The sequence below is a fragment of the Meriones unguiculatus genome, chromosome 8 (genome assembly GCF_030254825.1).
Source record: "Meriones unguiculatus strain TT.TT164.6M chromosome 8, Bangor_MerUng_6.1, whole genome shotgun sequence".
Taxonomy (NCBI): Eukaryota; Metazoa; Chordata; class Mammalia; order Rodentia; family Muridae; genus Meriones; species Meriones unguiculatus.
The window spans coordinates 8,714,649-8,786,737 of NC_083356.1; the positions used below are offsets into that span (position 1 = coordinate 8,714,649).

Genomic DNA, 72,089 nt, shown 5'->3' on the forward strand with positions numbered 1-72,089 from the left:
GACGTTTTCTTGATTGATGCCTGATGTGGAAGGGCCAAGTGCATTGTGGGTGGTATCACTCCTGGACAATTGGTCAGGGGTTGTATAAGACAGCAGGTTGAGCCAGCCAGTGAGCAGCATTCCTCCATGGTCTCTGCTCCGATTCCTGCCTCCATGTCTGCTCTGCCTCTGGTCTTGCCTAGACGTCTCTCAATGACAGACTGTGACAGAGCATGTAAGGCAAGTAAACCCACTCCTCCCCAGGATCTTCCCTCACGCCACCATGTTTATCTGGGTGATGGAAAGCAAACCGGAAAACTTCCTCTTAGCCTTTTGCTTGCAAAGAGAGTTATTAGTGTTTGTCATGGAAGAGCAGTTACAATATTCTACTACGTTGCATAGGGTCATTGATGGTTCAAGTGAAAATGTTCCACGTGTGTAACAGTAAATGACACTGATAGTATTTTGCTTCAGCTACTTGTCTCTTTGTCTCAAACATTAAGGGCAGATTCCAGCTGAAAGAAATGAACTCAGGTGGCTACTTATATTTCAAAGTTTACACTGAAATCTGCATTCACTGAATTATTTGGTCACAGAACACACTGAGTGAAAGAAATAAGTGAAGACATTGGTTTCAAAATCATTAAATAAGTGGAATCATTTCTCCATCACCATCCAAAATGAAAGAGAGCAACGGGCCCAGTTGAAAATCTTTTCAATGCAATTAGATCAGTGATAATACTTGCATTCTAAGATCTCCATCACAGTGTATTCTTAATTCAAGGCTGACCATTTCAGTGGCCTGTAATGTGGAAGTAACATCTCCCCACAGGCTCACAAATCTGAACTGGTCCTAGTGCTCAGGCAGTGCCACTGTTGGGGGAAGCTACAGAAATGTGGGTGTGAGGGAGCTAGCAGAGCCATTGTGGGATGCTTGAGTATGACATCACCTCTGGTTGTGGCCTGTAACATAAACACAATGAGAAAAATTGTGTTCTACTGTGTAGTAGCCCATAATTAAATATGTGGTGAATGTATCAGTTATCTTTCTCTTTGCCATGACAGGACCTGGCAGCTTGCTACAGTTGCATTTTCTATCTGTACATTATGTTTCAATTCTTTTAAAAGTTAATACAAACAACAGTTCTTCAAATATCCCCTCATTTTCCTCCCTGTCTGCATTTCTCATTATTTTCCTGAATCAGCTTTCATTTATATTTCTCTTCCCTTACAACACAGATCTGCCTTCTCTACCTGGTGACTGTTAAGATCAGTATACCTTTTAAATAGGGTTAGAAATTCCTATTCCATATTCCCATAACTCTTCATTCACTAATCCGTTCTTGTGGTTTGTCATTACAATATTATTTTATTTTAATAGTAATATTTAAATAATTTAAATATTTATTTAAATACTATTTATTAATAGTATAACTACCATTAATATTTAAACACTATTACTATTAAATACTAAATTTTAAATTCTTAAAAACTATTAAATAATTAATAATATTAAATACTATTACTATATAAATATTATTTACTGATGGTATTTAAATATTATTTAAATACTACCTTTAAATAATTTAAATAGTAATAAATTGTAGAATGCTTGCCTTATATATCTTATCCCAGGTTGTAGAATGTTTTCTTTACTTATCTTTTTATGGGCATATATTCGTTGTTTATAGTAATTGGTCTGATAAATATATATTCATATATGTATATCATAGTCTCTTATATAGTCACATGCACAGTTCACCATCTACTTCCATGACATATAGACTTAAATTACGTTGAGTCTACAAACTCTAAGGTCTACACATGAAACAAAAGATGCAATACTTGTCCTTCTGAGTCTCACTTATTGAGTTTGGCAAGACAATCCCCAGTTTCATCTATTTTCCAGCAAATGAGATCATTTTGCTCTTTTTCATGAATAACTCAGACTCCACTGTGCATAGTACACTTCCTTCACGTCGCCACCAATGTTAGGTAAGCTGATTCCTTAACGTGACTGTCATGAACTGTGAAGCCGCAGACACGTGTGTGAAGTCCCTCTGCAGTACCCTGACTTGGAGTCCTTAAAATGATATCCAGGGGTGGCAGAGCTGGGCCATATGGCAACCTCTATATTCAGATTTTTGAGCAGCCTCCATACCAATTTTCATAGTGGCTGGGCTAATTTACATCCCCAAAAGCCATATGTGAAGCTTTGCCTTCTGGAATACCCGTATCTGCTGTCTCTTGTTTTCTTAATGGTAGTCACTCTAATTAGAGGGAGATAAAATTTTAATATAATTTTAATTTATATTTTTCTGATGACTAAGGACATTGGTAGCTTTTGTAAGTTTACTGGGCACTTGTATTTCAGCTTTTAAGAACTGTTCATTCATTTGTCTGCCTGTTGATTTGATTGGTTTCTTATTAGTTGATTTTTGAATTCTTGATATACCTTAATGTACTTGTAGCAAGCAAAAATGGTTCTACAGTTCTGTAGGCTGTCCCTTCACTTGTTTCATTTGCTGCACTGAAGCTTTTTAGCATTGCAAAATCCCATCTCTCCATTCTTGACATTGTTTCTTGAGCTATTTGGAGTTTTTTTTTTTTTCCAGTAAGTTCTTGAGTATGCTCACATCTTGGGGTGTTGTGTGTGTTTGTGTGTGTGTGTGTGTGTGTGTGTGTTTCTGTAATACATTTGGAGTTTGGGATCTTACGTTAAGGGCTTTGATTCATTTTGAGTTGATTTTTCCCAGGATGAGAGATAAATACATAGTTTCATTCTTTTATGTTTGCCCTCTTTTCTATAATGCGTATGTTGGATCATTGTCCAAAAGGCACATGAATAAAGCTATTCCAACGATCCATGTGACCTTTTTTTCCAGCACCGGGCTCTTTTTGTTACTATGGCTTTGTAGTATAACTTGGATTTAGGTATGGTGATAACCCCAGCATTGTTCCTTTTGCTTAGGTTGTTTTGGCAATTTGGGGCCTTTTTTGTTTCCATATGACTTTTAGGATTATTTTTACTATTTCTGTGAAATTTTGATTGGAATTGCATTGAACATAAGATTGCTTTTCATGGTGTAGTCATTTTGACAATGAAACTTATGCTACTGAATGAGATTATTGTAGTCCTACCATCTCCTGGTGTCTTCAATAGTTTCAAGTTTTTACTATAGATGCCTTCCTTGTTGAGATTTATTAGAACATATATTTTGAGGCTACTGTATTTTTTATTGTTTTCCTAATTTTCTTGTCAGCATTTTCATTATTAAAATATAGAGGGATTTTCTTTCTGATCATATCCCATTTTTATTTCTCTTACCTTATTGCTCTAGCTAAGACTTCAAGTACTGTGTTGAATAAGAGTGGAGAAATTGGACAATCTTAACTCATTCCTGATTTTTGTTTTTTATTTTTATAGTTTTTATTTTTATAGAGAATAGTAATTACAGGGTGCTGAAAATGGTCAATAATAAGGTCTCAGCAATGATTTTTAAATAAAACAATTAGGTGCATAGCTGTATATTGTTTCTTTGACAAAACTGGTGTCTTGGATGTTTGAGCTGGTATTTAAAAATACCATAGACTAGTAACTTACAAACAATAGGAATTTGTCTTTCACATTTCTCTAGACTGAAGTCAATAATGGTCATGTTCTGGTGGGGGCCCTTTCACTGTGTCCTTAGGTGATGGAAGATGGGTGAGACGTCTCTGCAGTTCCATTTATGAAGACTTTCATCCTATTTGTAAGTGATTACTTTACATAAATCTCAACTCCTAACATTACATGTTGGATGTTAGGATTATAGCCTATAAATTTGGGGGTAACAAACCATCTATAACAATATGAAATTTTATATTAGAAGCTAAAGAAGTGAAATTTAACTCTTAGACACTGGTGCTTTGAATTTGGTTTTGACTCCAAGTACAAAAAATAATGAGTTGACTATGGTACAGCCTATGAGAGTGTTTAGAAATAAAGAATTTCCTGCCTAGGAAGGAAAGGGGCTGGGTAGCAATGTAGACACCAACTGTAAGGCTTTGGATAAGCCATTTCATCTTATCAGGCCCTCAACATTCCATGTCTATGTTAGAAAATCCGGGTCTAGAATATGTCTCCAAGGCCCTCTGTTTAAGACACATTACATTGTGTATGAGTAATCTACCAGAGAAGGAAGCTACCATATGTCGCAAATCATCGTGGGAATTCTCATTAAGAAGCATAAAAGCACAAATCTGTTTTTCAAATCTGTTTCCCTTCATTTTCACTCTATTATATCGTATTACTCATGAGATTAAGAAATTCTGACAATGTTGGTGTTGAAGATTGATCTGATGCTAGTTACTGGACCTCTGTGTAAGCCTGCCTAAGTCGTTGTACCTGATTGGCTAATTAAACAGCCTATACCTGGTCAGGGCAGAATGGGGTAGGTGTGGCTAAGGTTTTGGGGCTTTGGAGAATCCCATGGAATTACAGTAAGGACAGACAGACGGGGAGAGGAAGGACAACCCCTCCAGGATGGATTAGCCTGGAGAAAACACCACGTGGGTCGAGGATGAACTCCAATAATGGCGTGAAAAGGCCTAGATGGAGAATATAAGCAAGTACCATGGGATTATGGATGGTATGGATGAGAATGATTGAAGTGGATGGCATTGGATGGGGGCTGGGAGATGGATGGTGAGGCTATTGAGACACTGTAAGTGAAATATCTGCTCTGCCCAAGGTAAATAAAGCAATTATAAATCTAACAGATGTCTGTGTCTCATTATTTGTGATAGCGGGTTAAATAATACTGCTGTGGTAATCTTAGAGCTAACAATAAAATTTTATAGCCCAACACTTATTTCTAAAATTGCTACTGTATGTGAAATAGAGAAAAAGTTACCCAGTAATGAAAATGTAATGTATGTGTTGGCAGCCAGTTTTTTAGAGATTTTTAAAAAGCAACTTTTGTCATATTTTAATTGTTTATTTTCTTGCTTATTGTATGAAGGTCAGAGGACAACTAATGGCAATCAATTCTCTCCTACCAGACAGGGGCCAGGAATTGAACATTAGCTATCTCAGACATTTCCTAAGAATGTAAGAAAGTATTTTTCAATATACCATTCTTCTATTATGTAATTGGTTCATAAATATATAAAATTTATTTGTGTTATAATCATAGAATTGATAGAAACCCCTCACAATGTTTTCAGGCATTTTTATTATAACTCTCTATATCATTAGCTGTTAACCCCTACAACTGCATTTTCTTCAACTCCACGTTAGACATGAACCATTATACCTATGGTGTCTATATATTCACTTATTCTGATATCTTATGTACATACAACAATCAAATGTGTTGTCAGTTGTGCCTGGCTTATATCACTCAGTGTGGTGGTTTGAATAGACATGGTCCCCAGAGGCTCATCTATTTGAATGCTTAGTTATTAGGGAATGACGCTACTTGGCAGGGGTCAGGAGGTATGGTCTTGTTGAAGAAGTAGATGTTGTCTTGTTGGGGGAAGGCTTTGGGATTTAAAAAACTCAAGACAGGTCCAGTGGCTCTCTCTTCCAGCTGCCTGCAGGTCCAGATGTAGAACTCTCAGCTGCTTCTCTAGCGCCATGTCTGCCTGCGTGCTGCCCTGCTTCCTCCCATGGGACTAAACTCTGAAACTGTAAGCCAGCCTCAATTAAGTGCTTTTCTTTATAAGAGTTGCCATGGTCATGGTGTCTCTTCACAGCAATGGAACACTGAGACACTAAGCATGGTATTTTCAAAGTCCATCCATTTTCAAACTTCATTCTTCTTTGATACTCACTTAATTAATATTTGTATGTCAAACAACAGTGTAGATAAGTCACATTTGTTTGCTTATCCCAACGTACCAATTGGTTATTTGAAATAATGTATTATGAGCTTGTCTTCAGATTTTATGATGAAAGGTATTTTCAGTTATCTTAAGCAGAAACTAACAAAGACTTTCTTTGTCCTAGTTTGCTTTCTATTGCTGTGATAAACACCATGACCAAAAGCAGCATGGGAAGAATGGGTTTTACTTTAGCTATAGCTCATAGTCCATCATGAAGAGAAGCTTGGGCAGGAATTCAAGGCTGGAACTGGGAGGCAGAACCTGGAGCAGAGACCGCGGAGTTTCTGCTCTGGCTTGCTGGCTTGCTGGCTTGCTGGCTTCTGACTGGCTTGCTCTTCATGGCTTGCTAAGCCTGCATTCTTACACAACCCAGTACCACCCCTATTGGGCTCAGACTTACTAAATCAATAACCACTCCAAGGAAAATGCCTCACAGACTTGCCCACAGGCCAATCTAAGGAAAGAGGTTTCTTAATTGGGGGTGAGCCCTCTTCCCGGTGACACTAATTTCTGTCAAGTTGATAATCATCAGTCAGTACAGTCTCTTGGGCTAAGCTTTTCTCAGGCTCCCCAGAGGCCTCTTGTCCTGTCTCTAAGTCCATGGCTACTAATCCACTTTCCACAAGGTAACCTAAGTACAGTTAGCAAGCTTCTGTTGCATTCTCCACAGCTGCATAATTTTACTCATCCTTCACTCTTAAGTCCCTGGCTCCACTTGTAAGAACACTGGTAAGCCACTTCACAAACAAATAAACAAACAAACAAACAAACAAAAACAACTCCTGATGTCAAAACAAGCCCATCTGGGAAACAGTTTGGTCTACTGACTTTTTCAGTATACTTAGAGTTTGTAGTACACAGTTTATAATTCATCGCTACCGACCCTGTAGTTGGAATTTAGCTTATCTCTATAGCACAAGCTCTCTTTAATACCATAAGAGCTTATGTAAAACTTGTCTTGCTAATTTTAGCAAATGTGTACCCCCAATACATACTTATAGAATAGCTAGATCCTATGATAATTCTGTTTTAACCTTTGAGATGGTATAAAACTATTTCCAAAAATGGCTGCATAGTTTACATTCACATCAATAATGTATGAGTGTTCCCATTTCACAATGTCTTCCCAATATCTTCTATTACCTCTCCTTTTTTTTTCATCCATCACGATGGATTCGAAAAAGTACCTCATATAGTTTTGATTTATCTAGTGACTACTGATATTAGACTATCATATTCATGTTTGTTGACCAACTGCTTATCTTCTTTGAAGAAAAAGTTCTTGAAATCTTTGGCATGTTTCTGTTTTTACTACTGAGTTATACATTTTCTCCTCTACTAGCCACTATCAGAGAAATCAAGAAATTATAGTCATTCAGAACGACTGTAATGTTACTACATTTGAGTTTCTAAAACAAAATCCTATCGATTAGATTATTTATAAACCAGAAAAATATATTTCTAATGGTTCTAATGGTGGGGAAATACAATATTCAGGCTCTAGCAGGCTGTATGCTTGGTCAATGGCCACTTTCTGGTTCATACATCTCTTGCTATAGTTATGAGTAATGGAAGGTGCCAAGAAGCTCTCTGACACTTTCTATTTTTACTGTTATCATTTTATATTGAAAGTAGATTCTTCTCTTATACAATAATATTGACTACAGTTCCCCTTACCTCCAAATCCTCCAAGCTCCCTCTTCCCACAGTTCCCCTCTCCTCCAGATCCACCCTCTTCATTGCCTTTCAAAAGAGAGCAGGCCTCCAAGAGACAACAACCAACTAAAGGTGACAGAATCACGCGTGAAGTTTCCCGCTTAATGATCTAATGCTCTTCCAAAGGACCCTGTTAGCCCTCTAGAAACATGGACACGAGCTCATATAAATCGCAGGAATCATCATTGTCATCCCTGTGATTATTTCTTCCTGACTTTCAATGGAGTGTCCAAGTTGGGTGGCTTGATGGTTGCCGTATTTTCAGTTGTTAGGTGGCCCGCATGCTCACTAGCTCATTGGAAGAGGTCTTCTGGTCTCCTGAGTAGGCCTGGGTAGTAAAATCTGCAGAATGAGATGTCAGGGTGGGATGCCTTGGTCCACTGAATGATGCATATCTCATCTCTACCCTTCTCAATCTCACTTTAAGGGTGCACCGTGCTATTATTTGGGCCAAGAAGAATGTGGATGAGCCAGAGGTGGAACAACCTTTGTGTTTGAGCTTAGAGGAAGAGTAAGGGTTGCTGTTTGGAACAGAATGGGTTGGAATACTCTAGTTTTGTTTTTGTTTTGTTTTGTTTTGTTTTGTTTTGTTTATATTTCTCCACTCTGAAGTTTTGGTTTATGGAGTTTGTGGAGTTTTATCACTTGGTGTACTTAGTGAGGAAGCCTCTACTGTAACCAGACCATGCTCAGCATTGCTTAGCCTGGCCTGCTGTTTGAAATGCTGGATGCTCTCCTGAGCCTATTGTAGCCTTTGCTTCAGGGACATTGTCTTCATTGTCAGTGGCCATTAATAGGGTAGGGAGGCAGAACACAAAACAGGGATGGAGGATACTGGCCTGGCTTGGTGAGGTGTTGGTGTCTTGCACTCTAGAATCACTGTACATGTCCAGTGACATAGGATTCAGCTAAGCATTATCTTAGCTGACTGGCTCAATACATCCTGGTGGGAAAGAACATTTTTTCTGGATGTCCGCTAAAGCCCGATAGAAGCCATTTATGGCTGTCTTCAAGTTTTTGAAAGACTGGGATTCAGATGCTCTTTTATGTAAAATTTGGAGCTGAGTCCCTGCCCACACAATGATGGAATAGCTGCTGCAGAAGAGCTGAGCTGGTCTATCTAGAGGTTCTGTTCTCCTTCAGCCAGGGACTGCAGGGATAAAGACTCTGAAGTCTTTATCAAGTCTCCTGATAGGTTCTACTTAGTCCAAGTCAACTCCTTCACAAGATAATCAGTGATGCTTTTGTCTAAGGCACCTGCCAGAAGGCAACCACCTGGCTCCAAATGATTTCAACCCTTGAAAACTGATTGGCTCTTAGTTTTGGCCTAGTGTTTGGTCTGCCCTGTGGAGATCTCCAGGTGTCCTTGAGAACAATATGTATCCTGTTGTCATTGTTCTGGAGACATCTGTTGGACTGAGTTGGTTTACAATCTTGTTGAACACTACTTACAGCCTCTATCAATTTTTGTTTCATGCTTGACAATTTTATTATTTTAAAATCTCCTTTTATCACTAGAGACATATTGGTGTATATGTTTATTTGTGCCCCACTGATAATAGTCTTTATAGGTCTCTAATGGTTTCTACCTTTTATATAAGTTCTTCCAATCTTTAGCCTTCAACCTGTTCAGTTCTGTGAAACCCCTATTGTGTATCTTATAGGCAGCATGATGTTCTCTAGTTTTACAAATTATGGTATCAGTTGGAATTGTTATTGAAACTCAGAAATTACTTGAACTAGCTTTTAAGTACTAAAGTATTCTTTTACATGACATTCCCAATTCACAATAAATTTCCCAAGTTATGTTGTATACATTTAATGCTGACAACCATTCTTCAGGCACTCTAAAAAGATAGAAAAATGAACATCCTTCCATAAGAGAGAACATCTGGATCTGGGTTATTGGTTTATAGCTCTCATATTTTATTATAGGGACCACATTCTTGAAATTATACAAGTTTTGTAAGTCTAAAACTTACACCATATCTCAGAGAAAACAATGTTCATATGTGTGCCATATGCAATGCCATCATGTCTCATGAGTCCTAAAAAGATGCCAAGACCAGAGCTTTGGTTAGCAGTGAGTTGTTTATAGGAAGACATGCCAGTATAACCCCATCCACTGGGCAGGAGCACTTGTAACAAAAGCTGATCTTATGTAGTATATGATCAGACGCCATGTGTCAGGTGGAATCTCTCATCCTGCCATAATGTTACTCTCTGGTGACTTTGGGATTTACTTCTGACTTCAATTACTTTATTTGTTATGAAAACATGATTATGATAAGTGCTCTTTGATTGTAGATTCTGTAAAGGTTATTTTACCTTCCCTTGATGAAACAAACAAACAAACAAACAAAAAACAGAATATGGTACTTTATAGTGCATGAAGAACTTTTAGATTCACCTGAGTCTTCCAGGAGAGACAGGGAGAGGTCATAGCAGCCCAGTTTTTCTGAGTAGTGGGAGTCACCGTGGTTCACAGGAGGCCATTACGTGAAGCCAGGAGAGGAATACTCATGATGCAAAGGAGTTGTGGCTGCTTCTAGAAGATTTTTTGCCTTTTGCTTATAAGAGGGTGACAAAATGGCATGGGCATCCTTCTTTGGAAGTTACTTTCGTAAACCTGATGGTGTAGTTTGAATTCCTTTACAGATGAAATTCCCTTGTACGTGAGATAATGAGGTTACTTAGCTGAGTTGCATCAGGTGATATCAGGGAAAGAAATGCCAAAAGTCTTAAATGGGTGTCAGGTGATATTTAAGAGTAAGAGGATGTAGAAAAAGAGAGCAAGTGGGGGCTGGCTAGCTTTGGCTCTTCTAGTCACATCTGCACTTTCAGAGGAGGACGACAGGAGGTATGGTAGAGCCCTCAAGTGGGTGAGGGCTGTCCAGCTGTGCACATCCTGGGCTTGTACAAGAGGGATGCAAACTGAATGTTGAAGGAGACATGTAAGAGAAATGTTTTTATCTATTTTATTGGGGGCCTTTATACTTCTATGTCCCTTCCAATCCTTATCCATCCTAAGTCCTTCCAACCCCCCAACACTAAGTAGGAGAGAAAGAAGGTTAGAGAAGAAAAGAGCACTATATGTCACTTTAGACTACTTCCTGCTATTTAAAAATGCAGTTCCTTGGGGCAATCTAACCTTTGTAGTCAGGATATCCAGCAGTCCAGCAAACCAGCAAAAACAGCAAAACAGCAAATACAACAATAAACACAGAAGCAGGATGAACCAACAGCAGTGGTATGCAAACCCAGAAAGAGCAGCAGCCACTACAGACCCTGTCTGGGCTCTGGCGTTTATACCCTCTCAGGAGTTCTCACAATTAAACTATCTGCAGCTAGCACAAATCACGCTCCTGCTAGAGCACAAGACAATCATAGTTAATGGCTGTGGACAAACTGAAGCAGCCACATATCCCACACCTGGGATTGAAACAAAAACATATTCACATAACATAACTGGGTTTTTAAAGGCACCAAAACTCTCTCTACAAAGAAGCTAAAGTGGTGCTCCTGCAGAAGCTTGCACTGCTCCATGGTCCTCCCAGCAATCAGGGCTCCTATGCATTCTGGGCTCCGATGGAGGGCCTGAGACTTTGCTAAGGAATGTTGAGAATGCCCAAGAGGTGAAAAAGAAGGATAGGAAGGGAAAATGACTTTTGATAGAAAAGATAGAAAAGCATAGAGGTAGGCAGTGGAAATAAACCAGTCTTTATCTGATGTCCTAAGGGGAAAAGTCACTGAAGAAAAAGCAAATTTTTAACTGACAGATTTTTAAAACTCAGTTTTTATTTTTATTTATAATCTTTTACCGAACATTGTAGTTGAAAAATTTTCTCATATGAGAAGTCGAGCCATAGAGAGAGAGATTATAGTTTATTTTGTCTTTTTTTTTTTTTTTAGCAAAATGAAATACATGATAAACAGCCCAAAATAGGAATATGATTAACCCAACATTTTCCCTCCCAACATAAGTCTTATTTGGCCACCATTATTTTTCCAGTGTTAATGAGCTGGTCTCTATTTAGTCTCCAGCTCATGTCTGAAGTGGACACTGGATATCTATCTATACTCCTTTGAGTCCAGGAGCAAACTGTACATTATAAGCTTCCACTTTATAGTCCCAGGCATGAAGTTCTGACAGCCTGAATGCTGCTATTCAGTCTCCCTGGGAGGGAAACATGCCAGGGGCATGTCTGACCACAGAGAACAGAAGCCTTCCAAAATCGACAGGAGGAAAAGACCAGGTTCCTTCTCGACTCAGCTCAAAGCTGCTTCAATCAAGAGGTACTTTCAAAGGCTCCCAGAGTGACTTACTGAGATGTTTTTTCTCCAGTAACTCCAAATCACAACGCCTGGATTGATTAAAGTAATATAAGATATTTTGCTACGAAAATTCTAGGGTCCAGAATTTCTTGAAACTGTTTAGTAATCAAAACCGCAAATAATGCCCAGCAGAAATCTTTTTGCAGAGGTTGTTTTGTGTTTATTTGGGTGCCTAGCTTGAGAAATTCTGGGTGCTATAAGCTACCAGAGCTAAAAGAAGCTAAAAGACTGCAAGTGAAATGCTGCCCTTGTGTATAATACCTAGACATAAAGAAGTTGTTTCACATCCCCGTCACCAGGTTTCAGCACCTACATCTCACTCTAGCAAATGAAGTCTGATACTTTTTAAAGAGTATTTGTTTTATTTACATTTATTTGTACTTTGTAAGATGTAGAACAATAATGAAGTTACTCCTGACTTTATTTTTTGTGTGTGCTCAGTATTTCACTCAATTTTTATCATCAAATCCTGAAAAACTTCTTATTTTCTCCCCTTTCTCTTCCTCTCTCCAGCAACAACAAAATAAAAAGAGATGGACTTGGGTAATTATGCTAGGCAACATTTACTAAGACCTGTCGGCAGTGGGTCTGAGGTTCACTTGGTTGCTGAAAACGTAATGAGAAGGTTAATCTTTTCATAATTTCCAGGAGATATTTGGACAAAGGCTCTTAGGGCCCTCCTCTTCCATGACTGTTCACTAACATGGTCTTGACTGATATCCTTGCACTATCCTATAACCATAGTTACAACAACAATCCCTCCTTAGATTATTCCATCTCTGAACTTCTTCACCTGCTGGCACACAAATATGGATTATCATCAAATAAGTAAGTAGATTACTGGCCTCACCTTAGAAAATAATGCAGTAGTAGTATTAGGGACAAACAAGGTGTCCCTGACTCTGGATTACAACCTGTATATCTTGATAACTGAAAATTCCAGACCCTGATACTACATCACACTGTTTTAAATAAGAAGATTTGGGAACAGAATGTGTGCCGAGTCAAGCCATCTAGGCTTGATGTAAATCTCACTTCTCTAATTAGCCCCATGCATTATTGTTTTTTTACTGCGCCCTGCTCTGCAGTAAGGACTGGAGTAGAACATTCTTCAGCTGTAGGAAACTGTGCTGTGATGCCTTAAAACAAATGAATCTTAACACGCCGAGTTTAACTTGGGTCTAGATGGGTTTAACAGCAAAAGAACCCCACCAAGTTTCGCCTCCGTTTCTGTGATCTTGCAGGCTACATCTAGTCTATAAATATATAAATTCAGAGATTTGACAGCTCTGTTTACAAATTTATAAGGTTTTATTGATTACACGATGGAAAAAAAACTTGGAGTTGGTTTTACATTGTCATTTGCATTCATGAGGTTGAAAGCTTTTGTTTGATCTCCATTCAAGCTTTCTAAAAGCTTGGAAACTACAGACTGAAGCAATTCAAATTTATGCAGAGTTTGACAGTGAGTTAATTACCAGAACTATGCAAAATTAAATTTTGAGAAAACAGTTCTGGCATTTTGAATAGTTGTGTGCTGTGAATGTATTTACATGCAAGCATATGTGAACTATCTGTCAACTGGCTGGCTCATTTTTGAAGATGTGTCCACTTGAAAGAAAATATTACATTTCAAAGAGTCTTCTGGAGCATAGAGAAAAGATGACAAACACTCTGTCCTTTACCCTTGAGATGTATGCAGAACCCCACACTAGAGCTGACCTCATGATAGCTGAACTCTCCATCCCTACATTGCTAACCTAGATACAGACATTAATCCAAACACTCAGGGTGGTCTCTGCTCAAATATGCGCATTCCACATACTGTCAGACATGCCTCAAGTCAGAGCAACCCCTAAACACAGAAATAATGGTGAATCCATCTCTGCGCAGTGATTTCAAACATGTCCACATAACCTAGGCCTCTAAACATATGTCCTTGTGCCAGCTTAAACTATCAATTTTCGAGTCCCATTGTATCAATATTTTTAATACTGTTAAAGTAGAAGGAATTTTCCAACACATAGAGTTATAACCTATGTCGTTTTAGTGTTTTCTCTTTAGGTAAGGAAGATCAGCAGATGTTTTCTGAAACACCCTGATAAGAGGGAGAAAGATAGGGGCATGAGTTCTCTCCGTTTAACAAGCAAGACATAGCACCTCTATAAGGTGGGGGATGGGTGAAAGGGTCAGGAAGCGATGTGCGGGGAAGGGCTAGTTATGTCCAGAAAACAATGGCTGGTTCTACACCCATGTACATACCACAAACGCCAGCTGGACTCAGGGTTATAAAGAAATAAGTGAGGTTGGGGAGGACAGGAGAGGGAGGGTCTGGGGAACTTGGAGCTTTGGACCTGGAGTATAAACATCGTATGAACTTCTCAAATAATAAATGTAAAATATATTTTTAAAAAAGAAATAAAACATCAAAGACAAACTTTTTTCTCTTGTATTTGCCTCCTAGTGTTTTCCCCTATTATTAATAAGAAAAAATATCAAATGCCAAGATGAGGGTAGAGGAGGCAATGTTCTGCATGTCTTTTGTTGTCTGCAATGACTCACATTTTTTCCCATATGGAAGTTTTATTTGTTTTCAAATTCTCAATATGGTGCAAAGGATGATCCAAGCAAGAAATACACCCACGTTCACTTTGCAAATTAGTAAGTTTATTGAGATGACAGTTAGGGAATCTCGAGAAAAGAGAATGCTAGCAATGTACTTGGGTTTCAGTTGGTCCAAAAAAAATGTGAGCTTGTGGCCACTTTGCACATCTTGCATGGCTTCTCTCTGCATGCGGCCTTGGCTCTATCTCTTTCAGAGATGGGCTCTTTAGACTGGGTTTCTGTCCTTGGCAGTGACTCAAAATCCAGCTCTTGATGACTGTCTAGTTCCGCACACACCGACTCAGTATCCCTGCTCCTAACCCCTGGGAGAGGTGGTTCATCCAGCTTGGAAGATGTTTCCCCCTTCGCTCCAGTGACTAAAAAGCAAAGGAGACTTTTAATAGGCAGCTGCACCCTGAAGTAAAATTTCTAGCAGATGGCGGGGAGGTGCCTCATCTCAGAGCACTGCGCTAGAGTGAGGGCGGTGACACAACCTTGCCAAGAAGTTAATAATTGCAGAGCTCAATGGGTTCTGCAAAAAGAGAGAGAGAGAGAGATTTATAGGTTGATAGGAAGCAGCTCCCAACCTCCGTTGAGTTCATTGTCGTTCTAACTCTTCAGCTACAATGTGAAGGAACCTATTAGCAATTGCAGAATGAATGATTCTACAGGTAAATCCTAGAGTATGTAGTTCCAACAGGCTATATAAGTAGTATTCATAAGATATGAATTTGACAAAGAGAGAAAAACTGCTGGGATATGACAAGACAAACAAATGAGAAGAAGATCCAAAAGAAAGAAAGAAAGAAAGAAAGAAAGAAAGAAAGAAAGAAAGAAAGAAAGAAAGAAAAGAAATAAAAGAAAAAAAATAAGAAAAGGCACAAGAAACAGGTTTAGATGCAGAGACACCACATGCGCCAACACACAGAACGCCTAGGAAAACACAAAACTGGAAGCCATCGTCTATTCACAACAGACTGTAAACAACAACAAAGACCCTGATAAGAAAGCACTATGCGACAAAGACCACCCAAAGATGCCCCCAAGTTCATTACTGTTGGCCATCTGACTGCTGGGCATTGGAGACTGCCCTTAAGGGTAGTTTCTATCTCCGGTGAGATTCCCTTGAAGAAAACTGATTTGTCATTTGTGAATCCTTGCCAACTGGAGAAAGCCTCCAGTTTGGGGACAGGACACTTCTCTCAGTGGTGGGAGCCCATCTTGTACAGACCTATGCAGGCCCTGTGGAGGCTGCCACAGTCTCTGAGCTCAATATGTGTATCTGTTCTGCTGTGTTTATTTCCTAGGTTTTCTTATCCCCTCTGGCCTTGGTGTTCTTTACATTTCCTCTTTTTTAAGGTTCTCTGAGCCCTGATGGGAAGTATTTGATGGAGACATCTCTTTTAGGACTGAGTGTTCCAAGGTCTTTCACTCTTTACTCATTGTCCAGATGAAGGTCTCTGTGTTAGTTGACATCTGCTGCAGGAGGGAGCTATCTCTCATGCTGGCTGAGCAGGGCACTAATCTAGGAGTATAACAGAGCATCATTAGGAGTCATTGTATTGATATGTTCCTTTAATAGAACAGTTGCGTTTGGTTTTCCCGAGATCCCTATCTTGTCTCAGGTTCTTGGCCATCTGAGCATTGTTAGGGATGGATTTCTTCTCATGGGGTGAACCCTAAATCCAATCAGATATCTGTTGGTTACTCCCACACTGCTGTACTAGCACATCTTGAAGGGAGGTCACCGTTGTAGAGTGAAGGGTTTGCTGTTAGATTGGAGTTTACCTTTCTCCTTTAGTAGTAGGAAGAGGACCTTAAGGTCCCATAAACACTAGTCTTAGGGGTGAAGACTTGACTTCTCTGTGTTTGATGAGTTGTATAGCTGTGGTCCTCAGCAATAGAGCCTCACCATCAGCTTGCAGAAAAAAATCAAAAGCCTCAACAACAGCCTGGGTTGTTTGGAGGTTCCCATAGGGACCCTTTGTCTAACAACTCAATTGGATGTAACCCCATTTCTGGTAATGGGAGCTTTGTTTGGTGATGAATTATGTCTAATGGGGACTTCATTTCCTTTTCTATTTGGTGATTTCTTTTCAATAGCCTTCATTGATGTATCTATTATAGGAAGCTTCTACTGCATTAGGTTTCCATAAGGCTCCTCAAATGGATTGTAGTTTTAGCTGTCACTCCTTGTATATGCCCTTCCCCTCCCCATTTGATCCTTCCATTCCAATCCCCCACCCCCTCCTCCATCCATAGCTATCTATTCTATTTGGCTCTCTTTAGAAAGAGGGGCAAAAAGATTTTTAAAGTCGGGATCTTTTGAATAATGCTTAGAGGTTAAACAGGAGCTAGAAGAAACACACACAGGCACATGGACTTGCTTTTTTGTTTGTTTGTTTTTTAGTGTACAGTGGAATTTCCTCCAGAGACTTCCAAACTCCAAAAGAAAGAAAGAATTCCTTTTTCTCCTGGTCCCTCTGTATTACACAACCCCAAACTGACACACTATAACACTATATTCTTAGACTAGGACATTTTGCCCAGATTTCTGAGCCTTAAACATTTATTTAAGCAAAATTGTTTTAGCTTTATTCACTTATTTTGCACAAGTGTTTTGTCTGTTTGTATGTATACCATGTGCCTGCCTGGTGCCCACAGAGGTCAGAAGAGGACATCAGATCCACTGAAACTAGAGTTATAGATGGTTGTGAGCCATCTTGTGGGGGCTGAGTACTGAATCTGGATCCTATAAAAAAAAAAAAAAAAAAACAAGTGCTCTTAATCACCAAGCCATCTCTCCAGCTCTGGCTCTTATCTTTGCATAACTAAAATGTTTTAAGATTAACATCATCAGACTTACATACCAACTCCAGTAGGAACTCTGAGACAGCCAACTAGAAGGGAAAGTGCCTACCTCTGCACACGTGGCTGGTAGGTCATTCCCATCTTTAGGAACTAAGTTATTCTCCTAGCAAGAGTCAGAATTTGTGTGTCCAAACGTCTTTATGCTAGTTAAGCTTGCTTTGTGGGTACATGATTGAATTTAATGTGAAGATAGACTGTGCAGTTGATGGGGGTAAATCCGCTCCTCTCTGACTACTAACTTGTGTACTTCAGAGAGTCTAAATAGTACAAAGTGCAGGAACTTTCGGTGAACTTAGTAATTCTTCACACCTATCATCCAGTAAACATCTGTTGAGTATCTTTTTCCAAGCCACCCTCCACCTAAGACAGTGAGGGCCCAAGATGAGTAAAGCAATATCTCCTCAATTTGCTTATCATCCCTTAAGGGAGACAAGTAAGTGACTGGGAGACCAACTCCTTTCTTACAGACCATCCATGGATGCCATGCTTCCACTTGATAATCACGAGGGGTAAGAAGTGCCTGGAGATATGGTTCTGTGGTTAACAGCAATTGCTACTCCTGCAGAAAACGAGAGTTCAGTTCCCGGCACCTACATCAGGCAGCTCACTAGCACCTGCAACTCCAATTCGCATCTGATGCCCTCTCCTGGCCTCTCCAGGCATGAACATGGTATACATGCATACATCCAAGCACTCACATAGACACATAAAAAAAATTAATAGATCCTTTTTCAAGAAAGAAGAAGGGTTCAAGAGATTAGAGGAAACTGACCTGGACATTGTGAAATAGAGGAAAGAGTTTCAGCTACAAGGAACAATGTCAGCAAATGTCTGGGGTAGTGAGCTTAAGGCACTTTAGGAACATAAATAACTGGGAAAGATAAGGGTTGTAGAGCTAGATACGAGACTCATCATCAAGGCGAGTTCCCAAAAGTCACTGTGACCAATTTCCTTGTTCTCTGACATCGTTTCAACACAGAACCATGGATGTCCCTCTGAACCCACGAGCCAAAGGAAAGCCCTTCCTCACCAAAGTTCTTGTCAGGAAATTGTTCACAGCATTAATGACACCAATACTGAAAGACTGAGCCTAGAAGTGGGGTTGTTGCTGTGGCTAACTGTGCAATCTGGTTTTGAAGCCTTTGGAACAGACTCGTGGGAGGGATTTGGACATGTTTAGAGAGGTGGGGCTGGAGGAGACATGTAGGCAGCGAGCAGGGTTTAAAGGGAAATTGTGATGTGAGCTTAGGCGACCAGCATCCTGAAAGAAGTGGGAGTACAGACTGGCTCAGGAGGCTTCGGCAGGAGAGGGAGATGCCATGGGCACTGGCTAGAGTCCAGCTGTGCAACACTCTGTGCTTTGTCCCTGCCCTGAAGCTCAGTGTTAAAACGATGGACAGATTCATTTGGTAGAGGCCATTTCAAGACATCACAACACTTGAACTGTGACGTGGACACTGGGAGTTGGCACAAAACGTAGAGTGGGGGGGATCTGCAACACTGTTGACCAGGAAAGGAGCAAGCAGAAAGGTGCAGATGAGGAGGGGGTGTCACTGATATCATCGGTGCCTTTAGAGGAAATGGGCACTACACTAGGACTGATTCCTGGGGGGATGTTTTAAGAATTGTTTACATTCCACAATTATCCACCACAAGCTCCAAGACAGGAAATTATAACTCACTTTATTTTTGTGAAAAGAGCACCCTTGGGGTGTCCTTGTGCACCCAAGAAAGGGTTCACCCAAGTTCAGCCACCCAGGAGCCAGAGGCCATGGGTGAATGAGGTTCAAAAGGGATTGGATACCATACAAGCTGACGGTGAGGCAGAATTTCAAAATGGGAAAGTATGGTTATGACTATGGAGAGTTGTCCTTCACCTCACTCAGTAGCATGGTGGGAGCCTCTCACCAGCAGCAAAGCAAGAGCTCCAGTGTATTTATCAACAGCCGGAGCCTTCCTGTTTCCCAGCTATAAACCTACCACATCCTAGGAATCTCACCAGACACCCATTTACAACGAGAGTCCTAAAACCATTCGGGCGATGCTGGAAACCCCTGGCTTTAGTTTGAACCGATTGTAATCCAGTTTGAGGAACCTCTGGAGCCACCTTGTCATCAGAGAGCAGGACGGGGCAGTAGAGGAGAGTAAGGTCTCCAGAAACCTGTTAAAGCAATGACATCCCAGAGAACATCTCCACATCCTACACACGGTCGCCACCAGGACACTCAAAATGCACCTCTACCCTGGGGAAGCCCACACTCATGCTTTTACTCATAATTTTCTTCTTAGCGTATTTAATAAAGTATCTGATTCTGCTTCATACTGGCTATGCCTGAAATTCTTTTCTGCATCAAAGCCAGAAGTACCAGTTTAGCTTGAGTCCAGGACTCTAAAAGGCCAAAGGAACTCATCAGATGGCTGTGGCTGACAGTGTAGGGCTGTGTTTCAGTTTCCTCATCACTGGCCATGGCAGACACTGCCTTTACCTTCATCATCCTGGTTTTTACACGTATGAAGAATGCAAGAGGTAGGACATCATTGACGCTTCCCCAAAGATTATGAAAGATAGATATCCTGAGAGAGCAGATAATAGATCTGTATCGAGGTCAACATATCTGTAAGCAGGCTCCAAGAAACATAATGTGAGAAGCTTTCAGAGTGGAGCCTATGACACAAAGGTACCTCAGGATAATGAAGAAGATGCCCAGAAAAGCCACAGACATGAGCATGGCTAAGCAAGAGCTTCCCAGGCCTGTTGGAGCTGATATCATGACACCATGTGTTCTGAATGACTAACACAAAGCTGTAGATCTTAGCAACTTCCTTGTTGTGTTTTGGTCTTGTTTCTGGCAAAACAAAACAAAACAAAAAAAACAAAAAACCTTCTCTTGCTATTCTTCTGTTCTTCCCTTCTGCCCCCCTCAACGGGTTCTTGCGTGCATATCATGTACACATAGATAAGCAGGCATGCACATATACACATAAATTAAAAATGCTTTAAAATGAGGGAGATGATTAAAAAATGTGAGGCTCCTTTGATTTCAAACGCAAATGAATGTAGAATTGTCCTCCCAACCTCCCTGAAACAGTTTACAAAGCAGCATTATGAGGCAAAACCAGATAAAGGACAGAAACGGCTAATGCTTCAAGAGTCAAAATACATACGGGATTTAGGTGTGCAAATTGCTTGTGAGAGTCTTTGTTTTCAACCTGTCAGTGAACATCCTCTAAGGAGTATATAAATGAGACTTTTACATCATTTGTTTAACGGTTTACAGCTCCACCTAATCCGTTCCCACATGATAGCTTTGAGGTGTCTTTCTCTAGTTTTTGATCGGAATTTGAAACACTGAGAACAATTTGTGCGAGCCAGGATCAGACAAAGGATGACAATGCGGTGTTATTGTAGAATGTTAATGCTCAGGAGAACCTATTATGCCCCTGTCACTCAAAATAAGCTGAGGCACCAAGTGCTTTCACATGTGGATTATCTCTCCATCATCGCAGATGAAAGGATGCTGATTCTGTTACTGTCACCGGAGCGTCCACATGCAGGAGTTTCTATTACTTTCTGTGGATAAGCAATGCACACATTAAAAAGAGGAATGCTGGCGTGGAGAAATTGCACTTCTTGCTATATGTAAGTTACGGCTGAGAAGATAAAATTAAAGAATGGCATTTTAATTTAACTAAGAATAAATACTATTTTATGTCATTTAGGACTAATAAATATGAATTAATATGAATAAATAAATGAGTTTTTTTTAAATCTATGAACTTTTTAAGAAATAACTTTATTCATTTATTCATTTTACACCTCAATCACAGCTTCCTCCCTCCTCTCTTCCTGGTCCCACTTTCTCACCCTCTCTCTCCTTTCCCCATCCCCTTCTCCTCAGAAAAGGGGAGACTACCCCTTACAAACCCACCCTGGCCCATCAAGTCATATCAGGGCTTAGTACATCCTATTCTGTTGAAACCAGGCAAGCAGCCCAACTAGGGGAAAGTGATCCAAAAGCAGGCAACCGAGTCCATGTCAGAAAAGACCAATGCTCCCCTTGTTACTAGGACACCCACATGAGAACCATGCTGCCCATCAGTTACATATGTGTTGTGGGCCTAGGTCCAGCCCATGTATGCTCTTGGTTGGTGCTTCAGTCTCTGTAAGCCCCTACGGGCCTAAGATACTTGACACTCTTGATCTTCTTGAGGAGCTCTTGTCCCCTCTAGGATCTTCTATTTTTCCCACACTCCTCCACAAGACTCCCCTAGTTCTGCCTAGTGTTTGGGTCTCAGCATTTGTTTCATTCTCCTGCTGGGTGGAGCCTGTCAGAGGACAGTCTGCAAGCATAGCAGAGTATCATTAATAGTGGTTGGCTTTCTTCTATGGGGAGGGTCTACGGTTGGGCCGGTCCTTGGTTGGCCATCCTATCTTTCTCTGCTCCATCTTTATCCCTGCACATCCTATAGGCAGGGTGGATTTGGGGTCAAAGGTTTTGTGGGTGGGTTGTGTCCCCTCTCTCTACTGGAAGTCCCACCTGGCTTATGAATACTTAAATAAAAAAATATGAATTATTTTTTTGTTCAGAGATACATTATAAAGTCTATGTGTGACTCCACACAAGTCCAAATGAATAGCCACTGCACTCTGTGACTATTTTAATGGCTATTTTTCATTTAAAGAAAATGTAGAATTTTCTAGAAAATAGTTTTTATTATTGATAAGCCGCTCAAAATGCGCTGCAATTATGCTTGTCATTGTCCTGATTGCCAAAAGGCTAGGTGACAACAGAAGTCCCGAGGAACACCAATTAATACTGTCTACTGTGTCAGACACAACAGTCGTCACAGCTAAGTAAACAGCGTTACGAGGTCTGTAATAATCCTATATACCAACATGACGGAGTTAACAGATACTCAAGAAGCCGGCAAATGTTATTTCTTGGTATTTTTTGAGGGTGCTTGTAGAAGATGTTAAGTTTCAAATCAGTACACTGAGTATGGAAACCAAGACTCACTAATGTGGATGTCAACTATATTGAAGGCCCCCATAGAGCAAAATAACAGAAAGGGGTGAATCGGTTCTGTCCTTACGCTAGATCACATATGTTTTCCTGCTTACAGATATCAGAATACCTGGCACGTGCAAGAGCCCTTTGGGTACCAGGGACAATAGTGGTGTAGAGTGAGCCGTGAAGAAGGGTACTACCCTCTCAAAGAATACTCTCAAACTACACACTCTTGAGTCTTCTCCTTCATCCAGGAAGAAATTCAGAGAACGTGTGAAAATGGATGCTTCGTGTATGGTTAACAGTGAAGGAGCACAGGTTTGCAGCCAGTCAAAGTTATTGCTATGTCCTCGCTAAGGAGAGATTCTACACCTAATGTTTCAGCATGAGGAGTTCAACATGTTTATTTAGTTGGGTGACTGAAACACAACCCACCCTGTCTGCTGGAAGAGTACAACCAAGTCTGTAATGTACTTTCTAAATTGTATCCTCTAGTAATACGGATGAAGGACAGTATCCCATTATTTCTCTGTGAATATAAAATACCTTCCATTTGTTTTATGGCACACAGTGGTGACCACGCTTCCTCAGAGAGGTTCATGACAATGTTACCCAGAGCATTTTCTTCCAGATGATGATGATTGAAAACCTAATTTTTAAAAAATTACAAAGACTTACACAAAAACTTGCTGTCTGGTACTGTAATAGGAACAGAACTGTGCTAGTTTCTGGGATTTGGGTTTCCTTTTTTTTTTTTTTTTTTCAATGGAGTGGGATTGATGTCTCTATGAGTTTGTCTATATGACTGCAAAGCCTGGGAACACTGTTGCTGTTACTGATATACAACATGATACTATTATTGGTCATATATATATATATATATATATATATAGAGAGAGAGAGAGAGAGAGAGAGAGAGAGAGCTCTATTAAGTTTTGGAAACATTAACTGTGCCATCAACTTTGGGGGAAATTACTCAGTTTACTCTTGTTGAGTGAGCAAGAACCTGGGAAAGCTGTTGCTGCTATTGATATACAATGTAATCCTCTTATTTGTTATATATATGTGCATATATATATATATATATATACATATATATGTATATATATATATGAAGTTTTAGAAATTAGCTGTTCTACCAACTTTGGGGAAAAGAACCTAGTTTATCCTGTTGAATTGGCATTTCACAGAAGTGAGCAGACATGTTGGTTTCAATGCATTAAACTTTATTTCCATTATATGGGGATAATAAACTTTAAATTTTTTTCCCATCTGTATGGAGGTAATGTGCTGTATTAACTCTGCCATGTCTTAAATACATGTATTTGATAACAAAATCAAACAAAAGCATTCACTACATAATGAAAAAAACTGGAATACCATGAGTAACTTAGAAATCCTGACATCATTCAGTGTAACATGAAAGTCTTACAAAGACTTACACCCTGGAAAGTTAGAGTGGATGTGTGATGGATGGTGGAGCTGAAGCAGCAATCGCAGTGGTTTGACTTGTGCAAACCCATGCCACCAGCTAGATAAGTGAAATAGAGAAGATGCCTGCTAAACTCTTGCCTAGTCTCTGTGGCCACATGTATGCAGGTCTGCACCTCTGCATACATGTCTGAAGGGTGTTATAAACAACGATTTGGCATGATGATCAGGGATATAGAAGGAATGGTCGGAAAATCAGAAACAAAAAAATATTAGGAGATAGCTATGAGTAGACATCTCCAAGTGGGGAAAATTCAAGATGTTTGTGTCCCAAATGACTGCTCTGATAAAAGGCAGCATCGGCACGGATATTTTCATAAGTGGTTAGAATGGCCAGTTCTACAGGTTGACAGTCAACCTCCTTCCGCAGCCACACTGGCTGTCTGCTGTCATCCAGTATGACCATGAACAAAGTGGTCAATCATAGTGGTATGGAGGAAGGTTTATGGGCTCTCCCAAAAGGAGACCTTGTTGAACCCTAACCTTCCAGGAGTGTAAAGTAATGATGAGCTGCATGCGTGGAATTGCTCCCCAGGAGATTGGCCTGTCACTAACACTGACTAGTTTCATCGGGGAAGGGACAGTGTTTTGTGTTTATTGGAAAGAGAAGTGATTGTGGATATGGAGTTGCCTTTCCCAAATGCATGGTTTACGCCAAAACTAGAGTGTGCAGACCTACAGAATGCCTTACCTACTATTGTGGTGTTCCACACAGCATCACTTCTTACCAAGAGCTTAACTGACAAAACAAAACAAAACAAAACAAAAAACTGTGGAGACGGGCCAAAGCTCATGGCAAGTCATGGGTTAGCTGGCTGACAGAACAGTGACATAAACTCTTGAAGACTTAGTTACAGTGCCGTATTGGTGGCAACACTTTAACGGACTGGGACAAGTTATTCCAGAAAGCTCCAGATGCCAGAATCAGCATACAGTCTGGGGTGCTTTTTCCCTAGCATCTGTACTCGCAGCCTCAGGAAGCAAGGGTAGACATAGGAGTGGCAGTATCCATGGTTTTGCAATGCTGCCACTAGTTTCCTGCCCCTGAGGAAGTTCTTCTGTATGTGGTATATGTGTATGTGTATGTTCTTGTATCATTTAAGTTCTGTTCCTCTAAGAACACTGACCAATACAGGAATCACAGTGTTGTTGAGGGTGACTGATACAGATGATCAAGAGGAAGCTAGATTGCTATTCCATAGTGGCCATGAAAAAAATGGGACACAGATGGTTCCTAACTCCTTGTGTCATCACACCTTGTGATTAAGGTTCCTGAAGCCACAATGGCTCACACAAGTAGGACAAACAAAGGCAAGAGGACAAGTCACACAAGCAACTATGGCCAACTTGGGAGTTCACTGAAAGGAAAGAGAATGCAGGGATTGTGATGGAACAAATACCAGTTTATTCTAGTAACAGAGCAAGTGGCTGTTAATGCAAACATTGTTGTCCTGTTTATGGGTTATATTGTTATGAATGTGTGTACGCGCATGTGTGTGTTTACTTATAGATACTAAGTGTTTGGGGTTTATTCCTATCTCATGTAAGTTAAGGGGTGTTGGCTTTATACCATTATTTAAGTATTGTAACGATGCTTACATCATAGCATTGAATAAGCATCGTTCTAAGATGTTGCATGCTATTCTGGGGAAGGATACAGGTAAACATCAATGCTTTGGTTGTATAATATTAGCTAGAAATGTGACTTTCTTATTGAGCACGGCTTAAGGAGATGTGTTCATAGGTATCACATTGACAAGGGGCAGACTTGTGGTGATAATTGTCTGTGCCAACTTGGCTGAGTGGGAGAATGCCCAGAGAGCTGGCAAAATGTAACTTTTGAGTGTGCCTGTGAGGGTGTTTCTGAAAACATTAACTTGATTCAATAGATAAAGAAAGATTGCTCTCACCGAAGACAGTGGGCAGCACCTAATCGATTGTTTCCCTTTATAGACCAGACTGGCAGAAGTGTGTGTTTGTTCTCTCTGCTTTAGCCTCTGATCTCATTTACTCGTATTCCTGACTCTTGGGCTTTCAACCTTAGACTAAGAGTATGCCACTGGCACTTCCAGTTCTCAAGCCACAGGTTTGAGCTGGAAGTATACTGCCCCCCTTGGTGGCCCTTACCGTACAGAGAGCAGGCAGCGAGGCTTCTCAGCTCATCTACGCACCTAAATATCTCACATACGTGTTAGTTGTCTCCCCCATCACTGTGCCAAAATACCTGACCAGAACCAGCCTCAAGGGGGAAGGGCTTATTTCAGCTTATAGTCTGCCATGGTGAGAAGGCTCGGAGGCAGGAGCTTGGCCACACAGCATCCACAGAGAGATGAATGCTGGTCCTCAGATTGCCCTTGCTGAATGAACACTCAGCCCAGGCTCTCAGTTCATAGAATAGTGCTGCACACAAATAGAGCAGATGTTCCCACCTCAAGCCAATCTAAGGAATCCATCACAGGCAGGCACGGAGGTTTGTCTCACTGGTGACTCAGGGTCCTGTTACCTTGACAAACAGTATTAAGCACCACAGCATATACCAATCCCTCTTTACAAAATCAACACAGCTCAACCAAGATGGTGTGTATATGGGTGCACAAAGTCACATGCACACAGGCACATACATGTACAAGCAGAGAAGAGATATGGTAAATATATGATAGATAGATGATAGATAGATGGTGGATAAATAGATGACAGATAGACGGTAGATAGATGATAGATAGATAGATAGATAGATAGATAGATAGATAAAGTGCTTGGTTTAACCTATCTTTTTCCATTAGAAAAATTGATCAGCTAGATATTGTGGCACATTCCTGTAACCCTAGCACTAAGGAGGCTGAAGAAGAAGGACTGTGAGTTCAGGAGCAGCCTGAGCTACAAAGTAAGACGGCACCTCAGATCAAACAGTGAAAGAACAGTTGAACCGTTTTCAATATTTTTTTTCTAGGTATAGTATATGGGAGCTTCAGTAGTTAAACCATGAAAGATCTTGGCGGGGGGGGGGACAGATAAAAAAAAGCCCACAAAGTTTTTAAGACTCTTTGTCATCTCTGCTTCTGTAAATAACATAGTTAAAGTTAATAACTACATAAGCATGCAAAATATTTTAAAGACTGAAAATGAGTACAATGAGGAGTACACGTGAGATAATAAAACAAAATGAAATGTGTCAAATTATTTAAAACCTTAAAAATCTGTTGTCTTGTTAGGTATATCTTGTCAGAAATATTTGATTTTTGTACCAAAGACATTGATTAAGAAAACCTAAATTATATATAAACATATATATATAACAATGACTGTCTATGAATTTTGCTGGCTTGTTTGTTTGACTTTAATGTAAGTTCTAATGTTGTGCTTTCATTCTTGAGCCAAGGCTAGCTGTCTGTCTACATCACTGGCAATACATGCCCTTCAGCCTTTCTTTCCAGAATGCTCCTCGTTTCTGATGATTCCCCCACCTGGCACGGATTTCATACTCCAGTGTTTTTGAGTGTTTCCTGTCTTCTGTCTGGGATACTTACTTTCTCCTATTTTCCACCTGGTGAATTTCTGAATATCCTTAATTACATCATGTAAACAACACAAATAATACACCTTCTGTGCTTCTTGGCATCTGCACATTACCTTTTTGCTTCTCAACCTCTTGCTTCTCTTTTCTTCTAGGACATTCTGTTCCTAACTTTATCATAACATGTACCGTACTGTGTTGTAATGACCAATTCCCCTGGTTGCAACACTCATTCATTTCCGTCAGTGACATTGGTATATAAATGCTTTGCTAGATGAATGATCTTGGGAAAGAAAAATAACAAGCCGCTTCATCACATTATATATGTACCACACGCACAATCTTAATGTCCTATTTTAAACTTTATGGCCTCCAGAAACATGAAAACTGTCACTATTCTCCTGTTAAAGCTGATAAAATCCATCTGGAGAAGGTCAGTGCTACAGTTCGGGTCTTAAATGTCCTTCTCAAGCATGTATGCTAAACCTTAGGAACTCAGAGACCTTCGGTTAGGAAGACAGTGGTACCTTTAAGAGGTGTGGCCCGATGGGAGGTCTCTCAGTCACTGGAAGTGTGCTCTTGGTGAGAACCCTTTGGCTCAGTCTCCTCAGTATTCTCCTTTGGCTTCTGACCATGGGATGTGTAGTTTTGCTTAACACACGCTCTAACCATGATGTACGTGTTTGCCACAGGCATGAGCCTATAGGACTAACTGATCACAGACTGGCGCCTCCAAAACTCTGAGACAAAATAAGTGCTTTTTTTTTTTTTTTTTTTGCCACAGGTATTCTCTTATAGTAACAGAAAGCTGGCTACCTCAGTAAGTACACACTAAATGACTTGCCAAAACTCACTGATAGGCCACAGTTCAAAAGAGATCTGATAATGTCAATGACCCAACTATTCACACACTGTCTCTCTTCAGGATAAGCACCCAGATAAGCAAGATAATACATTCAGTTCTTTTTGTCTCTGGACCATATCAGGACACTCCGGGCATTTGATTAACATTCTTGAATAAATGAAAAAATAAACAAATAAATGAATGGATGGACACTATGTCTCTTACCTCCCATAAGAGATGTTCTTGAAATCTATGTAGATAATAGATTCTTGGGAAACCGGTCATATTTTTAATAGATTAGAGTGTTTTTCTGGAAGTGGGCCTATGGTGAACACTCTTACACAGTTTATTTTTAATTTATGCTGGATTTTCACACAGCGGGTGTGTTTAAGATGAAGCATGACCACCTGCCAAGAATGGCATCCAGCACGCACGATACACATCTCCAGTGAAGAGATTCCCGAGCTCAGTCATCAATATCGCAAAACGGTGGGCCCACCCAAGGAAAGAGGCTTTGGAATAGGTCCAAAGAAGAGCAATGAAAATGATGAACTGGTTGGACAATTATCTCCCCGAGCAAAGGTCACAGGAACTGGGCCTACAGAGCATAAAACATATGAAGGGGGCAAACCTACCAACATGCTGGAGGAATGTGAACGGGCTGAGGTGAGCAGCTGGTTTTAATTCCTAGTTATGATGGCGAAAGTACAGGATAATTAATTTCAAATGGAGCATAGAAGCTGTAGGTTAGTCCTTGTAAAGTCCTTATGACACAATAGAATTCATTAACCCAAAAAGAAGTTATGGTATTTCTTTCTTTGGAAAGTTTTTTTTTTTTTTTTTTTTTGTAAAGAGTCAACAGAGGAGAAATGTGTTTTGCCAGACCAGGCTAGAGAGAAAATGGAAAAGCGGTTAGAGGGAACGGGTGGGGCTGCAACTTAGGCCTTTGTGTTGTTCTCTTTGGAAATGAAATTATCTCCAGCAAACTTGGCTTTTAGAATGGGCCTTAATGTTTTTTTTTCCCTTTATGCTTTTTCCTATCGTTTTGAAAATGCAAGATCCAAGTTCTTTCAAGAACATTATTTTGGAGAAATCTTTCAACTATTTGGTGCGATACTTTCTTGGCAGGGAATGTTATGGAGTCATGAGCAATTGAAGCAATGATTTATGAACAATTACTGGAGGATGACAAACCAACAATGTGAAAGAGGAGGGTGCTGGGAGTTATGAAAAACACTCAGGACCCACAGCGCGGCTGGTCTGCCTGTCTGCTTCCTTTATCTCTGCACCGCAGCACTGGCGCGGAGAACGCGGTGGTTCACAATGCTCACGGCACCCAGGACGCGGCCTCTTCTGCCTTTCTTCAGATACCAGGACTGTGAGCTGGAACCGACGATACTGTTTCTCATCCCACAGAGCCATGTGAGAATTTCAGGGGTTAGCGGTGTTTTTATTGTATCGCATTACCCACGCATTGCTCTAATATGGTATTAATAGGATACAGATGTATTAATGTTTTGTGGCATCACAGATATTGAAGTATAATGGCACAAAGATTTATGTGGGAAGGGTTTTCAAGGTCTGTGGAGACTTCCTCCATGGTCCAAAAGAAAGGAATTTCCAAAGGGAAGCCCACTCACCATAGAGCAACCACACTGTCTAGACAGCCTAAATTGGTGGTATGGGAAAAATGCTGCAAGCAGATAATTAAATCAAAATACCCTCTACCTGCCATTTGGATCACCAGCAAAAACAAAAGTCATATTAATTGCAAATGCCAGCAATCCAAAATGTGATTAATTTTTTTAAATGCTACTTTTTCCTTGGAGAATGTTTTCCTCAGTTCACTTTTTTTTTCTTTCTTTTCTTTTTCTTCCTCTCTCTCTCTCTCTCTCTCTCTCTCTCTCTCTCTCTCTCTCTCTCTCTCCCTCTCTCCCTCTCTCTCTCTCTCTCTCTCTCTCTCTCTCCCTTTTTGGTGGAAAAACAAATTTTAAAAGGTTCTTCATCATACAAGGCATCCTTTATTCATACCGGCTACTGACATTTTAAACAAACTTACCCTTCAAGATAAGGTGATCTCCTGAAAGGGCTCAGGCATCTCTTTTTCTTCCCTACCATCAGCTTGCCCACATAAAAGGCGGCTCTTACTTATAGACCCAATGTGTCTGATTCAAATGCAATGTAAGAAAGATTCCCCTATGATCTTTTCTGGGTAGTGTTGTGTTACATCCTGATTATGCTGGTACTGTCAGGAGTGAGCAGGATGTGAACTCAAGCCTGGATCATGAAGTGAAGAGCAGGGTGCCAGCTGTAAGGGAAAGGGTGTTTTCTGGGCCCTTCACAGAAGAAAGGCCTTTCCTCAGACACCCTGAGAGTAGTCCTGTCTTGTAACTGATACTCAAGTTGAAACAAAGAGAGTGTTTGTCTTGATCAATGTTCGTTGCTGTGAAGAGACACCAGACAGTTCTTATAAAGGAAAACGTTTAATTGGGAACTAGCTTACAGTGTCACAGGTTTAGTCCACTATCGTCAAGGCAGGAAGCATGGCAGTATGAAGGTGACACGAAGCTGGAGAGATAGTTGAGTTCTACATCCGGATCCACAGGCAGCAGGAACAGGGGGCAGCTGGCCCTGGCTTGAGCATTTGAAATCCCAAAGCCCATCCCCAGTGACACACTTCCGCCCAAGAAGGCCACATCAACTCCAGTAAGGCGACACCTCCTCATCCCTCTCAAGTATTGCCACTCCCTAATGACCAGCCATTCAAATCTATGAGCCTCTTGGGGCCATTCCTATTCAATCCACCACAGGCTTTTTGCCAGCGTTAGTTGTCAGCCACACAGGCTCTTCCAGTTTTCTCACACGGCTCCTTCAGCACTGAAGTGCATGCCTCTAGGGAGCACCTGTGAGTCTTCTGAGTGATTAGTAGACAAATGTTCCTTTCATTGAAGCCAACTGGAGACCTGCACTGGGAGCTGTTTTACTGAATTGTCATGAAGAAATTAAATGAATGCTCATGGAAACTGTTTCTGTTTCCCAGAAAGCTATCTTTAGGAACACTTGTGGTCAAAACAACTGTAGGGAGCCCTAGAATTCTATGAAGATAAATTCCCTTGAATGAAAAGTTTCCCCAAGTTTTGTGGAGTCAAATGCTTACAGTTTTCATAAAGCCTAGATGTTTTCAAATACGTTCTGCCTCTCCCTGTTACGTGTTGGATTGGCAAGAGCATGACTGAAGAGGAGGTGGAATTATTTAGGTGAGGACCGCTGTGTCATAGTCTGTCTGGTTCCTGCTCTGCAGGAAGCAGGAGGGGGCAGAAAGTTCCTTTGTCTTTACATTTCAGTAACTAGCTCTTTGGGTTTCTCAAAGGTAGGAAATAGAGCTAGGGCTGGGCTCATTCGGTAAGGTTCAGAACAGCGTGAAGGCCAGACTGCGCACCTGTAGCAGCTCATAAAAAGTCATGCACAGGCCTGGACTGCAAGTCCTAGAGAGGCAGAGGCAGGGGGATTGCTAGAACTTAGTGGCCAGCCCGTGTCTGAGTCAGGGAGCTCCAGGGTTATTAAGAGACCTTGTCTCAAAAAAAAAAAAAAAATGAGGTGTAGAATAATAGAGAGAGGAATCCACATACATGTGTGTTTGTGCACTCACATGTGCAAACATGTTCACACATACACACCACACACACACACACAGGAAAAACTAACGGGGAAATAAAAATCATCCTATATCCATCAAAAACAGTGGAATGATTTACTCTTCTATCTATGTAGTTTTTACTAAGTATATATTTCTCAAGTCCCTCAGGACATGCTAATAGCATATATTATATACCTTTGATATATATTTTCTGCCATAAACGGTCAATATTTTCAGTATAGTAAGTAGGGTCCTTGAATGATGAGATACCTAAGTTCTCAATACCAAGATGATTTGTAGTTCAAAGAAGAAATAACCAAAAGCAATCTTGTTTGGTTAGTAGTAATTTGGTGTCCCTGGTAAGGGATGAAGAGGAGCATACACTGATGTCTAATTCAGAAGTATCAATGAAGTGATGGCGAATACAGGAAGTGAAAGACTTGAGGGAGAAGTAGATAAAAACAAACAATGGATTCCGTTTTAGACAAGGGCTTAAGGTAAAGTATGTTAGGACATGATGCTGGGAATTTATTTGGGCAAAAGAAAGGTCCTCCGAAGCTGGAGTGAGAAACAGGACTGATGAGGTCAGCAGCGAAGAATCCTGGCAATGCTGTGAGCAGGAAAAATACCTGGCCAGATTTATATTCCAAATAACATACCCACACAACCAGTCAGCAGGCAAGGAGGGCAAAGGTTTGTTTGAGACATAGTCTAAGGATGCAGTTATGAAATTATGATGGATTAAACCAGGACGATGACGGAAATGATTGACAAATAATCATGAGTTAAAATTGGGAGGATTGGCTGATAAATTACTTGTGGGGGAGGAGGAAGAGGAAGTGGGTTGGGATGAGTACAGATTTCTGGCTAGAGTGACTAGGTGAATAATGCTACAATTAATTAACACAGGAAGGAAGAGTGGGTTTGGAAAGAGAAAAAAAAATATCAGATCTACTTTGAACATGTTGTGTTTGAACCCGATGAGTAAGACATCCGAACGGATTTAACTAAAAGGTAGTTACATGTGTGAGAGTGAATCTCAATGGAACTAGGGAAACTGTAGCCCTGAAGCACAAATTGATGGGGCATTATTTATGGTAGTTGCTGAAGGACTACTGTGGGAATGATGGAAAGATGGCATCTAATGGAATAATTTGTCGGAGGCAGAGGAAGTAAAGCGGGTATGTAGGATTAAGGAGAAATATTCAGGAAACTAAATAGTCAAAAAAAGAATAACTCCGTGGATGTTTAGGGCAGTAAGTCCTTTGAAAATTCTTTTCTTCTATTTAGCATCAGTACTGAAAATCATCCAGGCAGGTGGGAACTACAATAGCACAGGAAATGCATTGGCAGTACCTTTGGTCCAACATACGCAGCATCATGCCCCTAGTAATGTTTCAGACAGGCAGAATCAGAACCTGAGACATTTCCAACTGGTCTTTGTGGACCTGCCTTTTCAGAAGAATCATCTCCCTGTTTAGAGTTCATGCCCTTCCATTCAACATGTTCCAGACTGAAATGATACCTGAGACTGCAAGATGTAGAGGGTACCTGAGTGGAGGGTTCAATAAGTAATTTGAAAAAAATGGGCTGCAGTAGAGGTAGAAGGCTAGAGTGGACATAGCTTTAGAGAATGAATATATGAATAATAGTTTAAAACAAACAAACAAACAGAAACCCGTAAAGTACAGTTTCCCCTTGGTATAGTGACTAAGGATAAAATGGTATGGTTTTTCTAATACTTTAAGGACATTCAGAGGTAAGGTGTAAGAAGAAAAAGAAGTCTAAAATGAGAGAAGAAAAGATGGGAGAGAGTTAGCATATAGTAACATGAACAAATGAGCAAAGGCAAAAATAAACTTCTTATGCCAGAAAAAAATATACTTCATAGTTTTTTTTAATCCAGGAGACAATTACCTCAGTAGAGGCAAAAACAGCAAGAGACTTCCAAAGAGGATAATAAAACGAAAGGGGGTGAATTCAGGACTGTGTTTGGAGTGTTACATAATAAAGAAGCAAGTATTTAGCAGGCAGAGAAAAGGGCCCACACCAAAGCCACATATGAGTGCTGAGATTCACGTTTATTTTTTCTGCTTTTGCTTTTACTTACAACTTGTGTCTGTAAATCAGGACAGAGTGAAGATGTTTGAGAAAAATTAGGCATTTCCGATAATATGTTGAACACTGGCAATGTTTGGAGTTTAGCATATTGAGAGAGCAATGAAGTGTAAACTGAGAACTGGAATACAAAAGGCCATGGGTAGATGGAGAAGGCATGTGAAAGCCTGGAGGCCTACAGGGCTTTTCTCCATGAAAGTGGGAACTATGACAGTGATGAGCTCAGGGCTGGACAAGATTAGAGTGAAAACAGAGTAAGTATTCACTCTGTGATCTTCATAAAGGAAAACCAAACAAGGCTGGAAAGGCAACCGGTGAGGGCTATTAAGTGTCCTGGCTACTTTTATGTCAACTTGACACAAGCCAGAGGCATCTAAGAGGAGGGTACCTCAACTAAGAACCCACTTCCATAAGATCCCATTATAGCCAAACCTGTAGGGCATTTAGTGATTGATCTTAATTTGTGCTTGATGTGGGAGGGTCTAGCCACTGGGGGTGGGAACAGCCCTAGGCTGGTGGTCCTGGGTTCTATAAGAAAGTAGGCTGAGGAAGCCATGAGAAACAAGCCAGTAAGCAGCACCCCTCCATGGCCCCTGCGTCAGCTCTTGCCTCCAGGTTCCTGTCCTGTTTGAGTTCTTGTCCTGACCTCCTTCCATGATGAATGGTGATGTGAAAAAGTAAGTAAAATAAACCCTTTCAGAACCCTGCTCCATTGTTGGTGGGAATGTGAACTTGTACAACCACTATAGAAACCAATCTGGCACTTTCTCAGACAATTAGGAATAGTGCTTCCCAAGATCCATCGATGCCACTCCTAGGCATATATCCAAAAGATGCTCAAGTACACAACAAGGACATTTGCTCAACCATGTTCATAGCAACTTTATTTGTAATAGCCAGAACCTGGAAACAACCCAGATGTCCCTCAATGGAGGAATGAATACAGAAATTGTGGTACTTTTACACAGTGGAACACTACCCAGCAATTAAAAACAAGAAAATCATGAAATTTGCAGGCAAATGGTGGGATCTAGAAAAGATAATCCTGAGTGAGGTATCCCAGAAGCAGAAACACACATATGGTATATACTCACTTATAAGTGGATACTAGACCTATAAGACAGGGTAAACATACTAAAATCTGTACACCTAAAGAAGATAAACAAGATAGAGGATTCCAGGTAAAATGATTAGTCTTCACTTAGAAAGACAAATGGGATGGACATTGGAAGTAGGAGAAAACAAGTAACAGGACTGGAGCCTACCACAGAGGGCCTCTGAAAGACTCTACCTAGCAGTGTATCAAAGCAGATGCTGAGACTCATAACCAAACCTTGGGCAGAATGGAGGGAACCATCTGAAAGAAGGGGGAGTTAGTATGACCTGGAGAGGATAGGAGCTCCACAAGGACCAAATATATCTGGGCACAGGGGTTTTTTTTGAGACTGTATATCCAACCAAGGACCATGCATGGATATAACCTAGAACCCCTGCTCAGATGTAGCCCATGGCAGCTCAGTATCCAAGTGGGTTCCCTAGTTAGGGGAACAGAGACTGTCTCTGACATGAACTCAATGGCTGGCTCTATGACCTCCCCCCTCCAAGCGAGGAGTAGCCTTTCTAGGCCACAGAGGAGGACATTGCAGCCAATCCTGAAGAGAGCTGATAACCTAGGATCAGATGGAAGGGGAGGAGGGCCTCCCCCATCAGTGGACTTAGAGAGAGGCAGGGAGGAGATGAGGGAGGGAGGGTGGAATTGGGAGGGAATGAGGGAGGGGGCTACAGCTGGGATACAAAGTAAATAAACTGTAACTAATATAAAAATAAATATTTAATTAAAAAAAGAAACACTGAGAAAAAGAAAGCAAAAATAAATAAATAAATAAATAAATAATAAGACCTTTCTTCCCCAAGTTGCTTTTGGACATGGTGTTTCATCACAGAAATAGGAACCCTAAGTAAGACATTTGAGGTGAGATTTGATGAGTTGGTGGGTAGTTTAAGTAAGAATGGCCTCCATAGACTCAAATGTTTTGAATGATTCGTCATCAGGGAATGGCACTACTTGGGAGGGATTAGGAGGTGTAGGCTTGTTAGGGGAAGTGTGTCACTTGGAGGTGGTCTTTGAGGTTTCAGAAGCTCAAGCCAGGCCCAGTGTGTCTCTCTTCCTGCTGCTTTTGGATCTAGATGTAGAACTCTTTTTTTTCTGTTTTGTTTTGGTTTGGTGTTGGTTTTTGGAGACAGTATAAAGTGGAAGTTTCTGGTTTCCTTGAAGACTAAATTTTGTCACATGATTTTTTGCTGTAGTTTGGTTTGTGAGAGGGCACATGAGATAGATCTCATGTTCGAGGGGTGTGATTTTGGCCAGCTGAGAATATTTGTGGGTAGACTCTAAGGAGAGGAGATATATAAAGGCCAATGCACAGTGAGGCATCACTTTTGGGTCAACATTGCTGCACTGATTTTCATGCTTTGATACTTGACTTTGCAGAGAGAAACATTCCAGAGAACTTCTTGGGGCAATGCAAATAAGTCTTGCAGCTTTCACTGACTTTGCGTTGCTGCTTGGTGTTGGCCTTTAGACTTGACTGCTGGTCTCCTGACAACTGAGTTTGGTAATCCCCTAAAGACTCATGACCCTCATCAGCAGGAAGTAGATAAAAAGAGGTCAACAGCCCTTTTCCCTACTGATGTCTTACGTAAGGTGGTAGGGGTAGGGGGTGGTAGGGAGGAAAGGTGTTTAAGAACCCTAAATCAAGTAGGTGTGGTGAAAATCTAAGCCTACAACAGGGTTTCTCTGTGTAGCCCTGACTGTCCTGGACTCACTTTGTAGACCAGGCTGGCCTCAAACTCACAGAGATCTGCCTGCCTCTGCCTCCACCACACCGGGTTGGGCTGCAGAACTCTTGGGTACTTCTCCAGCGCCATGTCTCCATGCTTGCCACCATGCTCTTCTCCGTGGTGACAGTGGACTAAACCTCTGAAACTGTAAGGCAGCCCCAACTAAAAGCTTTTCTTTGTAAGAGTTGCTGGAGAGATGGCCCAGCAGTTAAGAACACTAACTGTTCTTTCAGAGGACGCAGATTCAAATCCCAGCACTCATATGGCTGCTCACAACAGTCTGTAACTCCAAGACCTGACAACATCCTCAAACAAACAAATATGCAGGCAAAACATCCATGCACATAAAAGGGGGGAAGAATTTCTGTGGCCAAAGATGTCTTTCCACAGCAGTAGAACACTAAATGAGACAGTTGGGGAGGCAGAACGGCCAGAGAGGACAACTATGGAAGCTGTTTGTAGACATCCAGGTGAAAACAAGACACAAAACTCACCATTTGTCTATGTAAAGGTGCCAAAGAGGTCAAATATAAATACCAGGTTGAGTGGGGGAGGGAAGGTTACAAGTCAAAACATGTGATTGAGGCAGGAGCCTGTACAATAAAGACTTCTGATGTCCCAGCCCCGTTACAGGTTTTGTGGCTTATGCAGGTGGAGGTGGGGGGTAGAATAGAAGGGAAACTTCAGGGTCAAAAGTGTAAGTATTGAAACTCCCGAGGCCTGCCACAGGGAGGAAAGCTCTCGATAATTTATTTATGCGATCTCAAATCAATTCCAGGGTGTAGACAATTGTGGCATTTTAAAGAATGTCACACAGAGGGAGGCCTTAAAGTAATCAAAACAAGAGGTACTTCAGAAGGTAAAGGGCCTTCACCCCAACTTTTAACATGGTGAAGTAAAGTAAGATAAAATAGAATACCATCTCTCTCCTTGGGTTTCACTTCACTTACATAAGCTAGTATACTAATCAAAGACAGTGTTCAAAGAAAATTCTACAACCTCACCATACCAGAACTGATCAGTGGTGACCTCCCCAGGGGTCTTTGTGGAAAAGCTGTGTTTAAATTAGATGAAAAAAAAAAAAAAAAACAGATAATTTTTCTTAACTAAGAGGAAGTAGTACTCAGCTAAGTACAACGGAACAGAAAAGACATTTTAAGTTTACAGATGTAACCAAATAGGCACAGACGGAGACACAAAGTGTTAGTCATTGCACAACACCAAACCAAAGCCCCTTACCAGGCCAGAGGAATGCCTTGTGGTGGAGTGTCTGTAAATTATCTCCTTTGTCCCAGCATTTGGAGTTGAATGGTTTTGATGGCTGCCCAGCTGTGGCCTGTGAGAGGAGACAGAGGAGTAGGGATTAGCCAGAGAGATTGGCTCTGGTACAGGCACTGTCAACTTTGCAGGCCTGTACTAGCAATGCCTGGAAGCAGTGTGCTATCAGACAGTTGGAAACAGTTTTACTATTAGTCAATAAGAAGTAAAAATCTGAGAAGAATCTGGCTGCATGTGTTGTGGTTATAGCAGATAACAATGAGTTTATCTCTTTCGCCTGAGAATGAAAGCATGATTAAAAACGTCAGTCCCCACTTATCTAAGCTGATGTGTCAGACTCTGAGGGTAGTCCCGGCAAGAACAACAGACTTTAAGAAAAGGGAGAGGTGTGCTGCGATATTTTGCTCCTTTTTAGTTCCGTTGTCTCACTGTTCCTCTAATCCAGCTGCCTGTTTCGCTGCTGGAATGTGGGAGCCCACCGCATCTTCCCTTTGGAGGCTTGCGGTAGAGGAGGTTTCTGCTCTGACTTTGAAGGTAGGGAGGGGCGTAATTCAGCAGATGAGGACTGGGAAGTTTTCCTTTCATGTTTCACATACAATATGAACTGAACTATGACGTTATCCAGCCACAATTCTTCGCAAAGGTCAGCCAGTCTTGGCTGATTGTGCTTTCTTGCCTCAAAGTACTCTTGATCTAAAATAGATTATGTGGGGGGAAAAAAATCTACTGTTGCTCTCCCCATTGTGGATTCTTTTCAAGTACCTGCTTTAGTTCCTGGGTAACAAATATAACCTTGGCTGAGTAACTCCTTCCCAGCTGAAATCTATGCTTTGATTTTCCATGTTGACCCCATGAATGTATTATTTGCAGTTTAATTCTTCCTGTAGGTGCTCGGGGGCTTCTTATAGTTTACATATTTTCTGTTAAAAGATTTTGTCCATTGCTCCCGTTTTTGTAGGAGCCATGACTTCAGAATAGGTTTCAATGTGACAGGATAAGAATATGAGTATGGCGAATAAAAGAAACAATGTATCATTTTCATACTTATTTTCTAGAATGGCAAATGTATTTTTATATGAGACAGAGGAATGACAATCACTATAAATCCCTCAAACTTGTTAAGCACTGATGAGAAGCTAAATAGCCCTCAGATGCCCAATGAACATAGACAAACAAAAAGAATTATAGATTTACCCCAAAGTGTCACCTTGTCGAGGAGCACAATTCAGCGACAGTCGAAATTACAAGGAATGGTTTAAAGCAGCATACAACTGAATGTTAACCCCTAGGTGCACTGTCGAGGTAGGTCAGTGTTAGAGAAAGCACAGGCGAGGATGTAGCTATTTCTCTCATAGGTTGGAGAAATGAATGAAGGGGCTGCAGAAGAGCTGTCAGTGAGTACAAGGCGGGAAGCGAATGCAGGACAGATACATGTGGTCTGTTCTTTTTTCAACTGCACTAAGACATTTTTCTTCCCACCAGCATGATATTCTTCTTCGAGCCATCCAGTGTTTCACCATTTCCCAGGACTAGCCGTCTTCTTATAAAATAAAACAAGGAAAAGGGAAAAGGAAAGAGGGCAACAATAGGGGGTCAGTGCTGGGATCCCTGCCGCCTTTTCCTTCAGTGTGGGTTTCCATCCAGCTCCTCAGGCCAAATAAGGCACCACTGCCTCTTCTTAGAGGCGGCTATTTTTCAGTGATTTGATTCTTTCTCCTCATATCCCATCTTGCCTCTCCTATTTCCTCACATTTCACAAGGAGGGGGAAAAATCCTGTAGACAAATTTGAGGGTTAGTGGTAGACCAATATGGGACAATTTCCAAATCATGTTTGCATTTTAGAAGGAGCTCTTACTTAAACTGAAAAGAAGGGTAAGGAGACACTGTGGACAACGAGGGCAGAGATGGAGTTGCCTACACGACTGGAAAGACAGAGCATCCTTGTGCTGATCAAACCGTGCACTTAAGGTGGGCGGTTTACATCATCACAGCACCAACTCTACCACAAAACTGAACGTGGAGACTAAACTTACGGCCAAAGACCTCCTTTTAAATGAAGGAGGGGGGAAGGTACCCTGTCTCAAGATGTCAGCTGATCCCGGGGTCCACCTCTTCCTGAAGGCTAGAATGAAAACATGGAACTGAAAATGTGAGGTATCATTAAAGTTCATTCTACTCACAACCCTAGAACAGTTTCACCCATGACTGGTCCAACTGAGTTGGCCTCAGTGAGAATTCTTAACTGAGAATGGGAAGAAAATTGATAAGCCCAGGGAAAGAATAGAAATTGTTGATGCTGAGGAAGGAGTTGGGGTTTGAGATGTCATCTAAATGGCAAAAACCAACCAAAAAACAAACAAACAAAAACATGGAAAAACTCGGATGTAATGGGAGCCAAAAACAGGCTCTGCTTGACAGCCCACAACAGTGATGGATCACACGCCAGAGACAATTGGTTTTATGGCACCCTTGCTGAGGGCTGAATACCTGTTTCCCTACCACCATCTTGGAAGGAAGGGAAACTTAGCTAAGCAAGCTACTGTGGCCCGGTGGAGAACCTTTTTGGTGACATGGGTCACCCCATCTCCCTCAAAGTTTGACAGCACTTTCTGGATCAGTCCCAGTCTGTGCTGTATTTGTGTGTACCTGCACCTAGCCAGGACTTCTCTGGCTTACATAACAGGATATGGACAGTGTTTTCCCAAGAGCATCTGGGTGCCAGCTCCAGACTCGTAGGCTGTCCACTCTGGTTGGTAGTGGGAGTGAGGAGACATTTCCCAGAAGTTCACTCTTAAGAGGAAAAAGCCCTAAAGGAGGATTTGTGGCTCTTCAAGGTCCCTTGGAAAAGAAAGGTTGGCTGGTTCTGAGACCCATTGGGATCAGCTGGACCTCCTCCCACCAACCCTACCCCATCCCTACTCACTCCTGCGCATAGGCAGAGGGCCCTGCTCAGGTCCTTATTACTCCTCACCCACCCTTGCTGAAGATCCACCATTCTGGCTTTGGTCTTTAGGACTTGCTGCAGGGTATCTACAAGCAGGGGGCTTTCTCCAGGTTTTGAGACCTGCCAGAGATGGGAGAACCATGGCCCCACTACTCTTATGGTTGACCTGCTGTCTGCAGGCCCACTCTCCAGACCAGTATCCTTAGAGCCTCCCCACAGGAACACTTGCTGACAATCTGCTGACACCTGGAGGCTTGCAGAGAGAGCAGAGCCATAGGGATTGCAGCCTCCCTTGGGTGGCATGTTCCTGCTGCTGAGGGCCCTACTTCTCCCACTGGGGTTTCTGCTCCACTGTTTAAATTGTTATTCTCATGTGCAGAAATTTTCCCTCATTTGTTCACCCTTTGCTGTCTGCCCAGTCAGGCAAGACGAGAGTCTGACTGGAGAATCAACTGTCTCAATATCAGCTTCTGCCTTGGAAAGTTGCACATTTTCTTTTGAAAAGACAAAATTAAACTGGACTTCCTTCTAATTTACCTTAAGACAGCTTTAGAATTATAGAAAACAATATTCTTTGTGCAAAGGAAATATTTTTAAATTACTTTTGAAAACTTCCAAGATAAAATTGCAAAAAGCACCAAACTCATTGTGTTATTTGCATTCTGGTAAACGAAACTAGAAGGAAAAAAAAAATCTTTTGCCATGTTCAGCATGGCTCCAATCCCAGATTGACTGGGGTGGCAAGGGAATAATGAAAACGAGTGCGCGCGCACACACACACACACACACACACACACACACACACACACACACACAGGGTGGGGGAGACAAGCTGGAATCAGGTAGACATTCACTCGGGACCTTACACTCAGGCTCTCCTCTGCTCCCCGCACTCTTACTGTTTCATACTCCTAGGGTCTTGTCTGAGAGCGGTACCTAGCACCTCTGCTTTCTGCTACACTGCATGCTTTAGCGACTGGGGGTGGGGGGGAGCTGCTTCGCTGCTGTTTCAGAACATCTCTGTGTCTTGCCTTACCTTTATGTTCATTCTCTCCTTGCCTGGATACGTTCAAAGCCCAGCTGGTCTTTCCCAACATCCCTCAAAGATCCTCCCTGAACCTCCTCTCCAGTTATGTCTTTAAAGTCAGACCGAGCAAAGAGGGAAAAAAGGAAGGAGATTTCTGGGCCTCCATAGCTATTGCTGCCCTTGGCAGCGCTAGCAGGAAGCTAGATATGTACTGCTTAAAGCTTAAACACCGCAGCACAGTCCGCCCAAGAGCAGTCTAAACACAAAGACTAGAGCAGACTGCTCCGTGACAAGGTGACTCATCCCGAATGATAAATATAGAGTGTCTCCCACACGCGAAAACAGATGTGCCCGGGGTGTCACCTGAAGTCTGAGCTTTGCATAAGCTGCGGAGTAGCAGACATTTGCTTCCTAAAATACTGCTTTACATTTGCACAGTTTTCTTCCAGAGTATTTGGGGGTGGGATGCTTTCCCCAAGATGAGGAAATAACAGTCGACAAAGTGCATGGCCAGAAGCAACCACCATGCGCTGTAGTTCAAGCTGGACCTTCTCTTCGTGGGACCAAAATCCTGTGAGTGTCCAGAGCCTCTCCAACCTGTCACCAGTTGGCAGGGTGTGTTCAAGTAATTATTAAGGCTACTTCCCTTATCAGTGAATGAAGATGTTGTAATGAACGCTCCGAACAGAGTTGTTTGCATAGGGCCTCTACCACAGTGAAAGAATCTCAAAGATAAAAGCAAGTACAAACTTGTATATTATTATTTTCTATGGAATATATATATTTATATATAGCTATATACATAACTATGCATATATATAACTATATAGACATATACAATATATATAGCTATATAAAAATATACATAACTATATATAAAACTATTGCATATATATATTTATTTATATTTAAACCCTTCCAGTAGTCAACACGCTTCTGCTCAAGCTTAGTTGGGCTTTTAAGGTGATTTGAAAGATGCTCACTTCTTCCCAAGATGCTCCACTTCTAGGCACAATTAAGCCTAGGTCCAGACTGTGCATTACAAAGAGAAACACACCCACTTCAGTCAGCATTTTCCTGTCTCTTGGGTCAGCCCTTCCCCCAAGAACAGCAGGAGGTTCAAGACAGCTTTCACTGAAGCCAGGGAACTCAGGGCCACCGAGTCTGTGTTCACGAAACTAGCAGAGTTCTGCTGCAGGCACTGACTGCCAGGTATGCACCGTGAAATCCCATCAGGCTTTTGAGCAGCCCAGTCCAAACTAGGAAGCAAAGGTGCCTTGTAAATTTCTACTTCAAAAGCTGCAGGACAGTTTCCACAATCATGCGCGGATTTAACGGTAGCTTTGGCTGGTGTGCCACATTTTCTTTTATGATCTCAAGGGATGTACATTGGTTTATTTATAAATTTTACATATGCATATATGTATATATAATACCTTCATGTGTATATTATATATAATGTGTATATATTATAAATACATATATATAATAAACAGAGCCCAGGACATTTAAACAAGCAGGATAAAATGAAATGAACATGTTTAAAGTTTTACTAATCATTGTGGCTTTGTATATTGAATAATACATCAAGAAAACTACATTAAGACCAGCATCACTGTTAACTAAAGTAAGCACAACTCTGTTATTTTAAAATAGGTTTTCTGATGTTATTTTAAAGGTTTATGTTATTTATAGGTTTTCACTAGTTTTGTACATGGTCATGGGTTCTCACTCTCTGTACTGACTTGGAGAACAACTCCCACCTGGAGATGAGCTGCAAGCCAACATCTTCACTGTAAATTTGCGTCACAGGAATATTTTAAAAAGACTTTTCTATTTTGTAAAGATTAGCAAAATGTGGGTAATCTTTCCACTCATTTAATCACACATATGTTATACTAGGCACACAGATATATACTTTTAAAGAGAGAACTGTTATTTATTTAAAGGTGATAGGAATTGAACCTAGCAGCTCAGACTCGCCAGGCGGGCACGCTACCCCTGAGCCACACCCTCAGTCCACAGCAGTTTTTGACAGCAAAGGTCAAGAGAGTTCAGGGCAGTTGAGCTGTCCAGGTTCCCATCTCCTCTTGCCTCTACCTAATGCACGTAGTAAGTGATCGCCGGGTATGGATCTGACATGGCAGCATGGTCTCATGCCACAGAGCAAGTTAGTAGTACTTCTACACATATACGGGCTGGAGGGCCAGCCAGAGAGAAGGAGAAAATGTTTGTCACAGGTACATCAGCAAGACAGGTGGAAACAATTCATATCAGTCAGGGGTGGGAGGATGGCTCAGGGATTTTTCTAACATTCGTGAGGTCAGTCCTTAGTACAAAAAAACCCTTTTGTTCAATATATTCTCATCATATTTCCCCCTTCAGCTTCTCTCAAGTCCTCCCCACCTCCTTATCCACCCACCTTCAGATCCTTCTCCCCCCAACTAAAACAAAACAAAACAAAAAAAAAAACCAAAAAACCAAACAAACAAAATCAATAACAAACAGGAAAAAAAAAAAAAAAACAAAACCAGAAACACACAGAGAGAGACACAAAAACCAGAACACATAAGCAAAAGGCCAATGAGATAAACATGCCCAAATAAAACACTGTAAGACAAAAAGTCTTCAAAAAATAGCACTGAGTTTGTCTTAGGTTGTCTGTCTAAACGTTGGGCAAGAGGCCGACCCTTCAGTGTGGTTAATATACCCAGTGAGACTGCACTGGGAAAATTAAATTTTCCTTTGCCAGCAGGTATTAATTATAGATAATTTCTTGGTTGTGCGTGGAAGCCTGTGTCTGCTTCCCCTTTTCAGCTCTGGGCCACCATTTGCCTTCAACCTATGCAGGCCTTGTGCATGCTGTCACAGTCTCTGTAAGTGCGTATGTGTGTCAGTCCTGGCGTGACTGCAAGACACTTGTTTCCTTGGTATCCTCCGTCCTCTCTGGCCCCCACAGTCTTCCTGCCTCCTCTTCTGCATATCTTCCCGAGCCCTGGGAGGAGGGGATTAATGAAGACATCTCATTTAGGACCGAGGGCTCCAAAGTCCCTCTGCACAGACAGGTAAGCAATACATGTATGCACATAATTAAAGCTTTGTTTTTAATCTTGGGAAAAAAAAAACTTTTCATACTATGGCTGTTGAGAATATTAGTTGGTAAACCACTTGGGAAAACTATCCAGCACTGATTGCTGAAGTTTAATATATACCCATCCTCTAGCTTGGGAAGCCCACTCTTAGGTTTCACCGCAAAGAAATGTTGACGGAGAAAACTGTTCAGAGCAGCGTTATTTAGGAGAAGCAAAATTTGGCAAGAAGAAAATAATTCCCACATGTGTCAATAATAGAATGGATTAATTGTGTACTGCCATACAGTAGATTGACCGACCAACCTTAAGTGAAGGGAAAAAGAATCTTTAGAGACTCACAGGATCCCTCCTCTGCTCTGCAGGCTTTTTCCTCTGCTGCATGCTCGCCTGAGTTCCCTTACTCCTGTAAGCGGCCTTTCTTCAGCTGCTGATTCTGTCTGCTCCTGTTTGCAGTGTTCTAGATTTCTCTGCTGCTACCTGCCGCTCTAGGGACTGTTCATGCCCTTTGACTCTGTAACTGGCAGAGAAAAACGAACCCAAGCAAAACCCCTAGATGGTAACACAAGGAGGGGAATAAATCTCATAACTGCAAATGATGAGTTGAAAATTGCCAGATTTAGTAAAGCAAGCAAACAAACAAACAAACAAACAACTCACAAAAGATTCCATTTACATGCACCAAATCCTGAAAGAAAAAAAAAATACTAGTATATCGAATTAGAAGTCAAGGTAGAGGCCACCCCTGGTTATGGGTAGGAGGGGTCGTGCATGAGACAGGAAATACCTGGTTTGGGCCTGTGTTAGTTACATGGGTTTGTTGTCTTCGTGAAACTTAAGCTGTGTACCTTTCATTTGTATGCTTCCCAGAATAAATGTCATGTATGTCACAAACTAAAAACATGAGAACAGTTTAATATACATCATTCATTTTATAGATTATTATAAATGAATGTGTCGCCACCCTGCTGCATGATTTGGAGGGTCACTGGGGAATGTGAACAACCTTTTAGACAACACTGGTCTGGACCGAGAAAATAATAAGTACAGCAGACTTCCTTCCAGACAACTGTTCCAAAGAATGGAAAGATTCCAGTCTGCGAGAAAACAAATGCAGATCCAGGGAATATAAGAATATCTGTCTATGTAGCTCAATTGTTACCCCTTTCTCAGAGAATATAATCATGCTGATCAGTTTAGATCCATTTAAGGATGTTGAGAAAGGGAGAAAATGAGTATTTCTTGTCTTTCAATTCCAACCCTACTCTAATCTCAACCCTGGCTGATCAGAAATGCTGTCATTTTAATTAACCCTTTTCTTTGTTCTAGCTAAGTAAAATCAGTCATGCACTATTCTCACTGGGGTCCAAAATATGCAACATATTACATGTAAATCAGTGTGTGCCTCTCAGAAACCCTGCCACAATGACTGGAATTCTTTACGTGCCTCAAATTAAAAACATAAAAAATAAAAGCTTTTTCTTGTTTCTTTCTGCTGTTTTAATAACTAAACCAAAAGTGCTACATTATTCTCTGACCTTTGCTTATACCTTATCAATTAGTTTATATTAGTATTTATTGCATTTCTGTTTTATCCCAGACATCCTGTTACCACCTGATAATCTAACTGTTCACACACACACACACACACACACACACACACACACATTCCTAAAGTCCTATGTGTTGCTGCCATTTTGTGTGATGTTTAATTTTATAAATGCTTCTTTATAAAACAGCAATCTAGCCTATCAGACATCATTTTCTAAGGAGAGTTTACGTAATAAGAGGAAAGCCTAGTAAAAAGTACTCTCCTTTCTAGTGAAACCAAAACACTTGTTCAAAATACGAACCTAATCTTTGGGGAGATTTTCAGTTGCCGTGCTACCTGCTCCTCAACACGGATGGCAGTTCTGGTCTTTGAAGTATGATGTTTAGTAACAAACTTAACCTGATCAGTTCAGTGCTTCCCCTTAACACTTTTTTTTTTCTAGAAATAGATTATAGCTTGGATTATTTATACATCATAAATACAAAGAGATTAGAAATCTCAGCCATTGGTTACCAAGTTTTGAACTCAACCAGACATCATTGTCTTTTTTTTTTTCTAATGAGTAAATTACAGTTGAAACATAAAACACACCTGTAGATTCCAAGGTCACACCTCAGTGATTTATGATTTGATAGTGTGCATGCTTTAATTACAGTGACGGTATCAGTGCTGTGGGATGGTACTGGCAGTTAAGAAGCCTGGTAAGCTCTTTGATCTCCTCCCCCTGGAGTGCAGCCTTGCCAGGCCACAGAGGAAGATGATGCAGCGGGTCCCGAGGAGACCTGATAGGCTAGGGTCAGATAGCAGGGACGGAGGTCCTTCCCTGTCAGTGGACTAGGGGGAGAAGAGGGAAAGTGGGTCTGAGTGGGAGGAGATGCGGGAGGGGACTACAGCGGAGATACAAGGCGAATAAATTGTAATAAATTAATAAATACATTTTAAAAAATACGATGCATTTCTAATTTTGATATATAAATAAATAATTTTATTATATGAATTTTAACATATGAATAAATAAATGAGTAAATAAGAAAAAGAAGCGTGGTAAGCGCTCAGCAGTTTCCCAGAACGCACCACGTGACACTGAAGCAACAAGACTGGAGTTTCTTTCTTGTCTACTACGAGGTGGCTGCCAAATAACGCAGAGATCGCAATTCAGGCTCGTTCATTAACAATCTCCACCCCGCACACCGCCTTTCCCTCAGCATTTGCCGCGTGCCTATCATGTGCCAGACACCATCAGGGCGTGGGTCTACCAAGTGGCTTAAATGGAATGCTGGCTCAGTCCTTAAAGAGCTCCAAGTCTGTTGAGCGAGACAGACTTGTAAACAAATAATTACAATGCCATTTGAGAAGGGCTGTAGAGTGGAGGAATGCGCTGGTAGCGGAGACGCCATCAGAGAAGAGGGCAGCCGAAGTGGGGGTGTGGGCGTGGGCAAGAGGCTGGTCAAATGGGGCTACAAGGAGTTAGATTTGAGTATGAGGCTACATCCAAGTGCTTGGGAAATTCTGAACTTCTTCCTTGGTTTCCGTGTGCAAAACCATGTCACAATGCTGAACTGAGCCAACTGTCCGAGACTCTTTTCCCAAAATTCACAACTATCTCCAATCCCAAGGGAAATAGGCAAATAAAAATATAAACACCGTATCCTCGAGAAGAAAGCTGCAGACACGAACCCGAAATGGTCACACTGCTTCTTTTTATCTTACTTACTCTCATAATAATGGACTTTTCCAGGCTTTTGGGGTGCTAGGAGTCTTTTAACACAAAACAAACAAACAAACAAAGCAACAGGGATTTACTTTTTGACCAAGTTTTTACATTGTCTTATTCCTGTTGTTACCAACCACAGATTCTCATCATATTTTTCTCTTCCTGTTAAAAAGTTAAGTGTCACAAATCCAAACAGACTTTCATTAAACCAAACAGCCAGTGATATTTTCTAAGGGTCAGTTTTATGTTGGGAAGTATGCTGCAGCTCTTTCTGCCAAAAGTTAAGTTTCTGTGGTGACTATACTTAAGAGAAAGTGAAATAAAGGTAGTCTCTCAAGACTAACGATTTGAGCACATGGCTCCTATCAATTGATGGAAACATAAATCTAGCCAGATTCAACACTTGAATTCAGTTTGAAGATAACCCCGGAGAACTTAAATATATTGAGAACTTAAATATATTACCGGGCATTTCCTCCAAGCTCACCCACCCCTCGCCCTGATCTTACCTTCTCAAAAGAAGCTAGACTTAATTTACACATTTTTTGTCATTGTAATTAAATCCAGGGTATGACTATAAAGCTTTCAGATCATACATGGTCTGGGTAAAATATTGAAAACAGAGTCCCCCCCCCCCCAAAAAAAAAAAAACAACCAGCAGTGGGGGTTTGGGAGAGAAAGGGTGCAAGCGATAGTAGCACTGAAAGGCAGGTGAAATCTTGTTATAATTAAGCTTGTTAAAGTCCCAATCTCACTGCAGTAAAACAGCGCGAGGCTCCAGCTGGTGGCCAGCTGCTCCCCGGACCTTTTCCACACCAGGAAAAAGAAAAAGCTCCATGACAGAATAAAATAAGGCCTTATAGGTTTGTTTTAGCAAACCTATCTTATCTAGGTAAATTAAGAAGTGCCAGATACTAAATTACCTCAATATTCAGAAAACAGGTTTCCTCAGTCAATGAATATACCTAGATCATTTCATAAATATCTTAATCTACTCAGATGAACCAATATGGCAAGAGCATATGGCAAGATTTACACAGCTCATTCGTGGAGAACTTGGATGTAATTCAAAGCAGATAACCTTTAAGAAGCTTCATTCTCTTGGATGAAGCAATTTTTACCAGAACATGCCTGATTTTTCAAAGTTGTGTGCTAGGATGGAGAAATTGAACAAAGAATTGTAGAAAGACATTACAAAATTTATGAATGGAAAATGTTCAGGAACTGATTTTTAGCAAGATTCCAGGATTGCAACATAGTTGGACCAAGAAAGCAAATAACGTTTTCTACGTTGTGGAAGACTCCTATAAATTTGCATTTTTGTTGTTAGTTTGACCTGTGAGTTGGCTCTCTAGAGATAACAAATGGTTCACAGACAAGGTACACAAATCTTGATAGATGAGCTAAAGATAGGACTGACTGGAATCTAAGGCTAGAAAGTAGATAGTAGAAAAAAAATGCAACCAGGAAGGTAACATGGGATCCTTCATTTATTGCCCCCACGCCCAGGCTGAATGTGGCATCCAGTATTTGCATTGATCTCCCAAGGCCACACCAACTCACTAGAGAGTCTTTGTATTTCTAAATATAAGATATATGTTTACGTCAAATTAACTGTTCCTTGGTTAAAATGTTTAGGGATGTAATAAAGGAGATGTGGAAATTGGCTAGAAAAAAGTTTCAGTGAGGAACGCCCTTCCCTGTGAGCCCTTAGGGTTAGCCAGGAAAAAAAAAAACAAAATAAAATAAATACTGAGCGCCTTCCCTGACCCAGACGCTGGGAAGGAAAGGATGTGGGTCTCTTGTCCTTATACGGCTTACAAATCAGCAGGGAGACCATTACCACACATTATGTGTGACAGATACAGGGATGAGAGCACAGAAGGCAGCCTGAGGTACTTTAGAGGGCAGCTAATCTGGAGGGGGGGGCAGAGGGATGGGGGGGGGTCACTGGCCAGTACAGGTTTCTGGAAGACATTTTTCATATGATGAAATGTGAAGAACACCCAGGAGCTAGAGGAAGCCAAAGAGACGGCAAAACTGAGGTTAGGAGAGATGTTCCAAGTGAATAACAGATTGCAAAATGAAAGTGATAAGACCCACGAAGGAAAAAGGAGCTAGGTCAAGAAGAGACTGGCAAGGCTGTGAGCAATGTTTTTAACGAATCCATCAATCATAGAAACAAGCGACCCCAAGTTGAGACCCCTGGGTTGTAAGACATTCACATAAGCCTTGGCTTCCTGACTGATGAAACCAGTCTTGCATTAAGTATTTCACACTGTTGTTTTAGGGAAAAGATGAGATGAGAATGAGGATTCTACAGATTAAATTGTACTATGAATTTATAGGCATGATTACAATAAGTCAAACAGGATCCAGTTTACAGAGGGAAAAGCACAAGCAAGCAAGAAGTTTGATTTAGTGACGTCTTTGGGGGATACATGGGAAATTTCTTGTAAGTGAGCTAACTCTTGTTTCAACATTCACATTTATCTACTCTGAAGATCTCTCCTCATTACAGTAGCCAGTCCTGGGATATTTGATTCTGTGCTCTTCTTCTGGGGTTTCTGGCCTGTTGCCCTCTTTTTGTTTCCCATGTAAGAGTCCTTTCACCTGTGTGTGGCCACAAGACGGCAGGGCAATGGGAGACTAGGAAAAGCCTCATACAAGGGCGAAGAGTAGGAAAAGTTCCTCAGTCTATTTTCACACGATTTTAAGGGCTCTCTGTTTTCATTCACCTAATAAGGGTTTTTGTGCTGAGTTAAATGTTTCCAAAGCAGTTGAAAAGAAATTAAATTGCTACTTGAAGTTGTATTCTACCAGAAGCACACATGTCCTCACTAGGGACTATAGCAGTAACATGCATATACAGAAATGTGTTAAGGAACTTAAAATAAATCTGGTGTTTGTAAATGCTCTGAAAAAAATAGCTACAGATCCTAAAAGCTGTCTTAAGCATCTTCCTCAATACAAGAAGATAAGTTCCTCAAGGCAGCCCATCTGGCCTTGGTGAGAACTGCTGACATCAAGACCTTTTACACAAAGTGGGTGGTTTTGACCTTGGAAAGTACAAGCACATTCTTCTAATGTGCTCATAATAGGATAAAAATGTATTAGTCTTTCTTCAATGATTCAATTTAAGTATTTTTTTAATCAGCAAGTCAGAGGCAAATCTAGGGCTTACCTTAATTTCATTAAGCCTGTCGGGTTCCATATTCTCTTCTTTAACTTTTATTTAATTAAGAAAGTATAAAGCTACAGAGCGATGTAATCCCTGTCCTCAATTAGCTTAAAATCAAATGTTCCAAGTCCTCTGTAACCCTGTAATTTTAACAGGCACTTGGAAGCTGCTTGGCTACAAAGCATTGATTCCTCACTTGGGCCTTCAAAGAAAGTAAATGGAAAACCTGGCACCCACCTTTGTTTTGCATCTGTCTCCTTTATTGTGAAACACTGCTTACCTCTGCACACAGGCATGCTGATTATGTGAGGAGTGTCTTTCTAGAAACCAGTCCGTCCTAAGCTACCTCCTTCCCTTCTGGACAGAATGCACAAAGATCAAAGGCTTGAAAGCATCTTCCTGTCTGCTCTTTATAATGTCCTGTTCCAGATATGATGACCACCCCTACTCCCAGGCACCCAAAGGTCAAGAGTCATAGACCCAAACATGCAGACACCTTGGATTCCAGGAACAAAAGAGCCCTGGGACACCCCACTCTGCACTGAGGGCAATTATCTGTGATATGAGACTGCACCACGGAGAGGCAATTATCACCTGACCACAGGCAGCTTTTCATCTTAAGCAATAAGCATTTCCATGAACCACACTGAAGAGCAAGAGTTGAAGCAGTGAATAAACAACCCATATCCTTCCAAAGACTGTCTAATAATGGGTAACTTTCGTGCCTACCCCAATTCTCCTATTTCAACAGAAAGCCCACATCAGTACCCCAAGGATAGACTTGGAGTTACTGGAGCCATTTATCTGTTTCTCTTCTCAATGTACATTTATTAACTCTCCCATCTGCTTCTTCACCATTTCTCTTGAGATTTACATGTAGAAATGATGGCTGAATGTAGCCTGTGGACCCACTAGACCCAAGGATTATCCCTAAAGCACTTGTTACTTAATGAAGGCAATATAATTTGATGTAACTAAAGGTAATGGTTGTAGTGATGACATCATATGCAGCCCCAGTTATCAAATGCCAGAGGTAAAAATAAAAGAATCTCCTTCCTCCAAATGTCATGTATGGGAGACATACTAAACAGGAATAGGTGGAAAACGAGAGTTTAACATAATATGTTGAAGGTAGAAGGCCTGGAAATAGTACTGGTCATTCTATCAGGTCAGAATCAGGAGAGCTACTAGAAAACCAAAACAAGATATTAGTGGCCTAAGGGAAGAGTTTATCATAATATTAAAAATGGTCTGAGCATCTCTCCTTAGCTTTCTTCACTCTCCATGAAGTTGGAAAGGAAGAGAGGAAGTTGCAGCCAAGTCTAGAAGTGCGTTGCATTGCCTTCTTACTATTCTATCAGCGCAGGTGCCCAATCAGAAGTGAGTTCAAGAGCCCTAGGAAAGGTACCTGAGGAGGTTGAAGGAGTACGACACTAGTAACAGTGCAGTCTGTAGGCACTGGGGAAGGCGGAGACAGTGCCAGAGAAATAAGAAACAAGACATAGAGACAAGGGGGGGGATCTGGAAGGGCGTATATGGGAAAACTGCAGACACGAAATTGAATTTGGATACTGTTTCTTCAGCCACCTCCTCCTCTATCTACTAGAAATATAGACTTTTCTCTTGGCTTTTTATTCACTATTTCAATCCCTCAAGATTTACTTCCCTCCCCTCAAAAGATGTGCCCCAAATAATCAATAGTTACAATTCAATGTTTTGTCAAGAAATTTCATCCCTGAACGTGTTGTCTTGTTAAAATATAAATGTTTTATGTGATTCAGGCATCCAGAAATCACTTCATTCCTTAAGACCTGGTTAATGTAAGTGGAGCCTCCAAATCTTTCCATCTTGTCAGAAGTCTTCTTAGATTTCTGTGAAGCCTGTGCTGGGGCTGGGGGCTTGTGTCAAGATACTCAGATTCCTCCAAATTCTTGTTTGCTACTCAGTGACGTATTGCTATCCTTTATTTTTGCCCTAAGCCAGGATTCAATTCAGCTATTTAATCTGACCTTCATAAAGAGCAGGAAACACTTTCCATAAAGCTTCCTCACCACCAGCTAGAAAAGACTTAAGATTTGGTTCGAGGGTTTTCCATGCAGAAATGTGGTCAGTGGACCTGATTGTCCAACCTCTTTTGGGCCATTTGAGGACACTAATCATCCAAGCACAATGTCTTCTCTCACTTTGTCCCTCCCCTCTCTGTTTAGCTCCCTTGTTCTTTAGAGACACAACCATGCAACAGCCTTAATTCTAATAAACACCAAAGAGAAAATACAGTCCTGTCTTCCTCCTCAAGTCTCCAAGAAAGGGACTACTGGGAGGTTGGAGATGGCAATAAGATAGTACCTGAAAAAGGGAAAGAGAGTGATTTACTATAGTTTTCCTTAAGTCACTAGTATTTTCAACTACCCAAAATTTAAATATTAAGGATCAATGAATATTAAGGATCCCAAGCCCCTTGAACAGAAAATGTTTCAGTCTCTTCTTTGAAACCATCTTGCATCAAGCTTCTTCCCCTCACTTGCAGAAGCCTACCCCTTCAGTCTAGGTTTTTCTTACCCACTTCTCTACAAGCCCAGTATTTCTGAATTCTTGGCAGTGTTAGTTTTGAGCATCACAGCTCAAAATGGTGCCTCTTCTCTGACAATGCTATGTGCAGCATTTCATTCTTTGTACATTTATCCCATTATACTGCAATTTTCTTTATAGCTTTTATCAGTTTCTCATTATGCGTTTCCTATTTATTATTTATGACTTCACACCTATGAAGTAAGATCTTGATAGTGCATCCAGCCTTTAATTTCTATTCTATTGCTGATAGCTAATAAATATTTACAAGCATGAACATAGTCATTGTCCTCCAAAAACTCAGATTAGTTCAGACAGACTAACATTGATGGAGAATCTCCAAACTAGGGCTTTAAAGAATGATGGGCGTGGTAGTGGTGGTAGATGTGATTGGGACAGGGAGGAAGATTTTTCTTACCTATTGTCTTCCATGGCTGCCTCTGAAGTAGACTTTGGTATATAACCTTTAAGTGGCAACAACCCCTCTCCAGTTATAGCTGTTTTGCTATGCAACAACAGCAGTTTGGTTATTTTTGACAATGTAATCTTCTTGAAATTAACTATGCACATTACTTATTTGTTTAGTCTGTTCAACTGCCTATTTATTTGCTCTGTTCAATTGCCTATAACTACCTTTGAAGACATGTCCTTTTCAGCTTCCTTGATTTCTGTTCTTGCTTCATCCTTGTGTCTGTCTACCTCAACTACAACATCAGCATGTTGAGGCCATCTAAAGCAATAGGGATGGATGGTATGGCAAGTACCAGAATACAAAATGCTGGGAAGACTCACACTCAAGAAAAAGAAATCAAGATGTAAATGTGGAAGATTTGTGTGATAATTAAAGTACTCAACTTGTGTCTGCTACTGAGAACAGTGAAGTTGGACAGCTAATTTGCAGGTTGTTGTGATCTGGATGGCATTTAGAGAGTGTGGGAAGAGAACCTAACTCCTCTTTCAAAGTTTGCATGGATAGAGAAGCAACATGGAAAAAAAATATATCAGAAGAGGGTATGAAGTTAAAGGAAGGGATTTATGACGGATAGTAATCTCCAAAATAAAAGTTACTGTTTTTCAGGGCAATTAGAGTCTCTTCTTACTACAAAACATCCTTGTCATTTGACCTGGTGATGTGTATAATTGATAATGGCACTTATGCTTGGCTAATGTAAAATATGAGGAAAAAAACATTTATTCTCTGCCCTTCCCTAGGTTAACTGGTTGGCCTAAAGAACATGTTCTCAGCAGATTTTTCTTCCAGACCTGTAAGATCCCTGAAGCTGAGTCAAGATAGTTTGTATCTACAGACTGAGGCATTCTAAGTGCCTACATTTTGTCTCTGAAATAGGTGCTGAGAAGTTGTGGGTTATCTTGTTTTATTACATAAATATTATTGGAAGATGATGGTGAGATGGTTGAACCCAATGTGGCTTCTTAGAAAGAAGGGTGGTGATTTTTACACATACTAATCTTCTTTTGGCCCATAATTTTCCCCTTTCTCTTTTCATTTTTTTTCTCCCTTCTCCTGCTGGACGCCAAATGGGCCACCATAATGATTACAGAATGTTCCATGAGCTACATCACAACCACACATTATTTATGATAGAATCATAAGAATAAAGACTCAAACAACTCTCTGAATGATACCCAACCTCTTTTGCTATGATTGCTGATAATAAAGCATCTACACCTGGGCTATTTTATTGTCTTTGTTGAGTAAACACCCAATTCCCTTTTGTTAAATTGTCTATGGGTTTCCCAATGGCTTTCTTTTTGCTTTGGGCTTGTTTTTGTTTGTTTGTTTGTTTTGTTTTGTTTTTTAATTTAAAAATTGTGTGTGTGTGGTTTGGGCCTTCCAAAAAAAAATCCTAAATTTATCACCTTCTATAGATTTTACTTAGAAATAGGAATTCCTTAAAAGTTATTATTCTATATTCTTAAGTTTAATAAACAATTTAGGTCTAATGTTTCCTACCTACTCAATGAAAATATACCTTCTTGTAGTCTAAGTATGAGACATAGGATATAGTTTGTTTCTATGACTTCTAATTGTAAAACAGAAATTAAGCTCCCCTGCATTGAAGCATGGACCGTCTTTTAGTATCAACTCAACCCCTCATTTCACTAAGAAGTTTATAAATAACTATTTTCCTCATGAATTCATGACTCTTGCTTTTGCTGTCTCTTTCCTTCTGCTGTCTTATAGCTGTTTCTCTTTTAACATGGTTTTTTTTCCCAAAGAGAAGTGGTTCTGCAAACTGTTTCCTAGGATTTCTGAACCTAATATATTTTTCAGTGGATGAAAAGAATGAATGGTGATAAATCAACTAGTGGGCAAATGTCCTAATGAAGAATAACTGAGATAGAGACTCCAGAGTGTCATTGTGGCCTGTCTCCAAAGAGGAATTAGTTGTGTTCGATGGAATGAGGTGACCTCCAAAAGAGGGCCTTCTCCAGATGTCTGAAGAGGAAAGTGTGTTAAGTAAAATAAGCCAGACACAGAAAGACAAATACTGCATTCTCTCATATTTAGAAGCTAAAGAAGTAGAGAGTAGAATAGAGCTTTTAAGAAGCAAAGAAGGGAATAGGGAAGAGGGGATGGGTCCAGAGTGAACCCAAACCCAGCATTAATGGCAGATGAGGAGGACTGCACTACACATTTCAAAATAAATACGTGGGTTTAAGAGTTCCCAGCATAGAGAAATGATTATATTTAAGGATGTGGAAATGCTAGCTAGCTTGATCTGGTTATTATGCATTGAATGCATATGTCAGATTATAGTACTGTACCTTACAAACACAGATACTATGTCAATTTAAATGTAAACAGCCATTTTGTTTTGTTCTGTTTTGTTAAGGACAAATTCAGAACTGCTGTAAGTGTTGGGTGAGTAGTCAAATGGTAATTACCCTTGCCACGGCAAAACACAGGTGATCCCAGGAGCTGCTAGCTACTCTGGGGTACCTGGGTCCAGGCTAGCTATGAGCACCAGACTGCCACATTAGGCAAGGTGCCTTAAATGGCTGTCACAAACCAGACTGCATGGAGAAACTCTAACCAGGCACACCGATTAACTACCTTGATTTGCTGCCTAGACTATGGATGCAGAATACTACAGACTACGTTATCTAAGTAAACTGGCATCATGGCTGTGTGTAGAAAATCTAGGTAGCTGTTGTTTAAGTGCCAGGAAGGTCCATTCAAGTTATTAGTAAGAAATATTCTGAGTTCCAGAATGCCGCTTTCTGTCCTCATTTCGTGAGCACCAGGTGTAGGAATTATACTAAGGTAAACTCTTCTCCGGATAATTCGCAGTGGGAGAGAGATAAACTACTTTCAGCATAAGAGTAGAGCACAAAACTGAACTTTTAAAGGCGCAAATTTGTACAGGGAAAACCCAGGAGACACACTTCAATAAGAGGGTGTTATGCAGGCCTAACTGTGGGAAAGGTAAATGCGTGTGTGTACATACATCTTTGTGTACGTGTGTGTGTGTGTGTGTGTGTACACGCATGCACACTTGGATGTCCATACACACCTCGCCCTCCATATGCTACGCTAGCAATGTTTTTGCAAAGACTTAATTCAAATATGAGGGAATTAAAACACTTTAATGTGAAGAAATGTTTGTAATATTTTATATTTTCTCAGGAAAAAGACAGTAATAATTAAATACAAATAGTGTCTATTGAAAGAGGCTTATACGTGGTTCTGTGGGAAAATAATTAAGAATTGTAGCTTCCTGCTCTCGGCTTTTTTTTTTTTTAAGATAATAATAGAATGAAAACATAAAGCCGTGACTTAGAAGAGATAATTGTGTTTGTAAGTGTGTACATTCACACAGAACATGGGGAGGCATACTGTGTACGAATAGTTTTCATTATATAAGGCAAAAGGTTCACGAGAATCTGTTGGCAATTAATAATCCTCGGGGGGATTTAATTGTTATTTTCCACTTTTGTGAGCCTCTCTCTGAGGCTCAGCAAGTAGCTGATGAATCATTCAGTAACTAAAGAAAGAAAAGAAGCAACAGTATATTAATCAGTGTCTTTGTGTGTAGTCGAGTTTTCATTGTGGCACCATTGTTTTCCTGGTGTCCAGGAAATAACTGCTAGAGAAGATTAAATACAGCCTGCAAATGGAAATGGGAATATTCAACAGACTGGATTGCAAATTCCAAATGCCCAAGAGGAGAGTAACCTTCATTTACAAGGAGATAATGGAGAGAGCTGACCTGATGTCTGTAAAAACTATCCTCCGATAAATGTTTAGGTAAGGCAAAGTGGGTGAGAATGATGACTCCCAGGTTCCTGCCTTGCCAGGGTTGATATTGCCGGTGCCACCCATCCAATGAAGGCAGCACGTGAGGCTACCTCTTTTGTGTCACTGCGACAAAATCGTGCCCTTGCGTGGAGCGAACTGCCCTAGTTTAATGAGAGGAAGCACCACAGTAGCAGTAAAATGTCTGATGGTTTTCTACCGATATTCCTGTTAGCTGCTTGTCACGGAGTCCCAGCTGCTTACGGGGGCAGAATTCCATCCTCCTTATGATGTGATATCATCATCACAAGTGACCTAAGTAATGAGGTGTGGAGGCCCACCCAGGGTGAATGACATCATTCCCTGGGCTTGAGTCCCGGCCTCTGTAATAGAAGAGAAAGTAAGAGGAGCACAGACGTGCTCTCGACCTTGGATGTCACCAGCTGCTTCAAGTTCCCGCCTTGATTCTTCCCGGGATTGGTGGGCTGGCCCCTGGTATCATAAGCCAAGGAAACCCTTTCTCCTTGACACTGCAGAAACAAAAGTAGAACAACTTAGGTCAGAATTTAGTTTGGGAATGATTGGCTTTAACAAACAAGTATAGCACAGACATGTACATTTTGAAACATGGAAACGGATCAAATTTTAGAAATTGGCCGGTTAAAGAATTAGAAGAAAAAAAAATCCTCTTAACTTTCTGAGCCTCAAATCCTTGTGAAAATGGGAGAGCCCTTAAAAAACATCTACCACATCAAGGCCTGCAGTTATTCATAAATATGTCCTGGCCTTAAATGTAACATGTCTAGTGCCAAAGTTTTAAGAAGAATCTAAGGCATACATTTATCAAAGATAAGTTGTGGTGGCCAGTTCCCATTGTCTCCATGCTACTAACACTGCTTGTGGTCATGAAGAAAGGGGAGAAAGGAACAAAGGAGCAGGCGCGGTTCCTCCGCCAGATCCTGGGTGATCACTCAACACTGTCAGCCCCTAATGAATTTCCTGGCTTACTTCTCTTTTATCATGGTCATATGTCACTGGTCAAGAGGTCAGCCTGTACCACAAGGTTCAATCATGCTCTGGTAATTAGGTTTTTCTTTCCTGTGATAAGGAATATTTTTAATGTAATTACTTAATGAGAACAGGCAAATGTGGCCGAATCCTAATTGATAAATACCCAGGGGTACCGAAAAGCACTGAAGACCATCTGCCCTGAATTTCTGAGTAACTACCAATTTCAAACCATCAACACAACTAAATCAATTCAGAGCAAAAGATTTGTATCTGGGCTACTGGGGAACCTCACTGCAAGCATACAAATGCTTTGATGCCCTGGTTTTGAAAGCTGGAAAAATAGTAAATATTACCTAACATTATTATTACTTGTTCTTCTAATAGAACAAGTCACTAACAAGTAGATTACTAAGCTCAAAACGTGTTAAGACTGGGTTTAGTAACGAAACACAATGAAGTAAAGTGCTGGTGGGATGGGGACAGGAGAGTTTGGAAACAATGGCAGATTAGTCAGGAGTCTAGAATTATTTGTTTTGGACCAAGTATCTTATACCTGCTGCCTGCCTGAATTCTGTGCAGGTGGCTGGATACAGGTGTGTCCCGGCATGGGATAAGCTATGCCCCCTGTATCAGGATCAGCCCAGGTGTTTCAGCCACCCCTTCCTGCACAGTCTGCCCTGAGCTCTGCGTTAACTAACAGTGCTGGCTAGTTTCACTGTACCTCAGTGATGGCCCTGACCTGGTCCCAGGTAGGGAACACATTGGTGCATTTTGTTCTTCCTTGGTGAAAATTTAAAATACAGCAAGGAAAGGAAGGCTTTGTCATCACAGTCGTCACTTGTTTATTGGGCCATTGTTCAGATCCGCCTTGCTTTGATTGTCTCTGAAGTTCATTCACTGCTAATGTCCATCACAACACTTTGCACACGCTAGTCCCAGATGTAGAGAGTGTATAAATCATCACGGTTCGTTGTTGTTGTTTGCATTGTTTTGTTTTGTCATTTGTGAAAGTCCTCTGTGGACATCATTTCCTAAGAATTTACCTCTAGAACTTCCTACGTGGTGAAACTTCTTCCCCTAGAGCTCTCTGGGATCTTATGCACATGACACTTCTTTGTACTAAAAGCTTAACAAGATTTAGCATGTGTCAGAGAGTAAATCAACACCGATTTTGAAACAGAGAAGGTGACAGGTCTTTACAAGATCTGCTTTTCCTCATTTCCTGGTTCACATTCTATCAGAGGATAACACAAGCCAAACTTTTGGTGATGGTGACAGGAGGCCAACTTTAGTTTCACCACATAATGCCCAGAGACCCTCTCACAATGGTGCTTAGAGCACCACCCAAACCTTGCTCCAGACTGAGGTTCTTAGCAGGAGCAGAAATCCAGGACGAAATGTGATGTTCAGTTATCCAAAATGGTCTCTGAGGGAACAAGAGTGACATTGAATGAGAGTGCTCATCAGATTTGGGGTCTGTGCAAATACTCCTGAGGTACCACACCTTTATTAGCCGTTGTTTCATTTCTAGGAATCTTCTCTGAGGTTTTCGGCACGCTCTTATGCTAAGATGTTTTCAGAGGTTTTCAGTTTGGGGCTTACATGAAATCGACTCTGACTAAAAGCCACAGCTGAACCTGTTCTCCACTCAGCCTCTCTCTGTTGCCTTTTTTAATTGCACACCGTCTGATACAACAACCCAGTCGTTTGACAGACAACAGGTGAGCTGGAGGGGAGTAGAGGAGCATGAAGTTAGCTAAAGTTTACAGTGTCACAGCACATACAGGATTAAAGCGAACATTACAGACACACCAAATGGCTTTAAAATTTTTGACATCTTGGAATTTTGAGTATCTTAAGTGGTGGTCAGTTTCTGAAAACTCCACACACTAATTTCTCTAAGTGAAAGTACTCCCACTGGAGATTTCTGTGCAGCTCAGACCTGAGTTCAAAGGGTTCACAAGTGACTTTTCATGGGAACTAGAGGGTTAGTGAGGTTTAGAGGGCAAAGGACTGAAAATGCAATTTTCAAGAAATATTGCAACAACAAAGGGAAATGTACATTTACCAAAAGCTCTTGGTGAGATATAATGTCTTACCCAAAACTCTTGGTGAGATCGTAATGCCTTTATCTTCCTGCCTTTTAAAAACCTTGGGTGTGAATTATGTCATTTTTACAGCAATATTCTTGAAGTTTGTCTATAAAAGGGATTTTCTTACACTAAAGGAGCATTAAAATACAACCAAGACAAAGATAGCAGACACGTGGCAAGAATAATACCCCTCGCCCACTCCCCTACCCATGAGGGTGCTCTTTCCACCATGATAGTTGGTCAGATGGCTAATGTGGTCCCCAGAGCTTTAGTCAAACTACCTGGAGACATTTTTGTGAAAATTTTGTTTGCATGTGATTAACACTTTCAACCAATAAACATACTTTGAATAAAATACATTCTCTTCATGGTATGGGATTTTGTGAACAAACTAGGGTCCCCCAAACTAGAAGCAGTGTTCAAGACCAAAAGCACCCAGAAGGTTCCCCAGGGAGCCCCCTGTCACCCTTGGAGTCAGTGCTGTAACAGCAACCCTCCCTGAATGCCCTACCTTCCTCACTTTGAGACAGGGTTTCTCTGTGTAACCTTGACTGTCCTGAACTTATTTTGTAGGCCAGGCTGGCCTTGAACTCACAGAGGTCCACCCGCCTCTGCCCTTGCCTCCCTGAGTGCTGGGATTACAGGTCTGTGCCGGCATGCTTGGCAAGCTGCTTTCTCCAAGTGAATCTTTCTACCTAAATGTACAGACATATAATTTATAAATAAAATAGTCATAAAATTCGTAGAAAATATATGTGCGTAAGTATGAATAAACATAAGTGAACTAAAGAGATTATGAGCCAAGTAATTGGCTCACAATCTTGTGATATAAGGAAAATTGAGTCTTGTGTGTGTGTGTGTGTGTGTGTGTGTGTGTGTGTGTGTGTGTGTTGTGTTTCTGGAGAACTCTGACTTCTAACTAAAATACCAATAAGCCCAGGTGCAGTTTTTTGTTAATGCTTCCTCCAGGCAGCAATGACTAGTCAATTAGAGATTAGGCACTCAGCTTTGACTACTTGTAATTTCTGTGTGGGAGATCTCGACATCGAAGGTAATAGGCATACTTGTATAATGCAAGCATTTCTTTTGCAATATGTTCAATTATCTTCGTCTTTTAAGTATATCGTACTTGTTCTTTAATCGGCTTATTTAAATCAGATAGCCTCCTGGGTTTATTACATGTGTTGCAGAGATTTGTTTTTCATAGTCTACCAAGAAGACCTAAAACCGCAGAGATGAGTCAACATCAAAGCTTGTTTTATAAAGCGACTCCTGTGAACTTCCCTTGACTTCATGTAACCCAGACTATTGCCTGAAACCTAGACTTCTAAGAAGCATGAAGTCATCCCTGGGTACATGTCATCTAAATGTGTCCTTACATGAAGTCACATGGCATCTTCAGCTAGGATTTCAAAGACCTGCCTGAGACTCTGAAAAGCCCTCGGGATCTCTGAGCATCGGCGTTGTCATCAGAAGGTGATGTGTTGGTTCAGATGGCTTCACAGCCTCTCTTCCTGTTGGAGAAGCTGTAATTTGTACGAGCTGGGAAAGTGAACTAAAGATAGATGCTTAAGGTCACATCAGGGCTTAGCTGGAAAGCAAGCTTGTGTATTATGTGTTATCCTCAGCATCCCTAGGTTTCTTTTTTAAAATAATTTAGTTTTTTATTAATTACAGATTATTCATTTTGTATCCCCCTCTCTCATCCTCTCCCAATCTTGCCCTCTCCCTCATCTCCTCCCATGGCCCTCCCCAAGCCCTCCTCTGAGGTCTTCCTCCCCTTCTGTCTGACCCTAGCCTATCAGGACTTATCAGGACTGGCTGCATTGTCCTCCTCTGTGGACTGGTAAGGCTGCACACTCCTCAGCGGGAGGTGATCAAAGAGCCAGCCCCTGAGTTCATGTCAGAGACAGTCCCTGATTCCATTACTAGAGAACCCACTTGGACACTGAGCTGCCATGGGCTACATCTGTGCAGGGGTTCTAGGTTATATCCATGAATGGTCCTTGGCTGGAGTATCAGTCTCAGAAAGACCCCTGTGCCCAGATTTATTTATTTATTTTTGTTCTGTTGTTCTCCTTGTGGAGCTCCTGTCCTCTCCAGGTCTTTCTATCTCCCCCTTCTTTCATAAGATTCCCTGCACTCTGCCCAAAGTTAGGCTATGAATCTCAGCATCTGCTTTAATATACTGCTGGGTAGAGGCCCTCTGTGGTAGGCTCCTGTCCTGTTCCCTGTTTTCTCCCTCTTCCAACGTCCATCCCATTTGCCTTTCTGAATGAGGATTGAACATCTTACCCAGGGTTCTCCTTCTTGCTTAGCTTCTTTAGATGTACAAATTTTAGTATGTCTATCCCATATTATATGTATAATATTCACTTACAAGTGAGTATATACCCTGTGTGTGTTTCTGCTTCTGGGATACCTCACTCAGGATGATCTTTTTCTCCTTATCAATCCCAACAATTCTAGGAATGGGTTCAGTCCTCCACAAAGCAATGAATAGGTGAATCTGTGAGGTTTGATTTGTGTAGCACTACATTCTGCATGATTTTTGATAGTTCCCCAAATTTTAATTTTTAAATGCTTTAAAATATTTAAATGATATAAAACAAACATATATCTGTCATTGTATTTGATAATTTCTGTTCAACATTTTTTAGAGATGAATCTACAGCGGGAGCTGCTTCTACCTGGGTCAAATCTCTTCTGCCAGTTTCTCCAATTCTATCCAAGCTTGAAATAACGTTGATTCCAGGTTCATAGCCAAGTGAGCTCATCAGTTTCCATGAACCTAAGGAAAGAGTTATGATGAAGACACAAATGGTCAAAGGGCCTCCCCCTCTCCAAAGGAGCCCAGCACCCTCACTGGGCCAGACATGTGTCTAAGGTCCCAAATCCATTAGATCCTAACTACTTAGCATGGCTACAGTTACCCACCTCAGCCACCTCTGTCCTCTACCATCTCTGCAATTTCTGCTGCCAGCTACCCTACTCCCCATTGTTGTAGTCACCTGTTTACGTCATCCTCCATTCTTTAAACTTTCATAGCTAATGTCACCTTATGCCACCATATATCACTCACCCCAGAGACACACGTTCACTGTTCTTCTGGGTGTAATGTCGACCTTTCTAGACTCTGATAATTGCAAGGATCCCCTGTATATCTTCTTTGCCATTATTGTGCCTGTAATTTACTCCCCACATGGGTGTAAAGAGAACCCCTGTCACTGAAACTGAGCTGTAGTACAGTGATAAGTTACAATTGACGGGCCATTCAAAGGTTTCTGGTACTCTTCACAAAGGAGTTTAATGACTTATCCCAGTCAAAAAGCCCAATCGTACACAGCCCCTTACTACTGATTGTTTCAATCTTGTCTCAAGCCACCACCCTCAGCCTAGTGTCTGAGACGTGCTCCACAGTTCCGGCATCTAGGTTTCAACTACTCTCTTCCTTTCCTCGTTCCTTACCTCCCACCATTCTGCCACCTGGTGCTTTCTCAAACTATGACAGCAACAGTTCATCCCAACCCACATTTTTACTTAGAGGCTTTTTAATAAAATCTTTCCCATGTCTGTTATGGGGCAGCTTCCTCAGAGACTAAAACCTCCCGTTTTGGAGTTGCCTCATTAATACACAGGGTGCATACAAGGAGGTGTATACGGGATGTTCTAAGAAGAGAGGAAATATTCCATCTTGGAGGGAAGCTCATTAAGCTAAGGAATTAAACAACTCAGGAAGTTCCATATCTGATTGTTTTCACTAGGCCACTCCCCTCCCAAGTGGTCATGAGCAGTAAGGATTGCTGAAAGAGACTTCTAAAGAACTGAGCTGTGTAGAAGATTCAGTCCATCCAAGTAGTATGGAGAAAGCAGAGGCTAGCCAGACTGCCTACAAGATGGTCTGAACAATTGAACTACCTGGAAAGGAGACTCTCAACCTGTTGACCTGTCTGCAGGCTTTCTGTGTGCTTCAAGTACACAGTCCATCATGGAGGAGAGCAAAGGACACAGGACTGTCGAGGAGCTGGTCAGATTGTATTCACAATCATTGAGCAGAGTGAATGCAGGCTGCTCAGCATTCTTTTTGTACTGATACAGTCTAGGTTCCACAGCCTATAATCCCAGCTACTCCAGAGGTTGTGGAAGGAAAATCACTAGTTCAAGGGCTGTCTGGATAGCGGAGTAAGTTCGAGGCAAGCTTGGGTAACTTAGTAAGACCCAATCCCAAAGTGTGGTACACAGACATACATGTAAGTGGAACATGATACACATAAAATGAAAAATCCTAGGAGAAGAAAGCAGGATGAGGACAGAGGACCTGTGGTTCAAGGTACAAAGTGAGCTAATGAGGTTTGGTGATCTGTGGTTAATAATGGTGTGTAATCCAAAACTGCCAAAGAAATAGTCTTTTTTTTACAGGACAAAAAGTAGTCAACTATTGATGACACATATATATTGATTAGTTTAATTGAATATTTCTATACTATATTCATATCAAAATGTAATATTGTACCTTATATATATACATAATTATTTGTTGATTAAAATAAATTAACCAAAATACATTTCTTACGATTACAATAATGTGGACCATATTGACATGAGAGGAAACATTTATATACACAAAGAGAGAAAGTCATGAGAAAAAAAAGAAGATAACTATTACAGTTTCAAAAGTTTCTTCATGTTTCTATCATCTTTTGTACCAAAGAATAAAAACAAACCTCATAATAAAAATGTTTTGAGCGAATACTTTCATAAGGTTTATCTTAAATCTGCATATAAAAGATCCTTCCTTGCCAACGGCATTTGCTTTGGACCGTTCTGATCTGGGGCTATGTAACAAGTGACCATCCGCAGCCCTGGAGACAGCAGAGCCAGCCTTTCCAGGCAGCTTGCACAGGGATTTAAAAATGAAGGCTGCTGATATTTTGAGTTGTGGTCTTTTATATAGTCACAAATCCAGGACAGGAAGAGAACAAAAAATAAAACACAAGCTCCAGGCCTGCATCTCATCATTTGGGACATGGAGATAATAAATGTTTATTTCTTTGAAATAAAATTTTTATTTTCTTGAGTTAGAAGGAAAATAATGTGTTTTTTTTTTTTTTTCATCTGAAACGCATCCAAAGGCCATGAATTTGTTTTATGTATCACTTAAGTCAACAACATCTCTGTGTGGTGAGCGTCACACCACCCAACGGCCACAAATAGGATAATGCGCCATGTCTACCTGTGTTAGAAGCAGGAGACAGAGTATCTTTGTCACAGATTGCCACCGTGCTTTGTGGCCCAGGGCAAGAGGAAAACAGAGCAAGGAATGTTGATTCCTCCAGCAAAAAGCCTGGCTGGGAGAGGCGACATTCGCACCCACCTTTGAAGGAGGGCTTGCATTTCATCAAGCATGGACTAGCCAGGAAAGAACAGTGAGGATGAATTAGTTTTAATTCTTCTCATTGCTCTTGAGTAAGGTGGAGGTCAGAAAAGAAAGAAGTAGCCTTCTGGTGGTATGGGCAGAGCTGACTTATCCTTTAACAAGATCCCAGCGTGCAGTTGTCCAGTTATACACACTTGACAACAGGCCATGAATCTAGCTTAGCGGTGTTATTCTGAAAATCATATTATTTGATCGAAAACTTCAAGGCAAAAATATCAGCAAAAGAGGTCATAATGCATCTATGCTAGAAGAAAATGTTATTAGTTACATAATGTTTTAATTAACTTTGTAGTTAATATAGCAATTCATGTTCTACTTGCAGCGTCTTTTTAATGTATTTCTAAAATTTAGTTCCAGCAAGTTAATTTTTATATAGATAATTGACTTGTTTTCTTTTTAAATGCGGTTTCTGTCATATGAGATAATAAATGTTAGTTAACAATATAAATAATTTTAATAAAGGAATAGCATCTGCTGCAAAAAAGATAGAAGCCATCTGCCGCGGATCTCCCACATCTGAACTGGAACTACATGCCCATACTCTGCAAGCTTTCTCCAATCAGAGTGGGGGGAAGGATCCCAGAAACCCATGGCCCTTTAATTTGACATTTGAAACACATGAAATGAAAGACACGTGTGAACTCAGGAGCCATTAACAAATTCATGGAACACTCCAGACACACACAGGCAATTTCAAAATGTTTATATTTTGGATAAATACAGAAAAATTTCCTTACAAGCCCTGACTCGCTCATTGCTCATGGACAATCTAACATGAGGCCATCTAGGCAATGAGGCCAAAATGAGCAAGTGCAAACACTGGCACATTCTGTGTGGTGTTGCCTGCTTTAATTCCACAGGGGATTCCAACGTCATGTGGTTTTCATTTTAAGTTTCTGCCTCCTTGTTCACTATTTCCTCCCCTTCGGCTTTCACCAATGTCCAAAGAATCCCTAGCAAATAAAAAATGCAAATGTCCAGTGGAGTCACTGACACCTGCCGGTCTTGCGTCTAAATAACCTGAGCCTCCAAGTTAATGAGTTCATTCAGGTCATTACCAAGTCAAGGTCAAAGTAGCAATGGTCAGAAGCCATAACTTCTTTATTAATTACCTTAACTGTGATGAGCTTAGCTGCTATCTCCAGGTTTGTTCTCTCTCAGAGAATCTGCAGGGATGATCAGTCTACAAAAACAAACTTCCACACAACAGCTGTGCCGGCCTTAGGCTAGGATGAGTGCTAAGATGCCCAGCTTTAGGTTACTAGGACAGGTACTCAGATGGTCAGGTTATCAAGAGGGAACACTAACTTGGGGCTCATAGCTTTGGAGGCTTCTTTCCATGGAAGGCGAACCCAGCACCTTGGCTAGGAGGCAGTGTACCGTGATGCCAGCAACCTAGAGGTGAGGCGTTCACCTCACTGTTGGGGTATCTAAGAGAAAGAGAGGAAGAGACAGGGGCTCCAGTATCATTTTCAGGGCACAGTTTCAATGACCCAAAGGCATCTCACCAGGCTTACTAAAGTCCACCATCCCTCAACAATGCCATTACTTGTAATTAAGCCATTACATATGACCCTTTGGGGGACACTTACAATCCAAATTTCAAGAGACATGCAAGCTAAAAAGTCTCCCACTCACCTCCCTAAAAACACCTCATTCCCTGACCGTTAGCCCTCTCAACATGTATTTCATCCAGAGTACTTAAATAGAACCTCCTACTTTCTGGGTTATAATACCAACCAGGTAAACGTTATGCAGAGCTAGTGCGACCACAGCTCTAAGAAGCCATTCTTCTTTTGCAGTGCAACCTCTCAGAAACAATGTTTTACTTTTTTTTTTTTTTTTTTTTTTTTAGTACCCAGAGCCTGGCAGTGTTGCAGGGCTAGAAAGACAGCTCAGTGGTTAAGATCACTGGCAACTCTTCTGGAAGACTGAGGTTCAATTCCCTGTACCCAAATGGCAGCTCACAACCATTCATAACCACAGCTATAGGGGATCCAACACTCTACTGGCCTCTGCATCTACACAGTACACAAACATAAATGTAGGTCAAACACACATGTACATGAAATAATAATAAAAAAGGTTTTTGTTGTTTTTTGAAAGGCTTGAAGTGTTGCATGGACAGAGATGACTTATGGTGAGCTGAAAACACTGCTTGTAAAAGCCTTCAGCCAACACTGTAAAAGATGTACCTTGGGAACTTGAGGCACACACTTACTAGCTAAGAGTTAAAGAGATGATCAGGTTTTAATTTTCAACAGAACTACCCAATTACCCACATTCTTTGCTTCCTCATTATGTACACATGATGTGGGATAATTAGAATTTAATCACTGACATGGAATTCAGCTCTTCGCTGTAATTGCAATACATCATAGAGCCCCCCCTCTCCCCATGAACTTCACAGGGCTGGTTTCAAAGATCCTCGGAAATGTTAATCACACTCTGCAACAGTGAACAGCACATAGGCTTTCACTAGAGTAAGCTTTACTTTATATGCAGCCTCCTTGTTCTGGTTTTGGGCTAAGTGTGTATAGGTTAAATCACAGCCAAAGGTTTATATGACTAAATTACTATAGCATTTTATCACACAAATTACAGAGAAAATATAATTAAAGGTACATTTCTCTGTATGTTTTCATGTAAATGTTTTGGAACGAGATAAGAGGAACTTACTGGATTCAGTTTTTCAATGTGTGTTAATAGTATGAAGATTTAAAAAACCACTACATTTCTCTTCATCATTCTACACTTTCTAAAACTATTTTTTTTCACTCAGAAACCATTTTTTTATCACATGTGGAATCTCTTATCAATGCACAGGAAATGTCTAGGTGACCAGGAGTCTATGGGTGGGTCATGCTACATTGGCAGTGATATAAGGGACATAAGAAATCTGTCACCAGGGCCTTGTGAGTGGATGAGTTGGCAGGGGGAAAGGAGAAAGAGAGGTTAAAGTCAACATGTGTTTTGAAAATGACAGGAAGATATCTGGTACCATCCAGAAAGATAGGAAAAACATACAAAGGAACAAAGATGGGGTGAATGACTGTGGTGGCTTTTGTTCACCAGAGGTGGCACTATTTATTTAAAAGGATTAAGAGGTGTGGCCTTGTTGGAGAAAGTATGTCACTGGGGATAGGCTTTGAGGTTTCAGAAGCTCAAGCCAGGCCCAGTGTTATTCACTTTTCCAGCTGCCTGCTGATCTAGATGCACAACTTCCCTCTTGGCTCCTCTCCGGCACCATGTCTGTCTGTGCACAGCCATGCTTCCCACCATGATGATAATGGAATAAACCTCTGAACCCGTAAGCCAGCCCCAGCAAAATGTATCCCTTTATAAGAGTTGTTCTGGTTATGGCGTCTCTTCATAGCAACAGACAACCTAACTAAGACAACAGCTCAACATAATAAAGGCATAGATGATAAATCCACAGTTAACATTATCCTGAATAGAGAAAAACCCAAAGCAATCCCATTTAAGTCATGAGTCAGGAATTTCTACCCTCCCTAAGTATCTTCAGTACAGTGTAAAAGGCTCATAGCGGTAAGGAGCATCATGGAAGAGGGGGCTGAAAGATTTCAGAGTCAAAATACCAGGAAGTCTGCAGTGTGTCGGCCTGTTTCAAAAAGTTTTGTATGAATAAATTCTAAACCATGAAAATATCAGTGGACATATGAGAAGGCAGGAAATCTCATGGAGTACTAGATGAAAAGCCACAGGCCATTAATGATTGCTGAGAGAGGGAGGATTAGCCTCTCCATGAGATGAACCCCCATTGGTTATCCAATACAAACTGGTCAGTCCCGTAGCAATGTACACATAAACCACAAAAATGGGCTTAGTGGGTTATGTTTATTACTTGTTCTTCTCTCTCTCTCTGTATAATAATAAAGGCAAAGAGGCCATCAATTTGTGGGGGAATGGGAAGGGTTACGTGGACAGGACATGTATAGGGCTAAAGGGAGAAATGGAAGGTACAAATGTGATAAAATTGTGTTTTAATTAAAAAGAAAAAGCGGGTTCTATAATTACCAGATTGGAACTTGGTCATAAATAAACATCACAGTCTGCCCCCTCCCAAATTCAGCATTATAAAGTCTCCATATAACTGCTATTTTCTGGTCAGCTATCTAATTGTTTAGATATGAAAATAAAACATGCTTCCTTCCACAAAGGATTTGAGGCGGTTAGCATTAAAACAATTTTAAAAAAGACAGAAAAAACAAACAGACAAACTAGAGCCATATTACAAAATTGTGAGCTAGACACAGGGATCTGGGGTAAGAGCACCTAAGGGTAGAAAAATACAAAATTCAACCTTAGTGAAGATATGCAAGGCCTTGCATGTTTGCTAGAAGTTAGCAACCAAAGCAAAGAGAGAAAGACCCAAAAGGTCACACAAGGTTCATAAAATGTAAACTAATGGACTGGAGAAGACACTGCATTCTCTCTTTATGTTAGAACTGGAGAGAAATTGCTCTCACAAGAGTGAGTGGGATGAGAGCTCTTTCCTTATGATATGTCAATAACTGATGTTGCAACAAATTCAAACATTCTTTCTAAAAGTGCACCCCAAGATATCCTAATAGCAGGTGATCCCCACTGGCAATTTAACCTGGGTTCCAGGTGTGCAGAACTCGGCAGCTGATTTTTTTTTAAGATGGACAGATTTATAACATTTTATGGTAAAAGAAATCTATGTAGCCTTGGTGTGTTCTTCTAACATTACAAAACTATTTCTCTCAAATGTTAAAATTATAGTAAGAGTAAGCTCTATGCAGCAGATAATTCGGGGGATGGTTTCTAACAAGAACTTCAGTCAGTCATGGAGATGTAGCCATAAAGGGCTACTGATGGGCAAAACACAGAAGTAAGAGATCTGAGGGCTGGTGACAGCTGGGATTATGGAGATGTGGGGGTTGGGGGGACGGTGATCTGGGAGAGTCCTAGCTTTCTATACAGTGAGGACATGGAGCAGCAACTTCTCATTTATTCCTCCAGTCCTCAGAAACCACCATTACACTCTGCTTCTACAAATTTTCCAATCTTAGATACTCCACACAGTGGAATTATAACGTATTTGTCGTTCTATGGCTGGTT

At 40.9% G+C, this 72,089-nt stretch overlaps 1 long non-coding RNA gene across 1 annotated transcript; it reads right to left on the reverse strand.

Annotated features, from left to right (window-relative positions):
- Positions 1 to 14,683: 14,683 nt before the first annotated feature.
- LOC132655990 (uncharacterized) lies at positions 14,684 to 42,167 on the reverse strand. Its single transcript, XR_009593944.1, has 3 exons — positions 42,087 to 42,167; positions 38,067 to 38,163; positions 14,684 to 15,034 (listed from the first exon to the last, which is right to left on the reverse strand). It is a non-coding gene; the product is annotated as an uncharacterized LOC132655990 (long non-coding RNA).
- Positions 42,168 to 72,089: the final 29,922 nt, after the last annotated feature.